This window comes from Corvus moneduloides, chromosome Z, assembly GCF_009650955.1.
Source record: "Corvus moneduloides isolate bCorMon1 chromosome Z, bCorMon1.pri, whole genome shotgun sequence".
Classification (NCBI taxonomy): Eukaryota; Metazoa; Chordata; class Aves; order Passeriformes; family Corvidae; genus Corvus; species Corvus moneduloides.
In genome coordinates, this window is record NC_045511.1 from 69440518 (window position 1) to 69512606 (window position 72089).

Consider the following 72089-nt stretch of genomic DNA (forward strand, 5'->3'; position numbering starts at 1 on the left):
GTTGCAGAGAGAAAGGAAACAAAGAACAGGTATCAATCACTTATGACTCTGTCATATGGAGTCTGTGTCATATGGAAAACACAGGCCCAAAATGCCTTGTTATGGACAGTGTGCAGGAGGGACAAAGGAGAAAATTTAGGGTTTGTACAAACTCCAGAAGAGGTACATTCTCATTTCTTTGGCAGCTCTGCTTCCCTTTGAGATCACTGTTAGCACACTCCACCTCATCCTCCACATCACACGGCTCTGCAGGAGCTCCAGGAAATCCACCCCCCAGCGCCAGTGTTATTTTCATGATGATTATTACACCTGGAATTATCCTGACCTGGTAACTGCACAATTTGCGGAGTTTGAATATGTGAGGATTATCTATTGACATTTTTTTTGATAGAGGGGAGGAAAACACCTGACAGATGACTGAAAACTTGCAGGTACAAAGACAGAGGAAGGCGTACACCAGAGGAGTACCATTATGCTTTGTATTCCCTTTTCTTTCCAGAGATGAGAGGACTGCATTATTTGTGCTAATATGTGCTGGTATGTGTTGATGGCTATCCTACTGTGCAAGCAGAAGCCTTAGTGTGTGCCAAGTAGTTTCAGTTAGAGAGCTTCCCAGCTAGTCCTTAAGTAGGATTCCAACTTTTTGTATTGCATACTCTAAACTTTTCCTTATACTCTACTAATTAACAGAGCAAGCTCATACTGATTTTTTTTTTTGGGAGTTCAAAAGTCTTTAAGTTGCTGCATGTCAGCAGCATGTTTCTTTTACAATCTAAAACGTCTTGTTTTTCATTTCCATTGGGAAAGAATGTGGAATCATAGAACGGTTTAGGTTGGAAGGAACCTTAAATATCATCTACTGTGGGCCAGCACACCTTCCACCAGACCAGCCCCAGGCCCCACCCAGCCTGGCATTGAACACCTCCAGGGATGGGACATCCACAGCTTCTCTGAGCAACTTGTGCCACTGCCTCACCACCCTCACAGTAAAGAATATTTTCCTCATATCATATCTAAACCTAGTCTCCTTCAGTTTGAAGACATTTCCCCTTGTCCTGTCACTACACGTCCTTGTAAATGGTCCCTCTTTATCTTTCTTGTGGGCTCCCTTCAGGTACTGGAAGGCCACAATTAGGTCACCCCAAAGCCTCTGCTCCAGGCTGAACAATCCCAGTTCTTCTGGCCTTTCCTCATATGTTGAAACTGTATTTAAATAAACAAATATTTTCCCTTTTGTAGAGTAATTGGAACCATTTCTCAACAGCAGTCTTTATGAAGATAAACTGGTGCTACATTGAGGGAAGTCCATTATTAGAGAGCACTTATCAGACACAAACATATTAAAGGAAAAAACACACAAATTAGTTTCTAGACCCATTATGTTGGCAAATCAATAAAAATAAACTGCTTAAGAGGACATGACACATTCGTTCCTTTCATAAAAGCAGGCTTCATAAAGTAGCTGCTTTTTATTAAAAAAAAAAGTATTAGCCAAAGTGAATATAATTTAGTACATTTTGAAGCACGTCAAAATGGTTATGCAACAGTTACCTGCTTCACAGCAAACTTTTTGCCAGGGATTTTGGGGTTTTTCTGCTTGTATTGGAAATAAAAAAATCTCCATCTTTCAAAGAAAACACTGTAGGCATTTTTTAAGCTCCTGAAATACAAGTATCTACATGTTACTTGTTTCCTTCCCCTCACTGTTCTCGAGTAGCTGTTGAAGTGACACGTACCTCCTTGTCAGGGTGCTCTCAATGGTAAGCACATACTTGGTTTCAAGAGTCCCCTTGCCTTTGTTTGGTTTTTTTCAGGTATTATTTTGCATACACAAAGCTAGTCCATGGGTAAGAGTGTCTGACAATCCTGCCCATGCTTGTATTTTGCAACAGGTTTAGACTGATACCTCTACCCGCAGACACCATAAACACATCAGGGGTCTGTGTGGACATCAAAGGTGCCACATCATCTCACTCTGAGTGGTACTGAACTGAGCTGGTATCAGCTAGGAGCTGAGAATCAAGGCATCTGTGCATATTGGTCATTCCTCCTACAAATAATGCTTAAAGGCTCCAGTATTACATACATAAATTCAGGATCCCATTTCAGATATCAGAAACTTCAGTGAGTTACATTCACTGCTGCAGTAAAAGCAAATCTACCATTTTTCTTTTCTGAAGACATCCTGAAATCAAGAATAAGGAACACCCGTTTACAAGTCTGTTGCTTGTAAAAATTCCATTTGGGCAAAGACACGAAGCACCTCTGCAGAACAGATCCAAGTTCCATGCAAAAAGTCCCTTCGTTCTGCTTAGTGCCAAGCTTAAGACCCTGAAATAAGAGCAAGACTCAGAATTTCAGGTAACAGCTAAACCACCCCTTCTGATTTTATTACTCTGGTGGGTAGGAGTCACATTTTGCCCCTACATTTTGAAAACAAGGGAAGAGTGATACTATATTTCACCCAAGTATTTCATCAAGCTGCAACAGCCAATGTGTACTGCAGCCAACTCATAAGCAGGCTGAATAATAACAAACAAAAAAAAATCTGTAACTGCCACATTAGACTGCTGTATGATGGTATTTACATCCATTGAAAGGATGCCTCGATTTGAATGGAAGATGTAGAAGGCTTTTTTTTCCTATTGAAAAAGTTGAAAAAATAGTACAGAACCTGCACAGGCTCAGGGTCAGCTGGGAGTTTATCACTCTCACAGTCATGGTGCTCCAGCTCAGGGCACTGGGACCCCCTTAGCCATCAGCAGCACTGAAGACAAAGGCAAGGAAAGCATTAAACACCTCTGCCTTGTCTCTGCCCTGTTTGGGAGGTGACCATCCTAATCCTGCAATGGGCCAATGTTATCTCTGCACTGCCTTTTACTACTAATGATCTAAGTAAACTTTTTTCATTGTCTCCCACAGTTCTGGCCAGCATCAACTCCAGCCAAGTTTTGGCTGCATGAATTTTCTCCCTCCCAGAAGCGTCTCTGTTTTTCTCCCATGTCACCTGACTTTGCTTCCACTGGCCATACACATTCTTTTTCCCGCTTTAGCTCCAGAAGATCCCTGATCATCCAAGCCAGTCTTCTGCCTCACTTGCTTGACTTCCAGCATTTTGGAATTTCCTTTGCATTTAGCAGGTGGTGCTCAAAAAGTGACCAGCACTGACAGACTCCAGCACCTCCTAAAATGTTTTCCTAGAGACCTCATTACTAGTTCCTGAAGTCTGCTCTTTTCCTGTCCACAGTTGAGGCACTTTTCCTCCTGTCAACAGATTTTAAACTTTTGGTCTCTGTGTCAAGAAGGCCACCAATCACCAATTCAGACACAAAACCTCCTCTGTTAATGACCAACAAATCAAGGAGGGCATCTTTCCTGTTCAGCTCCTTTACTACCTGTAGCATGAAGTTATCACCCAGGAGCTTTAGGAATATTCTGGACACCTGAAGGACAACACAGTCATCTGTCACAGCCAGCATAACTTCATGAGAGGAAAGTCCTGTTTGTCAAACTTGGTTTCCTTTTATGACAAGGTAACCCACCCAGATGATCAACCGAAACCGGTTGATGTAATTATTTTGTATTTCAGTAAAACTTTCAATACTGTCACTCACAAGATCCTTCTGGACAAAACAGCCAGATAAACACATCATGTTTGTGTTTGGATGAGCAGTTGGATCAGGCTTAAGGCACCAAGCGTGACAGTGAATCGGGTGACATCACTCTGGTGACCTGTCACTAGTGGGGTTCCATAGGGCTCCACCCTTGACCCTGCGCTCTTCAACATCTTCATACATGATCTGGACACAGGACTGGAAAGTACACTAAGGAAGTTTGCCAATGATACAAAACTGAAAAGAGCTGTTGACTCCCTCAAAGGCAGAGAGTTAGAGAGCTGGGCAATCACCAGCTATGTGGAGTTCAACAAGGGAAAGTGCTGCACTCTGCAGCTGGGATGGGGCAACCCTGGAGTTACAGACAGACTGGGGCATGAGGGGCTGGAGAGCAGCACCATGGAAAGGGAGCTGGAGGTCCTGGCTGATGGCAAGTTGGACAGTCAGCAGTGCCTGGCAGCCAGGAGGGCCAAGCGTGTCCTGGGGAGCATCAGGCACAGCATCACCAGCCGGGAAAGGGAGGGGATTGTCCCGCTCTGCTCTGCACTGGGGAGGCCTCACCTCACGTCCTGGGGGCAGTTTTGGGTGCCACAATGTAAGATATAAAGATATTAAAGAGTGTCCAAAGGAAGGCCATAAAGATGATGAAGGGTCTGAAGAAAGAACCTTATGAGGAGCATCTGTGGTCACTTGGTCTGTTCAGCCCGGAAAAGAGACTGAGGAGAGACCCCACTGGAGTCTGCAACTTCCTCCTGAGGGGAAGAAGGGACAGACACTGAGCTGTGTGTCTGGTTACCAGTGACAGGACATGGGGGCAATGGTCTGAGTTGTGTCAGGGGAGTTTTAGGTTGAATATTAGGAAAAGCTTCTTGCGTCCAAGGGTGTTTGGGCACTGGAACAGGCTCCCCAGGGAAGTGGCCACAGCACCTGAGTTCAAGAAATGTTTGGACACTGCTCTTAGGCACTTACTGGGATTCTTAGGGTGCCATGTGCAGGGCCAGGAGCTGAACTTTGATGATCCTTCTGGGTCCCTTTCAACTCAGAATATTCTATGACTCTATTCCTTGTTAGCAGCTGAAGGCGTATCCAGCTGAATGACCATGTCAGATGAACACCTCCCATATACTTGCCTTGAACCTGCTGCTAAATTCAGAGGAGCTAAGAAAAACATGTAATTTTGAGTCTTACAAATTCCACATAAATCTGTAAAACTGCACACTTCACATTGTTACAGACAGTACCCCGAGGCAGATCAACTCACATATGCCCCAAAGTAGATCTGCTAAAAGGAATGAGCACAGCTGGAACACTGCAGAAGAATTCAGCACTGGCACCAACACTGGATCTAAAAGCTCCATTTTAACTAAAAGCCAAGTGTGATCTGTATGCTGTCCATGAAAGAACACAGCCAGATATTTGCCTCTTTCCATGAGGCCTCATCGCTCAAAACTTCCTGCCCAGTCTTTTATCAGTTACTGCACATGAAGGCTTTTCTTGTAAGAGACATGGATAAGAAGCCAAGTAATTCTTCACTCGATTAGTTTGTCTTTCTTCAGGAACATTTACCTTCCTAAAATCAGCTCTCTTCTTTAAAGAGAGGAAAAAAAAAAAGTAGTAAGAAAAACAAGGTACAAAAAATTGTTTGTATCAGGCACAAGAGTGCATAAGAATTCTTCATATTCCACCACAACCTACTTTCTACAGCCAATTCAGTATTTTGTAGTTTTCAGTGGTACCTCTTGCTGAAGCCACCTACTAATCATTTCTGTGAGCTAAAAATTGATTTAAGGTCCAAATGATAATCAGAAACACTTATAATTAAAAAGGTTAAAATTACTTTTTTCAGCCCATACTCATTTACATTTTTGCATGGGCAATACCCCAGCAACTCTGCACAAAGTGTATTATGTGTTTTGGGAGATAAAAAAACCTTTCATGAAAAATCTAAACATGTTCATTCTAACTGCTGGGAACAGGACCAAAAAAGAATAGCCCAAAGCAAAAGCTTTTTTCCACAACAGAACAGCTGCTCTACATTGACAGCATTCTTTCTCACCCTGCCCAAAGTTACAGACCTGAGAACCTAGACTACAACTGTAAAACTGCCAGCAATGAAAGCAAGTCTTTGCCACAGTGCAACATTATAGCAGTCTCTAGTGCAACTCCTGAGAACTCATCTTCCCTCTTGAAGAATATATAAAAGGCAAGTCCTCCATGTCACATGGCAAAATGCCCTAATATTTTATTCCTAGAAAAATAGGATTGCCCAATTTCACAGATACATCTGCAAATGTTGGACTGCAAGATGCACTTAGTTATTGCTTCAAGGCAATTGTCATAAACTGTTGGCTACAGTTGAATTTAACACCTTTGAAAAGGCCAGTTCCATGCATTAAGGACTTGATTGGACAAAAGATGTACAAGTCAATGTCATCCTTCCTTAGAGCAGGAATTTGGACTGGATGACCTGCTGAGGTCCTTTCCAGTCTGGATGATTCTGTGGCATGGCCATCTTGATATTCATTAAAAGAAACCAACCCATAAACTGAGTATTTTACCTAAGCTCTTGCGTGTAGTTTAATTCAACATGTTCTTGCATTTAAGAAAGTTGACAAACTTGAAAATGCCACTCTGGAGTCTATACAGTAAAACATAACACACAAAACAGGACTCCTTTACATGCCTCTTTGGTGAATTACTTTATAATACTTACAGTGAATTCTCATTTTATTTCATACACTATACACTAAATTTGCAATCAACAATATTTCAAAATAAACCAGTTCCCAAGTTCACTAGACTTTCCATTTCAACACTTAGGCATTTAAAATACATGAAAGTTAGATTAATAATAAAGTAGACCTGATCTGAAGTCAGAACTTACAAAGAGCAACATCTTTCCATTATTTTATGGAAAGCATGACTGCTTTCCATAAGTGATAACTACACAATCATTAATGATTAAAATGCAGATCAATTTACAGCATTCACAAAAACAGACTTGCCACATGAATGTGAAAAAAAGCAGCAGCCTCTCATAATTTAGAAGTGACTTTCCACATGCTTGTTTCATCTCTCCCTGCCCCCCCCGCCCCACCCCATATTTATTGATGAAACCAAGAAGGACTACATCACCTAGAATAATTAAAAATCATTCTCAGGCTGAGTCTGAAGGGGGAGAGGGCAAAAATTATGTACTTCAGTGGTTCCCTTGCACATAAACTGTTAGCTCTGTTCCACAAAATATTTAAACCAGCAGAGACTTTAAATGACAGACATCAGTGCTAGTTAAGGAGACAATTTTATACATACCACTCCAATCTAACAAAAGAGAAACTCTAGGAAAAGCCAATTGTTTTCATAGGCTTTCTGTACACTTTGAACACCAATACTACTACTACTACACAGATTTGTATGATTATTATAATCTCATATGGAGCAGTAGAGTAAAACTAAACCCTGAAGTTATCCATGGAAAGTCAACTAAAAATGGCACTTACACATGCACACATCAGTTTCTATTTTGCTTTATTCACACTTAGTTATTGTAAGCCTTGCAAACAAACTGCAAGACAGCCAAATTTGCATTCTGTGCAACTTTTCCTCAAACCCATTTTTCATTGTTTTTATACAAAGTAAGAGTTTCCCCTTTGTCTTCTGCCACACTGCAGCAAAATAAGTCTTCTATGTACCTGTAAATAATAACATTTAAGTCTACTTAAGTCACTTTTACAGTTTCTATTTTACTCACAGTTCCATTAACAGTGAAGTTGGAAACATTTTCAAAAGACCAGTAAAGCCATCAGTCCCCTACTTGCAAGTTCTTACAACTTAAGAAAAGAAATTCCTTTCAACTGGCTAGCAGTCCATATTAAACATCAGATGTGATGCTCATAAAGCAGATATTAACAATTCATATCCATTCCTTACGTCAGTGAACTGGTAAGAGGAAAAGGAAATCCTCAATGCAATCACATTTGAAATCTGATCCCCTTTATATGACTGCATATGACATACTCAATTTGTGTCTGTAATTTTTAAACAGTCCTTTTTTAATTACACTTCGGCAACTATATCCCCATTTTTAAAACAAGTTGTTCTACAGTGTAAGGAGAATCCACAGAGTGGATTCCTCGAAGTTCATTTTCTAAGCCATTTAAACAATAACTGGGTTAGCAAGTGAATCATGTCCAATGTGCTAGATCCAGACCTGGACAGATTAAGAAACATTTTGAAGCAGTGTTGAGTAAATAATTTTGGTAAGCTGTAAAACTGCCATATGCAAGGTATACTGTACTATAACAGCTCCAAATCCTTTATAGAAACCTTGCATTCCTTCTTCCCGTTTTATAGTATTTATGCAGTCTTTCATTCCCTCATACTGAGTATTGATTGGAAGCACTTCATAGCCAAGGTCTGTATTGTCAATTATTGTGCGTGTCCCTTGAATATGAAGGCGGTGCAAAACTGTTTCCAGTGGGTAAAGCATGACATCAGCACAAAGGCTAGCAGCAAAGCTAGCAATAAGTTCTGGAAAATACGCATCCAGCATGCTCTGCACAGAAGAGGAGCTCTCAGTTGGAAGGTTGTGGGAATTATCCCTTTTCAAAACAAACAAGACAAGCTTCTGGACGATGGAACTGATGACGTAGTGAAGAACTCCATGTAGAGCAGTGGGGAAAGTCAAGACCATCAGAGGAAGGAGACGCTTGCTATGGGGTACTCCCAAGCCTAAAACTCTGCCAATTCCCTCTTTCACGCAGTCCAGGATGCCAGGATTGTCTCGAATTATTTCACTCTACAAGCACAAAGAAGGAGTTACGATTCATGCTGAGCACTTCAAAACCATCCTGACATCTACTCTGACACTTTATCACTGTTGAACTTTTCTTTTTTAAAGTTAAACACTTGCATGCTATTGTGTCTACACAGCTGTACAAATAAAAGGCCCTTGTTATAACACTCTTCATAGCATTCAACTAAGCTTTCTTTTAAAGAACCCATCTTAAAGAGGTGAGGGTTTTTTAATGTATATTGCAGTTATCTGTGTTCTACCGAAGAAATTCAACTCTCAGCCTACTGCTGAAAGTATCAGAATGCGAAACAGTCATGAACTTAAAATGTCTACATCTGGAGCAAACTGCCAGGAAGTACTTATTTAATTCAAAATGCCTTTACTTTAAAGACTGTGACTATAACCTTTGAACTTGAATGTACGTAGTAAAGACTTATACAACTAGTGTAGAATGGTCATTTTTAACATGCATTTAATAGGTTCCGTTTTGAATGTTCTCATGCATTTAAAGTAGTATTCTTTACCCATGCTGTTTGTTAGTGAAGAGATAATTATTTTGTTCATGCAGCGCAAACAAAAATCTTGTAATAATTATCTACTCTATTATACTTCACCTTTGAGTGTAGGATTAAGCTAAAAACATTATTTCTCCTACTAATGCTTATACAAACTCCAGTGTTTTATCATGTGGTTTACATCCCAAATTCAAGATTTGGATGTTCTCCTGAATGCCCGAGTCTCTGAGTCCATGTGGTCTGTGTCCTGACCTCATGCCAGAATAAACCACCAGAATATTCCTCAGTATTTTGGGGAAATACTAAACAGCCTATAGAGCCTTCATGGTCTTTTCTGTGCAGGAGAGAAACTAGTTCAAACACCTGAGAACATAACGCTGTTGCAGACTTTAAGTACAAGTTAAGCAGCACAACCCCTGCTGACTCCTCTCCTGTCCCACATCACTACAGTCACTGCACTTCAAAACCGTTCTTGCTTTGGCCAAACACGCCACCATGAGGTTTTAGATGCTAATGACAAAAGAACTAATGTGACAGCTACAAACTTCCACCACTTACAGCTATTTTGATGAAATGTATTTACTTGGGTGTCAAACAGATACTGTTGAACAGCATGGTTTATCAGAATTAACACAAAGTCTATATAAACCTGCTAGTAGCAAATCCAACGATCTTTAACTTCTCTGATTTTTTACTGGTCATTGTTGCCTTGCAGCACAGGAATGTAATGCAAACCTGGCAAGCCAAGTTGCTCCCCTGCATTGATTAATACAGTATAAAGATCTTCACAAATGCTATCATTACCTCTGCTGTATTTCTAATAAGCTGATGAACTTTCCAAGAACTCAATAACATATTTCATACAGCATATATATATATATATATACACACACACATACTCATTCACTAAAATACTTGCACACAGCCAAAGCTACTAATCTTAAAATCCTCAGATCTCAGTGGAATTTTCATAACCAATCATTACAGAGAAGATCACCTACCTAAAAGGCTGGGAGAGATGCTTTTTTGGCTTTTTATTGTTATCCTATTAAGCTGCTTTCTAGCAAAGAAACTTTATACTTATTTTGCAAACAGAAGGCAGACTCTAAATTATGCTCTCTTTTATCTTCTATTGGTAAAAAATTTACCCATGTCCAACAGCGCAGGTAATGCAACATCCTTTCAGACAAAAATACAAGCAGTAAGATACCTAGATATAACATTCCATTCTGTGGCCTGCTATGAACTCCAGAAACATTAACAGTGTTCCACTATTGTTTCTAGTTCCAGAATTATGGCATGCTCAGGGTAGAGCCATTCCCCAGTAATTAAGAACTTGAGTTCCAGCCAGCTTCCCATTATGACACCAGCTAAGTCTCCCAAATATTCCACAACTCAAGAGATCCCCTGAGGAAAGAGGGTTTATAAAATAGGGAATATCTTTAGAGGAAATGAGTTTGTTTTTGGGAGTCTGTCTATACCTCTCTCTGCACAGATGCTTAATCTCACCTATCCTGTTAATCCATGATGCAGCCAGTTCAGACAGAACAGCTCTCCTAGTACCTTCTGGCTCATTTAAGCTTGGATCCTGTGCACAGAGCAGAATCCTGCCCCTTAAAGGAGTCCATGCGTGTAAAGTACATGCTGAAACTATGAAACTGCAGAAGTCAGCCTTCTCCCCAGAAAAAGCACCATTTTGGAGATACACACCAGCAAATCGGTCTTGACAATACTTATAAGTTGCCCATGCTATGAATGAAAATTATTACTTTGATGACTGAGAAACATGAGAGTGACTATCCTGCACCCTCCACACAAGAACTCTACAGAAAGAGTACCATTAGCTGCACAGAAATTCTGTCATGTCATCTAAGAGCAAGTCATTATACAGACATGGCTGGAAGAATTATCCTGGACCATTTGTGCACAGCTAACCCTTGCCTTTCTTCAGAAAGAGATGCAACACCACACTGACAGGCAGTCTGCAACACAGTGCTATGGGGTACTCTGCACAGTTGCAGAACAAGATCTATTCTAAGTGACAGGTCCAGATTTTAATTTTCATGGCTACAGAAGAACTAGATAAAGATTAAAAGTAAAAAGTTGATTGAATGAAAACCCCACTGAACTACTGGAAAAAACTTTACAGTTGTTACAGGGGGTGGGTGTCACTGTAACAACTTGCCTAGGAAGGCAAAGTTTAAAAATCTTACATGAGAAAAACTTCCTTATGTTTTATCTGCTGGAGCACAAAGATATAGCATGTCCCTAGTTGATATTCAATATATTCCAACTATCTACATTAAGTGTTCTTTCTAACTGAAGATTTAGAGTTAAGACACTACACTAATATACCCTTCATAGTAAACACCCATTTCAGCTAAGTCGTAAGTCAAACAAAACAAATGCAACTACTGCAACATAAACCTGAATACAAAATCAAAGATTCATTTCTCCATATAATCTAATCTATAAAGAGTAACAGTATCTTTCTAAATGTTCCAAATATATGTAAGTTACCTGTACAGTTTCAATCAGGCTCGCAGAATAAAAAGGCATTGCTATTACATGTGTTAACCTGCAGAAATTAACAATATAAGAATTAATGTAATGACAATACTGTAATTTTAGGCAAACAGGCACCTGAAAGTTGATGAAGTTATCTAGCACATTATTCCTGAGAGAAAATTAACAAAGCATAACTCAATTACTAAAATGTACATCAACAAGTTGAGATAAGCTTCAGTCAAAAGTGTAGTTAAATTCTACTTCCATGTGACCAGACTGATTGAGGTCTAAAAGAATCTAATCTTTTAAATCAGTAGTTCCATAGACACAGGGATCTAGTAGGAGAAAATCTTTGAAAGTGGGTTATGCAATCAAGATTGTTCAAAAAATCAACATTTGAAAAGTACTGTTAGCACCTTGTCAAGTAAACATAGCAGCAGACTAAACTTATGTACATTTGGTAGTTTACGGTGTTTAGATAATAAGACATAAGGTAAATAACACATGTCATACTTACGCTTTGAGTAAAAGGTGTCCACCTATCTGCTTGAGGTTCCATTTATGTGAAAGCTCCCTAAAAAGAGAAGTATTTACCACAATATGAATAATCACCCACATGTAATTCTCAAGCAATTCTTCCATGGGTGTCAACATTCAGCTCTTATATTGGTGCTCTACTATCTATGTTGAAGCATTTCCCATATTGGACAGACAGAGCAAAACATTTAGTAAAGCATGCTTAACTTCTAGTAGTTTTTCAGGCCTGTCAGACATTCTATCAAAAAAGTTTCAGTTATTTATTAGTAAGATGTCTGCAGCTCTCACAGCAACTGACTTTAGTGTTTTCCATCTATTTAGCAACCTTATGTACTAGCACTTAAAGCAATTTTCAGGGAACACTGGAGTACTTTCAAAGCTTAATAGTTTTCCTTTATGAAGAAATAATTTTTATTTCATTTTGGTTTTGTTGCGCCTTTTCTGTTCTTTAGGTTATGTTTACCCTGTTGTTGCTCCCTTCCAGAAAATCTAAATCAGATTCTGGCAGTTAGACAAGAACCAATCAAGTACAAGAGGTCAGACTAGAAGTTGCATAGTAATTCTGTACAGACATAACTGAAGTTTTTTGTCTTATGACCAGTCCTCAGCATATTCTGATAAAACAGAAGAAAACCGGTGTGTTTAACACAAAGGTGACGTCAAAAATATTCCCTTAAAGCAGTACTTCTAGTTACACATTTCAAAATATGAACAGCAAATGTTTACATTCTACCTGATAGAAAAAAATAAACCCACCTAGCTCAAGATACCATTCAAAGACCACATGTACTTACAATGCATAATACTCTAGCTATGAGGTATAGACATTTGTCTGAAGCGCTGGGCACACTAAACTTTGCATTTTTAATTGCAAGCTATAAGGTGTTCAGCTTCGATTTTGTCCAGGAATCAGACACTGCTTGTAGTTAAAACAACTCTAATCCAAGAAAGGTAAGATTTTACTCTTTCTGAAAAATTGTGTGTTACTACTAGCGATCACGTTTTAAATACATAGGTCAATCACTAAACAGGATCAGAAGACCACTTTTACCATTATGTATTTCAGACTCTTAGATCACATCCATTTACCCATAATACTTAAATGCTGTGGAAAATGAAACCAGCCAAACTAATGTGTGAAAGCCTAACCTGTCAATCCAGGTATAACTGTCCCTGCAGTGGAAGAACAATTACAGAAGCAGCTTGCCTAGTGAAGAATGTTCAAACCCATTTCTGGGCTCGTCTCCTAAAATAGGGGTATTCTCTCATGATACTATAATATAGAATTAGAATTGACATTTCACTTCTCTGTGTTCTTTGGAGCCTGATAATGTAGTTAAATAACCTTTTAAATCAGATTTGCTGGCACTGCTGCTACATGCAATAACCTTCTCCTCCACATGACTGCCCAAACATGCAAGCCACCATTAAAAATGAAGAGAGAGCATTCAGTAGAAAACTGCTGCGGGGTGATGCATGTATGAGACAACCACTTTAGCCAGATTACTTTCCCAACTCAGTTAGTTTCCTGACTGTTCACACATTGTGTTGGCACAAGGATGGAAGGAGCACAGAGGAAGGAATGAGCTGGTTCCAGCAGAAAGGTTTGTTTCCTTTGGCGGCAGCACCAGCTTACTTTTTGAACTGCTGAACTGGCCCACAAGTAGAAAATCATTGCTGACATTTGTAAGAATTCAGAATTATGAAGATATAAACACCATATCACATCTCATGAACTTAAGCATACCCTAGAGCTGTATCTACACACTTGGAGGAAAGAACAGCCTGGAAATTTCAATTACCATTGAAACAGAACTGACCAAAAACCTTAAATACACACTCCATACAATTTAAGTATGAAATGATTTTGCTAATGCTTTTGAACTTGCAAATACCTACTTTCATTAGTACGGATGCATGCATCATAACAGCATTTGATTCAGCCTAACCATGTTTCTTCTTTTTAAACCCAGGGTAGTTTCCATGTCCTTGAATATTTTTAGTGAAAATATTACTAAACTTCTGTAGCAGAAGGTGGACAAAGTGATGTAGAACAATGAATATTATCTTTAAATGAAGTCAGTCGTTTTTAGTTGTAACATCTTTTTTATGACAATACTGAATAAGGTACATAGAGCTGTTGGTCACGGAAGGCAAAAGACAAAACTGCCAGTCACATAGACTCTCATTTACCATGTCTTCTCATTTACTAACGCAGGCCATTCTGTCCTTTCATTTACCACAGATAGTGCAAACATTCAGCAAAATGTCAGTGCTGGCTCCTTAGCTGTGCAAGTTTCCTGTATTTAGATTAATAAGACCAGGAATTTTTACCTTAGGTATGGTATGTGCTATTACCACACAATAAAAACCCAAATAAAAGAAGAAATTTTTTTTTTATTGTTTATTACAGAGTTGACTACCAACAACCAATTTCCTACAGTATTTCTATACTCAGATCAGTGAGCTGACACAAACATACAAAGCTCCCAGAAAGAGTCTCTCACTATTTATGGATTATGAGGTTATCTTTTCCAAAACAACCACACTGTGTTTGGAAACACCTATTTAATGTCTGGCTGTTCTCATGAAGCAGTATTTTTCAAACAGTCTACATTTCTAACACTTTGGAAATAAGTCAACAACTTACTAATTTGTTTGAAACAGTAAAAAAAAAACACGCAATACCTTGGCAAAGGTGTATATTCACTGATGATGCCTTCTGTTCCCAGAGTTATGCCCTGAACAATGAAAGTGCTGCCCATTCCTTTCCAGAGAGCCCTTGGACCCTGTGTGTTGAAATATGCAACATAAAACTCAAAAATATTTTCATCTTATTAATGACAACATTTCAGTAAATTCAGACCACACAAGGCTACAATTCTACCATTTAACTTTATAACTAAATTCAGGTAACAACTCACTCTTTATCTATAAGAAAGTTTTGTTTTTCAATAATTTCAAAGACTTGTCATTTATTTTGGAGGCATCTCTCCACTGCTAATATTTTGTGTTATAAATTTAACGCCATTTCCTATGGACAGAATGAGCACAAGATGTTAAAAGTATATCCAAAAGAAATTCATAATTAAGAACTTCTTACTGCCTTCTGATCCGAATTTAAGATTGCCATTCCCAGGCAGAACTGGAAATGAATTCAGTACTATCACTGGAAGGAGTCATCACTTCAATAATAATTTTATCCACATAAAGATTAATGACCTTTTAGAACCTTAATGAAAAAAATTAGTTTCAGGGACCTTTTGTTTTCTAACATCTGCAAATCTTTCCACCCTAAGTACTGTACTTCTGAAAAAAATAATGGTTTACCTCATCTTCTTGAAACATAAAAATAACAAACCCTCATAACTGCCATGTTTTTTAACACCACCTACGTAAACACTTAGAGACATACATGCTGTAGGAACTCTCAGTGCTCAGATAGCCAAATACTAACCTGTGTCTTATTGATGCAGTACATGATATTGACAATAGTAAATGGTGTGACATGGTAATTCCGTGCGTGATAGTTAACCTGTTAAAAATATAAATAACGTCAGTCTTAGAAACACACTTGCAGATGCTACAACTCTGAAGGATAAAGGCATTCCCAATGTAAGAATTTTATCTCTGTAAAGATCAGCTAAAAATATGAGTAAGTTCTCACTGAAATTTACAGAAACTGGCAGTACTTTTAAGTATTCGTATGCTGAAAGTTTAAACAATAAACTATACATAAATCAGAAATTATGAAACAAAGCATCCTGCTTGTAAATGGGGATCTGAAAGTAGCTCTGCAGACTCCGAAACACTTGCTGTAATTTGCTTTCCACTGCCCAAACAAAAATGAGTAAGATTTTTCAAAATAAGCTAAACTGCAGAACAGGAAACATGTATTCTACAAGTAAAAACTTGTTAATGTAGCAGAGTCCCCCTAAAAATTGCGAAGCTTCCTGTACTACATACTTTCATACAGAGTATGAAAATACAGAGATATGACTATACACAGGAGCTCTGACTGGAAAAGGTAACATAAAAGACATACCTGACACTGACGACGTAGAACAATGCAAGGATGTGCCAACACATTTTCTGTAAACAGGCTTTAAAAGAAAATTGTATTTAATGCATGGGAAGCCACTAAAAATTCCTTAGAAAAGGCTTGTTAATTGTCTCTAACAACAGCAGATCAGTATTTGGAAAAGCAACATATTTTCTAGTGAACTAATACGGCATTTTTTGATGGCTACCAAACAGCCTCCCAAGGAGCAAGTTACATAAAGTCTGACATATACATTTACTATGAAGAAAACCCATATATATGTAGTATGCACATATTTTTATAAGCAAAACAACATACAAAATTTCTTAATCTCACCCTCCTCAAAGTATCAGGGTATAAAACAAACCAGAACCACAATTATGAGAGGAGTAATTTTACGCTAATTCTGCATACTGTATTATTATTCAAAACTCTCCTTAGCAGGGCCGAGGAGGATTACTTTTTCAGTGAAAACACTACTGATCCAAACCAACTCTCCTACCACTGCCAAAGCTCATATTTCAATCAAAACTTCACAGAGAAGTTCTCGCTTCTAAAGCGGAATTCGTGGTTGCAGCCATTCAGAGAAAATATTCATTTAATCTCAAAATGCCTGAGTGATCAGAGTACTTACCCGTATGTTGTTCAAATCTGGGACATGGATTAGAAAAGCAGAACATCCAGGGTTTTTCTAAACACCCCAAGTCACAGCTACAGGATCACCTGTGGTAGGTTTCTGAACTTCCGACAGACAAGTACAATTGGCACAGTTTTTTAACGATTGAGCTAATTAGTAGTTTGCTACTACCAAAAGAGGTAAAACTTTCCCTGGACATCAGCATCTTAAAGTTCACCACTTTCTCAAAAATACTATCAATAATCAGGGTCACCATAGTAAAGAATAAAATGGCCATCAGACCACTTAGTTAGATGAACATTGTGGTCCCATGATACTTTGGTAATATACTTGAACACATTTTAACCTTCTCAGGAAACATTTGCATTGCCTAAAAATATTAAAAAGTTGCAAGTGTCAAATAAGTTTTCTGGTGTTACTTTCAGATTACTCGGACAGGGTACACACATCCTGGGCATTCCATATGAAAAACTGTCTTACATTTGCCTATGTATTTTTTGAGCAACAGTTAAAGAGAACAGAAACCTAAATGGGTTTTGGGTAGTAGGTTTCTCAACACATGTCAACTGTTCATGGCTATTGAAGTAAAAACACAATATAAAAGTGTATGTAGGGTTTATGAGACAAATAAGAGTTTTACTACCCCTCTGTCACTGAACACAACTCTTACCTTGCAAGGCCAATACCAAAACCAGCAAATCTGTTCAACTGCTCTGAAAAACAAGAAAAAAAACGAACAAAAACCCTGATTATACAGCAGTGATAATCACAAAATAGGAGAAAATGCCATGCACAGGATCTGAAAAACTAATTTTATCCTGTACTTGCGTCAGAAAATTACAAGTATTAAACCACAACATTTATGGCAGCTCAGCAACACAGAATATAAAAAAAATTATTCCCCCAGGAATATTTGCACTTTAGACTGCACTGGAGTTTGTACATACTGTTACATGTAATATTATGCTTTTCTTACAGGGAAAAAAAAAGGGAGAAAGCAAATGGTAAAACAGAGAATATTTTAATACCAAAAAAACCCAATTCAGACCAGCTACTTAAAGATTTAGCATGCATGACTTTACAGTAATTCTGAAACATTATAATTGAGATAATTGAGGTGAAAATAATGCTAAAACAGTAAAAAGGCAAAAATTTGGGAGAAGTTACACAAAAAGCCATGGATGAAGTAAGAAACATCAACAAAAAACAAATTTTCAAGCCGGTTGTTTATCTCCAGTCCTTTGCAAAAATCTAGTTACTAGAGAACTACAAAAGTAATGAATTCAACTCACTGTTGTCTGCCACCAGACAGACATTTGCACATTGGGGATTATCAGACGGAATTTTAAGACGATTATCAGAACAGTAAAGGCACTTTAAAGTTAATGCTCAGCCCTAAAATCTTCAGAGTGCAAGCAGTCTGAAGACATGGATAAAGTCAGTAACTTCAGCGGGGCTCCACACAGATGTGGGAGCCCCCCAAAAAATGGTAAGATACCATTTGCAGCTGCTGGATTCAGTGATTACAGCAACTCCTTATCAGTCCTCCAAAGTGCAGAATGAACACACCTTCCATATGTAGATAGGGGGTAAAAATGTAGTGTCCAAGTAGGCAAGGATACTTAAACAGTGCTTCAACCAGTGCATGCATGGATGGATGGAGTCCAGCTAAAGGCAGTACTCTTTATAAGACCTAAATAAAAACACTGCACTACAGGTCAGAAAAGAAAGACTTGCCTAGTAATATAATTCGATTTCACATAAATTAGTATTTCATAAATCTTTTCATACTCAAGTGTATATAAGCTGCTCCTTTTAATTAAAGCAGATGACATACAGTACCCTAGATACAGCAAGTTTTTCTCAATTCACCTCAACTTCATGAAGACCTAAAATGACACTTTACTTATGCGGGCTTTTACTCAGTTTCCCAACAATTACTGAAAAGGACTGGAACTCAGTTGCTTCCTTAAATCCTACCAGTCCCACAGTTCCCTCGATATCATGCGTGCAGGGGGGAGGGGGAGGCCTACGTCAGCAGCTCATGTTTTAAATCCGAGAGAAGCCACGCAGTCTGGAACACCAACACCGACTAAACAACGAAGCAGTATAAGACGCAAAGGCAGTTCCTGCCTTAAAAGAGGGCGGAGTGTTTCTGCAGGATATTGTTTACATGGGCAGTGAAGAGCTAGCTGACCGCACACTGCTTAACGAGAAGCTGCGGGGCGCGTTCTGGCACTCTCAAATCACATTTGCATGAAGCTACGCAGTGCAGGAGCGCAACAGGCAGTGACGGAGCAGTTCGCCTTCTAAAAGACTTTTCTTCCCCGGCGCTTCAGCACCGCCAGTAAAAATGACGGTCTGGGCGGCGCTCGGCCCGGCCGCGACACAGCCCAGGGCCGCCGCCAGCCCGCCCTCGCCCGCCCCGGCAGGTCATCGCTCCCGGTAGGTGGGAGCCGGGGGTAGGCACGGGACCGGGGAGCGGCGAGAGGCGGCGGCCGCCCCCGGGCCAGCCCAGGCCGGGCCCTCCCTTACCGGCGCCGGGGCCGCCCGCCCCGAGGCTGGCCTCCTCGTTGGGCCCGGCGCCGCCCAGAGGGGTCCCGGCCCCATACGGCGGCGTCTTCTCGCCCCAGTGCAGGTTGCGGCTGCCGGGGATGTCGGGCGGGCTGGTCACCCAGGGGCCCAGCTCCGAGCCGCTGCTGAAGGGCCTGGAGCCGGGGCCCAGTTCGTCGCGGCCGACCCCGCGGTAGCCGAGGCCGTCGAAGCCTTCGGGGCGCCGCGGGTACATGGTGGGGGTGGATGAGGGAACCTGGCGGGGCCGAGGAAAGCGGGAGGGACCGCACTGGCGGCAGCGGACCCGGGACCCGGCGCCCGCCCTGGCACTTCCGGCCGCGCTGAGGCCGCGCGCGTGACCGCCGAGGGGGCGGGGCCGGGGCGCTGGGCCAATGGCGGCGCTCCGCTTGCCCGGCCCGGGGCGGGGCGTCCCGCGCGGGGTGCGGGCGGGCGAGCGCGCCCCCTGGCGGTGCGGCGGGCCAAGGAGGGCCCCCGCCCGCCTGGGCTTGTGGAGAATCCCTGCACCAGCGCTGCTCCCAGCCTTTTCCCGGCGGAGCTCTCCCCGTGGAGAATCGGTGAGAAAGAACAAGAGGTGGCTGGAGAAAGGGGGCCATGCGGACATAAGACAGCACTTTCTGGGGAATAACGTTCTTCTTACAGACCCTGGAGATGAGCAGCACACGGCAAGTGCAGGGATGAGGCCAAGAAGGGGGAACGGACTGTGGAGAGGAATACAGACCACCCAAGATTCCCAAAGCCCTCCCACGTATTTCCATAAAAAATCTGAAAGAGCAGACTACCCATGATAACTGATTGCATAGAAAGTGAGAAGCCCATCTTCAGGGCAGGGAAACTAGTACATAGAAAGTATCCCTCAAGCCCAGGTGGCACCAACAGGGTATCCCATTGGCTGGATCGGTGCAGCTGGATCAATGCTGACACCAGGAGCGGTAATCTCTTCTTTTTCTCTCTCCACCTCTTTAATTCATCTCCCTTTCTGTCTTCCCTTTCACACTACCTCTTTATCTAAAACCCATTGCCATGTGCTTATATAGTAGGTCAGGGACTAAAATATCGATTTCCATGCCAAATATGATATTTACTAATAAAACTTTGTTTATTTGCAGACCCTCTCATTTTTGTTGTTCCTTTCAACCATGAGCATTTATGAATCTTCTTTCCCCTTAAGACTGGGAGGTCACACCCCATGGGTTTGATGATCCCTTAGCTCAGAATCACAGAATCATTAGGTTGAAAAGACCTCCAAGATCGTCAGGTCTAAACTATGACCCTATCAACCAGACCATGGCACTGAGTGCCATGTCCTGTCTTTCCTTAAACACTTCTAGGGATGGTGATTCTACCACCTCCCTGGGCAGCCTATTTCCACGTCTGATCACTCTTTCTGTGAAAAAAAAATTTTCCTAATGTCCTATCTAAACCTCTCCGTGCACATTTAAAACCATTTCCTCTCAACGTGTCGTTTGTTGCATGGGAGAAGAGGCTGACCCCCCATCCCCTTGCTACAATCTCCTTTCAGGCAGCTCATCTTCTCCTGGGACCAACAAGGTCTCACACAACTGCATCTTAGTCTGATGCACAAGTGTTCTCATTTTATGCACTAGGTTAAGCCAGCATTAGTGTGCTCAAGTCTAAGTATAGCATGGATGGCAGGAGTCATCCATTGCTTTGTGAGAGGGGATCTCATTAATTCATATTTGGCAGGTGCCAAAGGATGGTGCCAGACTCTTTTCAGTGGCACCCAGTGACAGGACAAGGAGCAATGGCCATAAACTAAAACACAAGTTCAGCACATAAAATTACAACATAGCTGTACTCTGGTTTGTTATACAGTTTTAGTCTTCCTAAAGTTGTGGAAATCATAAAACCAGAATAGTCAGGGTTGAAAGGAATCTTTGAAGGTCAGATATCTAGACCGGCTGCCCTGCAATGAGCAGGGACATCTTCAATTTCCAGGAGGTGTTTAGAGCCCTGTACAACCTGGCCATTAATGTTCCCAGGGATGTGGCTACAGCCTCTCTGGGCAACCTGTTCCAGTGTTTACCAGCCTTATCATAATCTCAGTCCTTCAGCTGTGTCAACAGCACTATCAGCTTGGTGTCATCTGCAAATTTGCTGAGGGTGCACTCGATCCCACAATGTCCATGTTATTGATAAAGATATTGAACAGTACTGATAAGAAACTAAACATTAGTATTAAATAGTTTCAGGTGTGGGGACCGTGCCTTCTACACAGTGTCCCCAGATCATTCCCTGGTGTTTGACTGTGCTCCCATAGCACAGAACCTATTTTCAAGTGATACAGCAGAAGTTTGGGCTGCTTTCTTTTCTTTGAAACAAAACACAAAGAAAACAATTCAGAGGTTTACTTTTGCAGTGAGAACAAATTTGCAACAGCTTAAGTGCATTGAGCAGCAATTACAGTAGGACAGCTTCTGTGCTAATGATCCCTTAAATTTAATTCCCACGTGACTTAATATAGAGCCAAGCATGCAGTTTCGGTGCTTGGTATTGGAAGCATGACCAGCCTCCAGAAGAGAAAACAGAATGAAAGTTGTCAATAAGAGAAACCTGTAAACTGCAGTTCCTCAGAGAAAATGGGAGAAAGAGTGTTGTTCCAAAGAAAATTGCAGTCTTTTTCCACACTGGAAAATGACATTACTGTTGGAGTAGCCAGATCTGCTGCTTTTTCTAAAACAAGGTTCATTAACTAAATATGTGTGTGAGAAAGAGAATTGTTCAGGGTGAGGAAACTGTATTAAAATGAAAATCTACATTTCCCTTCGAAAACAAATGCTCATATTTACTGCTTTGTTAACCCGTTAGCAAAGGAATAGACTGCAAAGCTGCTGATTCGGATCTGATTTACACTGCATCTTTGAGATCTGCACAGTGGGTAGGTGCCCTCTCATTCATATAATGGAATACGGCAGCTGTGGTCCACGACAGCCTGGGACTTTCAGCAGCACAGCTTGACAGACAATTGAATTGGGTCTATATATTGGGTTTGTGTGACTGCAGGAGTGGCTTCTATGGGAAGACTTCAAGAGCTACCCCTCTGTCAGGCACAGACAACTCCAGTTGGTTCCCAGCCAGACCTCCTATGGCCAAAGCTGAGCCCATCCGTGAATTTGGTAGCAGGAGAGAGTAAGGGAGAGGTGTTTTTTCCAGTATCTACTCTATTTTAAACTGGCAATAAATTATTCTTCTCCAAGTGGGGGTCAGGTTTGAATGTTAATTTGACATTTGCTTAGATGGAGCACCAGGAGGAGACTCATGTACAGCCAAGGGGAACAGCAAACTCACCAGCTTTTTCCTGTGTCTCTTGGGCCTGACATCCCTAGCATCCTTTGTCACATCCCAGTGGTGGATATCCAAGTAGCTCTTTCCCTTCAGCTGCTCCTCTGTTGAGAGCTCTCAGAAGAAAATCTTTGCTTTGCCTCACATTTTATTAGGCACATAAATAAACCCTCAGGCAAAAGTCACTCCGAAAGGGCCAGCAAAAGGGAGCCTGGAGTTTTCAGCATCTGCTGGCAGTCTGTGACATTTTCCTGCTGTACATCTCTGCAACTCTCTGAATCACCCAAACAGGAAGCTGGAAGGTGCCACAGACTCTTGGGTCTCTCCCTCACACTGACAACTGGCACCCAGCATGTCTGTGCTTTGGCTGGCTGGTGCGGAGAGAAACAGTGGACTCTACATGAGTCAATGTGAATCGGGCAGAAGCCATTTTATTGATGAACTACTGTCCTTAATACACACTTTCTGCTTTCCCTACATGCAATCATTCATATTTATTATTGGTTAAGGCCTATTTTCATGCGCTACTTTATGCTTTATGATTGGTTCTTGTTTGTGTGTCACGTCGTCCGTCGTGTATGTCACAACTGTCCTCCAGTTTGCATTTTCTTACCTTTTTCTTCCTTTGCTTGTTCTTTGTTCACATCCTCCCCAATGCTAGTTGTTCCTTTCTCACAACCTCCCCATGGACTTTTTCCCCTGTGTACTTGTTCAAGTCCTTCTGTCTTACGTGCCCTGGATTTTGTATCTAATGGCTGGTTCGTGTTATGTCCATTTTCTAGTAAAAACATGGTTTTCACAGGCTGGTGCTTGTTCACCCATGCCCATCAAGAGTGATCTGGGCAAGGAAGAAGAGCCTGAAAATTGCCATCATGGGGGAATTTCAATTTCTGAGTTGAAAAGAAACAAGTCTGAAAATTAAATGGGTCTTCGCAGGGTTGTTTCTCCCCACAGCTGAACCTAAGATGAGTGGCTGGATCATGCTTTGCTGCTTATGCAGTAACACCTCCACTTCACTCTCCTTCTGTGTACAATGTGTAGAACACCTGGAATATTAGATACACCTCCAAACCATAAGAGTGACACCAAATTGCATCAAAATCAGGAAAAAAAGAAAGCCTATATATGATACCATGTAAAATGCATTAATGCTCTTCTAATGGTTTTGACTGCAGAATACCAAATCCTGTAAAATGCTGCATGTATGATTAAGAAATATAAAGCCATGCATAAACTAAGTTCAGAATCTGTTCCTCAGCTGAGTGTAAGAAACATATATGAGAAATGGGATTCAGAACTAAAGAAATGAAACTGTTCTTCTTGTTGTAAGTTGTTACTGGAGTAAACCCACCTGATATGAAGTGGTATTATCCTGGGCGGGTTTTCATGAGAAAAGTGCATTAAAGAACTTAAAGAAGTTGTCTATGATCAAGATTTGGATGTAACCAGTTTTAATTCATCTACACAACAACAGCGATGTGCAATGGTATATGTGAACATGTGGTGTGCATCCCCTGCACTCCTCCTGGGGCCTCACTATGATCTGAGAAATGCTCATTAAGCCTCAATCTTCACAAACAGCACCTGGGCTGAGCTCCTCCTGAGCTTATCAAATAGAGTCTGTTCCCAGGAGCTAGTACTGTCTAATGAGCTCCTGTTTTTTAATGAACAGCCTTGGAAACTTATTTTTCTTGCCTCAAGAACAACCCAAACAGAATAACAATTTTGTTATCAAACTTTCAAAGAATGTACTGACCCAAATTGCAGTCAGGATGAAAAATTATTATGACTGAAGCCCACTCCCTTGTGACTCTATGAACAGTGGTCTAAAGTGAGACCCCTTGAGCTCTCCTGGACAGTAGAGGCTGTGACCAGCACCTACCTCTGAGTGGGGCCTCTCAGAGCCAGAGAACTCTCAAGTTTGCTAAACTTGGAGGATCACTGAATGACAATGATGGTGCCTGGACTGACACCCCCACTGCTCCAGGCTCTACCCTTTGCCCATTGAGAAGATCCAAAGGCTTCAAATGTTTGTCCTTCATTGAGTTTGAGGGGAATTTGTCACAGGTACCCTGTGAGCGTCTTCTACAGGCTCTTTAGGTCTGTGGGCATGAGGGTGTGAATATGGTATAGCAAATGTACAAGGAATGCTGCTCTCCTAGATTCTTAAGTACTTCAGATATGTAAGTTAGGCCCATGAGTTATAGTAAATTCTATATGAAACTTAAGATAAATTGTTTAACTTAACCTATCAGTTAAGTGCTGTTGAAGCTATAGGTTGTCCTGAATGAGTGTGCTTGAGATCGCTCAAAAAATCACCAGCAAGGATACGAGCAAAAGTCAGATTTAATATTAAACTACAAAGCACAAGAGATTAGTTGGCAAGATCCACTCTACTTACAAGGGCAACTAAGGCACAACAAAGGGAAAGCAAGCAACAACAAAACTGAACAAAATCCAGGCAATCAAAACAGAAATTAACTGGGTGTATGTGTGTCTGTATGTAAAGGCACTGCAAACAAGGATGAAAAGGAATGCAGCCTAAAGCTTAAAAACACTTAAACTTAACAGTACTTTAACTTAACTTATACCTTAATTTATATCTTAACCTTAACAATCTAACAGAGAAATAACACTCAACAGCACTTACCCTAAATTATAACTATAACTTAACTTCCAGATTTGCTATAGCATATGCGCAAGGGTATGCGTGCAGACAGAAACGGTCACTGCAAGATAAGGTACCTGTGGAAAAATTCCCCTCAGAGGTCAGTGAAATACTCACTTCAGATGCTTTTGCATCTCCTGAAGGATTGGGCCTCAAGAAGTGAGGGTATCGGCCCAGGACACGTTGTGTTTTGGCGATCCTCCAGGTTCAGCAGACCTGAGGGTTTGCTGGCTCTGAGAGGCGTTCCCCGCAGAGGGAGATTGCTGGTCACAGGAATGCTGCGGCCCAGGAGAGCTCAACAGGTGCCATTTTGGACTGTTGTTCATAGGGTTGCGAGAGAGTGGGCTTTAGTTATAACAGTATTTCATCCTGGCCACAGTTTGGGTCAGCACTTTCTTTGAAAATGTGAGAATAGGAATGTTATACCATTCAGGCCAGAGAAATATTTTCCAAGGCTGGTCATGAGAACAACAGAAGCTTGTTAGGAGTTCCTGAGAGCAAACAGTGTTTGTGATAAACTCAGAAAGAGCTGAGCCCAGGTGATGTTTTCAAGAATGAGGCCTAACAACCATTTTCTCAGATCACACTGCAGCCTGGAAAGGAGTCGGGGGGGGATGATGTAGGACCACATAGGCCTAAACTCTTGGTCAAGTCTGGGGCACAGTTTAGCAAAGGGGTGTGCTCTGAACCTTGTGACTCAGTGGGAGGGTCTTCCTTATTCCTATTTATTCTTACCCCTTTCCTATCCTTATCCCCAGCCTCCTCATAGATATGTTTTGAGTTGATTTTTGATTTAGATTGACTGATTTTAGGTTTTAATTCGCTCCTTCTCTGTCTGCTTTAACCAGAGCAGTAGTAGTAAGTAGTAGAGGAAACCTTGTAAATGAACTACATCATGCTGTCAGTTTTATATTAAACCTGCTTTTGCCTATGCCTTTGCTGTGATTCTTTAAGTGACCTTAAACCACTCATTTGCCACAGAACACTACAAAAAATAAACACATGCACACGTGAATCAATACACTGGCACAGCATTAGGTTTCTGTTGCTGCCAGCACAGGCTTAGGTTGTGCATTGGCTGAGCAGCAGCAGCATCGTGGGACACAGGTATGAAACTCTCTGTAGGGTCACACACCTGGGTGCTAATCCTGCACTTGCCAGGTGGGGGACTCAGCTTCTGGCCTTTGCGCTGGCCACTGATCCCGACCCAAATTGTTCTCTTGGCAGCTACTTCAGCTTCACCCTGTTTCATTGGCGCTTAATTGAAACACGCACAGCTAATTCAGGTATCAATCAGCTCCCAGAGCACCCGTCCAGGGAGCTGGTGGGAACTGGGCTTAAGGTCTGCTCATTTTAGTTTGTTTTGGAAGCTCTACTTCTGTCATTATAGGTGTCCTGCTGGTATATTAACTCTTCCCTGGTGTACTAACTCTCATCATCATTAAAATCACACCAGGAGTGAGACTAATCTGTCTTCCTTGCTGAGACTGAGGAGAAATACAGAACAAAAGGAAGCTGTGTGTATCATCAATGAGGCAATGCCTGGGGTTTTTGAAGTTAAAGGACTGATGTCAGTTTAGACATTGAGGTATAGATAGAAAAACTGTTAGGCAGTCTGCTTAACAGTCTCCCCATCTATTAAAAACAAGAGTGCACACACTCCTGCACATCAGTCCATCTTGGAGTATGCCATCAACTCTCCATGAGTAGTAAATAATTGTGATAATAGCAAGTAATGCAAGAAAATCATGTGACAGGAGACTGTGGCTGATGGCAGAGAAAAGGACAGAGATCTGTGGGCTGAATGTCACCTGTGACAAGCTAATGGATCTGTCTAGTTTCAATCTGAAATGTCTGATGTCATTTGCTGTTTCTTGGGATTTCTACTCCTTTCAAAAATGAAGCCAGCCCTCATGTTTTATAGGCTTTCTGGCCTGATACCAGCATCTAAGCAGATGAAAATAATGATGATTGCTGCCACACTCCCTGATGCCATTAATTTTTCAAAAGGTCATGTTTTCTGTCACTGCTTTAAGGGGGCCTGTGAGACTTTGTGCAAGTGCTTAAACATGGACAGGGAGTGCTAAGCATAGGCATGTAGTGTTAAACCTTGACACATGGGCTGACCCAGGGTACCTGTTGGGCCCATCCTTTCAGAAAGACAGCAGGTCCTGCTGTAGGTCTTGTGTCACACCTGCTGGTCTCCTCTGGGTGGTCTGTCTAAACAAAGGTGTCTGAAGTGTGCCACCCACCTGAGTGCTGTTCCTGGGCTTTGGGATTGCTGAGCTTTCCTTGCTCTGATACAGTTTCCAGGTTTTCATTGTTAGGTGTCCTTGCATGGGATGAACAGAGGAGTACTGCCTCACCTCGTGGAGGTCCTGGGAGAAGGAGCACACTCAGAACCTCACAAAGATGCTCAGGTATGATAGGTAGTACACTTCCAATAGCTGTGACAGTTATTTCACAATATTATTTCATCTTGGCAGCATGTTTTTTGGCGGTGCTGAGGGCAGACACACATCCTCGTCCAAGGAGCTCACAATCTGTGAAAACAAATGACAGGTGGATGAAAAACATGCCAATAGAGTTGACAAGGTGAATGAAGTACCTTAGTAAATACTCTTTTCTATGTTATTTATTCAAGTAATTTATTCAGATTTTTCTGTTGATTCTTTTATCTTTTGCAGAGTGCTTGGTGTTTTATAGCTTTTTACCAACTATCCTTGCAGTACCACACAGAGGCTGATCAGCTCCAAGTTAGGAACTTGAAAACTGGCAGAGAGGTTCAATCTTCTCAAAGTCCCACAGTGAGACAATGAAAGATTTCCAGCAAGGTTAAAAGACAGGCTTCTCTTGCTGTGACCCAGCCCACTGCGGGGCTGGGGCAGCGTGATGCCAGTCAATCCCAGCCCATCCCCTGGATCGAGTTTCCCGAAGAGGCAGACTCAGAGGGTGGGTCAATGGGTGGGTCAGAAGCCTAAGCCGCACCCCCCCGGGTGGCGCCCCGGTCCAAGCTGCCTCCCCCTGCTCGGGAAATTTCTGGGTTACTCGGTTGTTCGCTGGTTCTCTGTTATAACTCCCGCCTCCTGGTTTTCCCCATTGGTTCTTCTTGAATTGTATCCTCCCCATGGCTTGTAACTCATTGGTTGTTTTCCCCTTTCCCCGCAGTTTTCAAGCCCCCTATAAAACGGAGGAAAAGCCTCTCAGCGAGATCTCAGCTTAAGATCATTGCCGTGTTCTGGTTGTGAAACTTCTGATAATAAACCTGTTGGAAGCCAGACCAGAACCACTTCTCTCTTCCTTTGTCTCCAAGCTAATGTGAACCGATACCATTGGTTCCTGCCTGTTCCCTCTGCAAAGAAGCTAGCGAACTCGCTCAGGCAGCAGCACCTTTCCTGATGCCGAAGTTGCTTCTGCGACGCACAGAAGTAACGCAGCTGGACCCTCTCTGATCGAGGGCACGCCAGAGCTCATGCCTCGAGCACATAACTGCATTAGGCTCCAACTATGCACAGCTTTTTTGCAATCGTTGTTTCTATTCATCATGTACTTTTACTTTCTTAAGTGTATAATTCAAGCAACGTAACGACATATGTATTTCCTTTACAGACCAGAGTTATCAAATCAGACTCTGATGTTGTCCCACCACAGGTGCCCAGGACCATTCCATGTCCTGTGAGCCTTGGTGACCATTACCTCAAATTTTGTCTGCTTCTTCTCTTCGGCATCCCATGCCAGCCAGCTGCTCCAGAGCTGGGATGCTGGCTACTCCTCAAAATAAACCCTTCCCAGAGTGTTATCTTGACCTGGGGTGATTTTCTAATTTTTTGCAGCCCAAATCTGTACCCCTTCCTGCACGCTGCATGTCCCTGGTGCGAAGTCCACACTGTTCCTCTAAAAGAGACTACACATACCTGCCACATACCACCGTTTTCCCCACCCCTCCACTCTCCACCCCACTCCCTGTAGCCATTCCTTACTGTTGCCATGGACAGGGAAATCCCCAGTTCTACCTGCTATTGCGCCCTCTCACAGCACAGCCGACATCTGAGCTAAAGCAAAAAAACCAAACAATTTAAAGCGATCTGGATCATACCGTGTTAACAGAATTAGTTTCTTTTGTTCATGTGGAGGGGCAGTTGATGGCTCTCAGCCATTTAATACGAAATTCCCAGTTCTCCATCTGGAATTTCTAACACAGCCCTGTTCCACCCGTGCAACCCTTCTGCTCTGGTCTCTTTATTCAGGCAGCCTTATCCTATTTAGAGAAACCCTGAAAGTAAGATACATACAAGGTCATCAAACTGTGTGTGTACAGAGAAGGGCCAGTATGAAGGTGAAAAATCTCAAGGGCCAGATTTACAAGGAACAGCTGAGGTAAATTTGCTTGTTCAGCCTGGAGAAGAGCAGGTGATGGGTAACCCCATTGCTTCCTCATGGGGGCCAGCAGCTGGGGGGGGGTTCAGGTTTGAGTTTAGGAAAAGATTCTTCACTGAGAGTGTGGTTGGGCACTGTGAGAATTTAAGAGCACAATTGCCTGTCTCAAGCACTGCTACTACAGAATGACTTTGCTGTGAGATAAGCACAGATGGGAGCAACAGGATGGCGCTAACTCTGAGCCTGGCGTAATTGAGATCTGGCCAGCACATCCTGGGTAATGGATCCAGACAAAAATTCCCACTGTGGCAAACTGTGTAAAGAAGCAACCACTCACAGGGTCAAAGATGCCCTCAAATTATGGGACAGATTGCACCTGTGACCACTGAAGCCCCCTGGAAACCCGGACTGTAAATTAAGTGACTGTGGAGGGAACTTGACATAAGATAAAGGTGTTACTGTTGTCTCAGTGTTATCTCAGGCCTAGGGAGAGGTAAACAAACCTGGGAGAGAAGAATGTGTGTGGCAGAGTGTGTCTTCCTCCTGTCTACCACAGATGGTTGGTGCATGTGCAAGAGATAACCGAGGCGGCCACAGGCCCCGCATGGGGTCATCTCTGGCACCAAAAGGGCTCAAGCCCCCAGGTAAGAATCAATATCTTAGTCTGGAAAGCAAATGTGGAAAGAGATAAAGGAAACATAAATAATCTTGACCAAAAGAAATGGTTCTTACGTGTATAAAAGCCCCCACAATTATCAGGGAGGCAGAAGTCTCTTACACACATGCCCTGAAAGCGTGCTGACTTTGGACACAAATTCCATGGTTACTTTCCTGGGAATTGCGAGAAAGGATTTTGATGTGTTCTCCATCAGGAATTGGATGGTAAGAAACGCCGGATCCTAAGTTATACTATTTCTTCACTAGCTGTAAAATTAATGGTACCTTTAAGCCTGCGTGTAATACTAATTCTCTTTTTGTCTTATTCCTGTGTAGTAATAGTCTGTTTTAAGTCTTATGTCTGGACTATTAAATAAATAACTCATTCTATAATAGACTGAATCAGCCATTATTAAAGATCTTGCAAATGAGAGTGGGTCTTGGGATGCTGGCTACCTCAATAAAGCTACTGCCTGCTGCTGGAGGCCTGGGCAGAAGGCAAGGACTTACTTAAACCCACATCATCCATTCATAACAATGCATCACTAATAATGGACATAAAGAATGCAGACGCAAGGAAAGCCAACTCAACAACTGTGCTGAATTCAGCTCTAAATGGGTAAGAGGTAATTCTGGCAGGGGGAGATTGTGACTACAAGTCACAACCTACCAACTCAGAAGAAGAGAAGGACTGAGCATGGGACTAATTAGTATGAGAAGCAAGGGAATCATTTAGCCAATAGAATAAGAGAACTGTGTAGCTAGCTGTGAGAGACTGGAATGTTAATGGTTGATGACTCAAACCATCTGCCATTTGTAGTGACTGCCCAGGTGCAGAGGAGGTGCACACCCATCCCCCAAGGCAACAGCTGCGTGTTGAACAAGATAAAGGAAGAGGATGATAAGAGGCAAATCCTGTGAGATGGAATAGTGCTTTTCATCATGTCAGTATCCATGCACAAGTGGCTCATCTGTGAAGACTCCCCTCTGGGGAAGTACCAGGACATTCACAGTAGGTCTGATGGTGTTCATCTCTGCTGATGGGCCATAATTGACACAACTGATACTACACTGATGTAAGAGGCAGCTGTAACATCTCAGAAATTGTCATAAACCATCAAAGATTCCCAAAGCATCCCTTGATCCACAGCATTACGTCATCCATTGTAAAACTCATCATCCCAGGAGACATACTTGGGCATTCTCACTGAGCCTGAGCCTATATTAAGCCACCAGATTTTGTGTTTTAGGGGCTTCCCCCACCCCAAATGAATCAAGATTGTGACCATCTCTTTGACAAGACTGTGACCAACACTTTGACCAATGGACTTAAAAATTGCAAGAATCAAATCTTGCCAGAGAATCCACAGGTGGTGACCATGTACCTTTCTACTCTCATCTTTTCTTTCTCTTTCTTTCCTTTACCTTACACATTTTCTTAAGTGTTATTTTTATGCTTTTATATTGCAGCATTTCTAACCAAAATGGCTACATTTTAAAATTTGCCAAGGACCTTATTTTACCATAATGTTCCAAAGTTTGCAAGTAAAAGTTTGTTACTGAATCTCCTGAGAATTTTGTTGTTTCTCCTGCACACTGCCCAGAGTAAACCAAACAACACTCTCCCAAACCTGCCAAGCACACTGGGGCATAACACCAGTGAGCACTAATTAATTAATGAATTTCTTTGTTTGCTAAAATATATAAGTAGTGAAAATTTTGAACGACCTCAGGACTCCCACCACTGAGAAGCCCAGGGTGATTAAGGACCAACAGGATCCCACTGGATCCTCGAGTGGTGACTATCTTCTGCTTGATCTATCTGTCTCTCTCCCTCCTCTCTTCTCTATTTCTTTCTGTCTCTCCACCTCACATTTTATTGTTCAATTAAATCCATATTGTTGACTTTGTCATATGGTCTCATTTGCACCTTAATTTGGGCAGAGGCATCTCTCAGTAATTGGATCATATTAGGCACTGGAACAGGCTACCCAGGGAAGTGGTCATGGCATTAAGCCTGGCAGAGTTCAGGGAGTGTTTTGGAAGGAGCAGGGAGCTGAACTCAGTGATTCTTATGGGTCTCTTCCACCTTGAGATTTTTTATGACTTCCACCACAGCATGTTCTCCCAATGGACAGAAACACTGAGGGCACAGTCTGGTTAATTTATACCAAGGCTGGTTTTTCCATTTTCCCAGCAAAAAGAGAAGAAACATGGATAACTTGCATGACAGAGATATACACACTGCTATTTTATCCAGTTTGTGGGGTTTTTGTGGCAAGAAACTTTCTACAGCTGTACAATATTTCATGTTTATTTACAGCAAGGTCTGTGCTGATTAGTATAGACTTTTCAATTCAATCAACAGGAGTGCTAAAACTGTACTTGAGAAAAATGCCTTTTGCTTAACTTTAATAGGATTTCTGTTTGGGAAAAATCAATGCCAAACAAAGAAACTGTCAGTGTCAGCCTTATCTAAATTTGTTTGATCATGCTGTAACACATATTTGAAAAGCACTTTCAATTTTTAGAAGGAGAGTAAAGGTTAAGTATCAGCAGCAATGGGCAAATGCAGCTGGCAACGTCATAGATAGTTAACAATATTATATGGATGTCATGCTCTTCCAAAGCCATTACTGCAGTTTTGTCTTCAAAATACCATGGGGAATTTGTGATAGGTTTGACACAAAATGTCACTGAAAACGAAAAAGAGAAATTATAATTCTGATTGTGATGATGGAAGCATTTGCAGACTAGTATTGTTTGTCCAAATCAATAGAAGAGAGCAAATTACACATTTTTGCTGGCTTTATTTCTTACTGAATTAGTCACAACCAAGGTTGCAGCTAGGAAAAAAACCCAAACAAAAACCAAAAAACCAACACACAGAAATGGAAGAAAATTAACAGATAGCAGCCTCAGTGAGAATGGTAGAGGGACCACTGGAAATTTCAAAATAGCAGTCTTCTGCCATGGTGGTTATCTTGCCAGAAAGGCAGATATGTGCTTGCTTTTTATTGACCCAATTAGAACACAGAAGTCAAAGTGAGACTAGATGCTTAATGTGTCTAGTGCCTTTGTCATTGCCTCTTGTCATAACATGAATGGGATGGTGTAGCGGGGGGGGTTCCGGGAGCAGGGGAATCCAGCCAGAGTCACGATACGAACACCAATACGATTTGAGCATCGTGCTCCAGTTTTATTATTCGGTTACATCAAGTTATACTTTTTCCAAAGTCCACGCCCCTTTCCCATGAGAAAGCCTCGAAGCAGCGGGGGAGCTGACCAGTGTGTGCCTTTTCCCAAGGCTGTTCAAGGCTGCCGGCTAGCAGGTGCCTTGCAAGCCTGTCTTCAGCCTGAGGCCCCGTCAGGGCTACTTCTGCAACAGCCCTGGGATGCCCAAGCTCTCCTGGGGTATCCTATATTCCACAAGGAATTCCTCTATACATCCCCTGTTTTCTTTTTGGGCAACCCAGGTCTGGTCGATGATCTATCGCAGCCCCGCTTTAAGGCAAAACAAAATACACCCAAGTATTATTAAACCTAATATAACTACAAATAGCAATCGGCAGCCTTCTACTACCAAGGTACGCAGCCATCTGGTGATACCCAGACCCTTAAGCCAATCTCCAATAGGGTCGTCTTGTCTCCTGAAGGATGTGTAGGACCCTCTGGAGGTCAGAGAGGTGCTTGTGAATTGGGACAGAGTGGTCAGAAAGATTCATATAGCACATACTCTGGAACTCTTCGCAGCCGTGGCTGTGAGCTCGTAGTAGAAAATCAATGGCTGCTCGATTTTGTAATACTGTATGTCTAACACTAGTAACATCTACGCTTAACTCATCAAGCATCTGCGAAGTTATGTTTAACTTATCTCTCTCCCAGCAAGCAAGTTTGTGCAAAATGGCGTGAGCCCTGGCTGCCGAAACACCAAGTAACAACATAGATGCTAGCTAAATTGACTGCTTTCACTTGATCTAAATGGGCAGACAGATGATTGAAAATGTCCGCTAATGCTCCTGTCTCAAGATAGTCAAAAAACAATTTCTCACTCTACCTCTGTGTCTGGTGCTATACCCAAAAATTTATGCAACTCTCCTTCTTGGTTTTGCCTTTGGAGAGGGTTCCCTGACACCCACCACAAGTCACTAGCAACCACCTAGGGCAGTTGTTAGATTCGCCCCAGGGTCTCACTATCTCTCCTGCTACGGAGAGTGGTGGATCTGACAAGTCCTCAGCTCCTTCACTCAGCCACGTCTGCAGCCTCTCCCAAGGCTTCTTGGGACGGAGGTCCCGGAGTTCCAGCTGTTGAAGTAGTGGCGCCACTTTCCTCAGGAGCTGATGCTGACTGCGCCTTCTCGCCTCGGGGTCCTGCATGCGTAGCACGGCACCACTTGCTGGGCACCCACAATGGTCCTTCTGAGGAGGAAACACACATATATCCTCGGCCGTTAAATAGCACTGGGCTGGGACCCTCCCACAAACCCGTTCGAGGGTTACAGTATGACACACTTATGCCTGGAAGGGCCTGCTCAACTCCCCTATGAACTGTCTGATGATGGATTGCCACCGGAGGCTCCTCCCTATCTCCAGCCAGAGAGAGGAAGTTCAATGTAAACAGTACCTTGCTTAACCGCTTACTTGGTTCCATCTCTCCCCCTTTCTGTCGGCCCAGATATTCTTTCAGTGTACGATGGGCTCTCTCTACCACTGCCTGACCGGTGGGAGAGTGCGGGATCCCCGTGATATGTTCTACCCCCCACTGCTGCGTGAATTTTGCTAGGTGACCGCTGATGTATGCTGGCCCATTGTCAGTTTTGATCTTTTTGGGTACCCCCATTACTGCGAAGCAAGAGAGCAGATGCCGCTCCACATGCAATGCCTTCTCTCCTGTCTGAGCAGTAGCCCACAGGAAGTGTGAAAAGGTGTTGTTGGGGTTTTAGTTTAGTCTGTTTTTTTCTCTGTTAAAGGAATTTTCTCCCATATGCATGTTGCTAGGGGACAAATAGCTGTACTTAAGAAAGACAAAAGGGGAGTGGGGCGGACCTGGCTACTCCTTTGTCTACACCTGGGTGTGGGGTCAGTTCGCTCTGAGCGTCCGGAGAGAGAAGCTGCAGAGAAAGGAGCTGCTGCTTCTTTCTTTTTGGCCGTTCTTTCTTCCTGCTGGAAACAACGCCGGGACCCCAAAAGCCGCTTTCCCTGCCCTGCTGGAGACCGAGCTGTGGCTGCCCTGCCCCGCTGCTGCTTCGAGCTTTCGCTACGCTGTAGCCCTGCTCACCCTGCCTGCCTGGGCCTCCGTGGGTTTTTCCCATCTGGATACATCTCGTCTGCCACCCGGGATTTGCGTTCGTCCCTGCCGTTCCAGCCTGCTGTTCCTGAGAGCCCGGGATCAACTGCCCAGCGGTTTGTGAAGCCTTTGTTCCATCCCTTCCCGGGATCCCGGGGCACCGGTGCCGCGTGTGTCCCGACCTCGCTCCGGAGCGCCCCCTGCAGCCGCGGGGGAACCATCGCACCTGCCCTGCTCACCGGGAGCCGCCAGCGCCCCTGCCGGCTGCGAGCGGAACTGCACCCGAGGGGAAATAGCCTGACAGCCGAGAAGGCTGGCACTGGGTTTGTGATTGCTGTTACTGCCATAGTTGTTGTTGTTTTGTTTGACTGGTTATATACATATATATATATATAGTAAAGAACTGTTATTCCTATTTCCCACATCTTCGCCTAAAGGCTCTTGATTTCAAAATATAATAACTTGGAGGGAAAAGGGGTTATATCTGCCACTTCAAGGGGGGCCTCTGCCTTCCTTAGCAGACACCTGTCTTTCAAAACCGAGACAGATCTTGGCGCCCAACGTGGGGCCTAAGGGCATTAAGAGATAGAGGTGAAAAAGGAATAACAGTTCCTGGATAACTTTATTTTGTGTGCTGGATATTGGAACCTTGTTAGGCAGCACTATGTGGTCTAGTTTACCCTGGTTCGGGTGGCATGTGGCCGTGGCTATATTCTTCCCCTTTGCAGCTCCTTACTTGAATATGGGTCCTCTGACTAAGGCTACCATTGCTGTTATCCAGCTTGCGTTATGGGTCGAGAAGGTGAGGAATTCATGGGTTTTTAACTTCCTCCGGAATGTGGGCACATGGATAAACAGCTATCACACACTGAGCACATGTTTTTGGGGTTATGTTAACAATGGTACCTTCTGTGAGGAAATGACACCAGGGGAAGTTTTCTCCCAACCCCTCAACCAGTTCTTTGGGCCCACCCCATCAATTTTCGAAGGGTTTAAATTCCCTCTGAATACTAACCATCTGCTGCTGATAGGCCTACTCTATTTAGCATTCAAGGATAAGTTGAGATTGGCTTGGATATCTACCCGGACACCAGCCCCAGAGACTAGAGATCCTACCCCAGAGCCTGATCCTGCCCCAGAACCTGACATGGCCCCAGAGAGTAGAGTTCCTACCCCAGAGCCTGATCCTGCCCCAGAGCCTGACACGGCCCCAGACACTAGAGATCCTACCCCAGAGCCAGAGCCTGCCACAGCCCCAGACACTAGAGATCCCGCCCCACAGACTGATACTGCCCAACAGTCCACCTCAGAAATGGACTACCCAAACTGGGTGGGGGTACTGGCAAAAGGGATGCAGGAGATGTGCCAAGAGATGGGTCAGGTGCGCCAGGGGATATGCCAGGAGATGGGTCAGGTGCGCCAGGAGATATGCCAGGAGATGGGCCAGGTGCGCAAGGAGATGTGCCAGGAGATGGGCCAGGTGCGCCAGGAGATATGCCAATTGCTAAGGGAATACACCTCCTCAGCTAGTGAAAAACCCTCTCCCTGCCCCAAAGAGGGTGAGTCCGATGGTGCAGCAGTGGAACCCACGGATGTTACAACCATCCAGGCTTCAGCTGAACCACAAGGACAACCACAGCCAGCAGCAGTCGCCCCTGTGCAAAGGAGGAAGTATAAGGCCAAATCAGTACGACCAGTTAATGATGATGGGCAACCAGGGCCCTCACAACCAGCAGGAGAGCCAGAGCCAGAAGTCATCACTGAGTCCCTGTCGCACGACAGTCTCCGTGCTATGCGAAACGACATTGTGCGAAGGGGGCGTGAGCCTTATACCACCTGGCTGCTTCGGGTTTGGGACCTTATGGGCACAAGTGTGCAACTGGATAGTGGTGAGGCAAGGTATCTGGGATCGTTGACCCAGGACCCAGGTGTGGACCAGATATTTGTGAGGGAGCCAGGGCCTCTCTCTCTTTGGGAGCGGCTCTTAATGAGTGTGAGAGAAAGGTTCATTCACAAAGAAAGAATGCAGGAGTATCATCATAGAATGCAGTGGAAGACACTCGAGCAAGGGATCCAACAGCTAAGAGAGGTGGCAATATTAGAGGTACTCTTTGGGAAGGATGGACAGCATGATAATGACCCCGATAAGGTCAGGTGCACAGGACAGATGATGTGGAACCTGGCAAGGCTAGGGCCATCACAATACACCACCTTCATTGCAACGATTGATGCTGACAATACCCGAGAAACAGTGGGCTCTGTTGCCAACAGGCTCAGGCATTATGACAGCATGATCAATGGCCCGCTAAAAGCTCATGTCTCTGCTGTGGTCCAGGACCTCAAAGAGGAGATGAAGGAGATGAGGGAGGAGATGAGGGAGGAGATGAGGGAGGAGATGAGGAGGGTCAGCGTGGCACCAGTGCGAGTCACAGGCCCCCAAGTCAGAGCCCGTCGTCCCCCTGCGAGAGAGAGAGGGTACACCCCACGAGCTGAGCTGTGGTTTTTCCTGTGTGAGCATGGGGAAGACATGAGAAGGTGGGATGGGAAACCCACCTCTGCCCTGGCAGCGCGGGTGCGTGAACTCAAGGAGGGAGGCACTAACCGAGGGGGTTCCGCTAAGGTGAAGGTAGCCTCAGCCTCCCGTGACCGAGCTGCCAGGTATTACAGATGGGAGGATGATATGTCGGATCCCCTTGAAGGTACCTCGAGCATGTACGCCCAGGGAAAGAATGATAACCAGGGCTAGAGGGGCCCTGCCTCTAGCCAGGAAGAGGCACGGGAGAACCGAGTTTTCTGGACGGTGTGGATCCGATGGCCTGGCACATCAGAGCCACAAAAATATGATGCATTGGTTGATACTGGAGCACAGTGTACTTTAATGCCATCGGGACATGTGGGGGCAGAACCTGTATCCATTGCTGGGGTGACCGGGGGATCACAGCAGTTGACCCTTTTGGAAGCTGAGGTGAGCCTGACTGGGAAGGAGTGGCAAAAGCATCCGATTGTGACCGGCCCAGAGGCCCCGTGTATTCTGGGCATAGACTTCCTCCGGAATGGCTACTACAAAGACCCAAAAGGACTCAGGTGGGCATTTGGGATTGCTGCTGTGGAGGCAGAGGGCATTAGGCAATTGAACACCCTGCCTGGACTATCTGAGAATCCTTCTGCAGTTGGGCTCCTGAAAGTGGAAGAGCAACGAGTGCCAATTGCCACCTCGACAGTGCACCGCCGGCAGTATCGGACAAATCGAGATGCTGTGATCCCCATCCACAAGATGATCCGCGAGCTGGAGAGTCAAGGGGTGGCCAGCAAGACCCACTCACCCTTCAACAGCCCCATCTGGCCTGTGCGCAAGTCTGACGGGGAATGGAGATTGACTGTGGACTATCGTGCCCTGAATGAAGTGACTCCACCGCTGAGCGCTGCCGTGCCAGACATGTTGGAGCTCCAGTACGAGCTGGAGTCCAAAGCAGCAAAGTGGTACGCCACTATTGACATTGCCAATGCATTTTTCTCCATTCCTCTGGCAGCAGAGTGCAGGCCTCAGTTTGCCTTCACCTGGAGGGGCGTGCAGTACACCTGGAACCGACTGCCCCAGGGGTGGAAGCACAGTCCCACCATCTGTCATGGACTGATCCAGACTGCACTAGAAAAGGGTGAGGCTCCAGAACATCTGCAGTACATTGATGACATCATTGTGTGGGGGAACACCGCAACCGAAGTGTTTGAGAAAGGAGAGAGAATAATTCAAATTCTCCTGCAAGCTGGTTTTGCCATCAAGAAGAGCAAGGTCAAGGGACCTGCCCGAGAGATCCAGTTCCTGGGAGTAAAGTGGCAAGATGGACGACGTCAGATTCCCATTGAGGTCATCAATAAGATCACAGCAATGTCTCCGCCGACCAACAAGAAGGAAACACAAGCTTTCCTAGGTGCTATAGGTTTCTGGAGGATGCACATTCCCGAGTACAGCCAGATCGTGAGTCCTCTCTACCTGGTTACCCGCAAGAAGAATGATTTCCACTGGGGCCCTGAACAGCAGCAGGCCTTCGCCCAGATCAAACAGGAAATTGCTCACGCCGTAGCCCTTGGCCCAGTCAGGACAGGACCAGAGGTGAAGAACGTGCTCTACTCTGCAGCCGGGAACAAGGGTCTGTCCTGGAGCCTCTGGCAGAAGGTGCCTGGTGAGACTCGGGGCCGACCACTGGGATTCTGGAGCCGAAGCTACAGAGGATCTGAAGCCAACTACACTCCCACAGAGAAGGAAATCCTGGCAGCTTATGAAGGAGTCCAGGCTGCCTCAGAAGTAATCGGCACAGAGGCACAACTCCTCCTGGCACCCCGACTACCGGTGCTGGGGTGGATATTCAAAGGAAAGATTCCCTCCACGCATCACGCCACCGACGCTACTTGGAGCAAATGGATTGCCCTCATCACGCAGCGCGCCCGAATTGGAAACCCAAGTCGCCCTGGGATCTTGGAAATAATTACGAACTGGCCGGAAGGTGAGACTTTTGGGTTATCTTCTGAAGAAGAAGAGGAGCAGGTGACACGTGCCGAAGAAGCCCCACCATATAACGAGCTACCAGAGAGTGAAAGACAATACGCCCTCTTCACTGATGGTTCCTGCCGAATTGTAGGCGCTAGCCGGAAATGGAAAGCCGCTGTATGGAGCCCCACACGACAAGTTGCACAGGCTACTGAAGGAGAAGGTGGATCGAGCCAATTTGCTGAGCTCAAAGCTGTCCAATTAGCTCTGGACATAGCTGAAAGAGAGAAGTGGCCAAAGCTCTACCTCTACACTGATTCATGGATGGTAGCCAATGCTCTGTGGGGTTGGCTGGAAAGGTGGAATAAGGCAAACTGGCAGCGCAGAGGAAAACCAATCTGGGCTGCTGAAGAGTGGAAAGACATTGCCACTCGGGTAGAGAAGCTATCCGTGAAGGTCCGTCATGTAGATGCTCACATCCCCAAGAGCCGGGCTAATGAAGAACATCGTAACAACAAACAGGTAGATCAGGCTGCGAAAATAGAGGTGTCCCAGATAGACTTGGATTGGCAACATAAAGGAGAACTGTTCCTAGCTCGATGGGCCCATGATGCCTCAGGTCATCAGGGCAGAGATGCCACCTATAAGTGGGCACGAGACCGAGGGGTGGATCTAACCATGGACCGTATCTCCCAGGTTATCCATGATTGTGAGACATGCGCTGCGATCAAGCAGGCCAAGCGGGTGAAGCCTCTGTGGTATGGCGGGCGATGGTCCAAATACAAGTATGGGGAGGCCTGGCAGATTGATTACATCACACTGCCTCAAACCCGCCAAGGCAAGCGCTATGTGCTCACAATGGTAGAAGCCACCACTGGGTGGCTGGAGACCTACCCTGTGCCTCACGCTACTGCCCGGAACACCATCCTGGGCCTGGAAAAGCAAGTCCTTTGGAGGCATGGCACCCCTGAGAGAATCGAGTCTGACAATGGGACTCATTTCAAGAACAGCCTTATAAACACCTGGGCTAGAGAACATGGCATTGAGTGGGTGTACCACATCCCTTACCATGCACCAGCAGCTGGGAAGGTTGAGCGGTGTAATGGACTGCTTAAAACCACCTTGAAGGCACTGGGTGGGGGGACTTTCAAAAACTGGGAGATGCATTTAGCAAGAGCCACCTGGTTAGTTAACACTCGAGGTTCCACCAGCCGAGCAGGCCCTGCCCAATCTGAACCCCTACAAGCAACAGACGGGGATAAGGTTCCAGTGGTGCACATGAGAGGTATGCTTGGAAAAACTGTTTGGGTAAAGTCTGCCTTGAGCAAAGACAAACCCATCCGTGGGGTTGTTTTTGCTCAGGGACCAGGTTGCACCTGGTGGGTGATGCAAAAGGATGGAGAGACCCGATGCTTACCTCAAGGGGACCTTGTTTTAGGGTGAACTACCCATGGCTCTGTACGTGTATCAGTATCAGCATGTATATTTGTATATAATTTGGGTAATGCATAGATTTATATGGTTAAAAAAAGTTAAGTTTCATGTAACATGTTAGTATGGGAAAAAATTCGGGGTGGATAATGTTGGGGTTTTAGTTTAGTCTGTTTTTTTCTCTGTTAAAGGAATTTTCTCCCATATGCATGTTGCTAGGGGACAAATAGCTGTACTTAAGAAAGACAAAAGGGGAGTGGGGCGGACCTGGCTACTCCTTTGTCTACACCTGGGTGTGGGGTCAGTTCGCTCTGAGCGTCCGGAGAGAGAAGCTGCAGAGAAAGGAGCTGCTGCTTCTTTCTTTTTGGCCGTTCTTTCTTCCTGCTGGAAACAACGCCGGGACCCCAAAAGCCGCTTTCCCTGCCCTGCTGGAGACCGAGCTGTGGCTGCCCTGCCCTGCTGCTGCTTCGAGCTTTCGCTACGCTGTAGCCCTGCTCACCCTGCCTGCCTGGGCCTCCGTGGGTTTTTCCCATCTGGATACATCTCGTCTGCCACCCGGGATTTGCGTTCGTCCCTGCCGTTCCAGCCTGCTGTTCCTGAGAGCCCGGGATCAACTGCCCAGCGGTTTGTGAAGCCTTTGTTCCATCCCTTCCCGGGATCCCGGGGCACCGGTGCCGCGTGTGTCCCGACCTCGCTCCGGAGCGCCCCCTGCAGCCGCGGGGGAACCATCGCACCTGCCCTGCTCACCGGGAGCCGCCAGCGCCCCTGCCGGCTGCGAGCGGAACTGCACCCGAGGGGAAATAGCCTGACAGCCGAGAAGGCTGGCACTGGGTTTGTGATTGCTGTTACTGCCAGAGTTGTTGTTGTTTTGTTTGACTGGTTATATACATATATATATATATAGTAAAGAACTGTTATTCCTATTTCCCACATCTTCGCCTAAAGGCTCTTGATTTCAAAATATAATAACTTGGAGGGAAAAGGGGTTATATCTGCCACTTCAAGGGGGGCCTCTGCCTTCCTTAGCAGACACCTGTCTTTCAAAACCGAGACAGGTGTCAATGGTTACATGGACATAGCGCTGTCGGCCGAACTCAGGGACGTGAGTGATGTCCATTTGCCAGAGCTCGAGGGCTTTCAAACCCTTGGGGTTAACTCCCACACCCAACCCCGGGCCATGATGGCTACAGCGGGGACAAGCCCGCACTATGCCCTTCGCTTCTATCAGCAGGATCTTAAACTGTCCTACAGGGATTTTGCGTTTTGGTGGAACAAATCATGGCTACATCTGGCTTGCTCAAAAGTGTTTGCAGGTGGGAGATGCACTATGGGGGCACAGGTCACCGCCTCATCTGCACGGGCATTGCCCTCTCCCAGCCCGATGTTCCACTGGTGGCTCCGAACGTGCAGGATACAGTAGGGGTGTGTCCGTTGTTGCAGGGTATGCCTCAATGTGATAAGCAGTCTGCCCAGATGTTCGTTGTTAGTACTCTGAATTTCTGCATCATGGATCCATTGGGCTATTCCAACGACATATAGGGAATCGCTGACTACATTCACCGGTTCCTTTGACCACTGTTGTAAGGCCCATATCACGGCGCGCAGTTCGAGTGTTTGCAGGCTGTTGGCCGGTTCTCCTGCTATGACATGAGTCTTCCAGCGGTCATTCTCTTTCCACGCACAGGCTTTGTCTTCCTCCCCACATCCATGAACACTGTGCGCCCTAGTACCGGCCGTTCTACATTCAGCGCACGGTCCAGCCACTCATAGCCCCCAGCAACTGCGCCAGCCTTCCCTGTGGGCGCTTGTTATGAACCACGCCGGTGAATCCGAGCAGAGCTTCCTGCAGTGCCTCCGCATGGCGTAGCATCCACTCCAAGTCCCCTGTTCGGACTGGTATACTGATGTCCTCTGCCTCTCTGCCGTCCAGCTCCACCACTCAATCATGACTCTTTCAGATTAAAAACGCCACTTGCTCTACCCTGGACTGCAGTCTGAAGCGTGGCTGAGTCAGTGGGAAGATCCATTCAAGAATCCGGATGTCCTCCCCCTTTTTCTTCTGCCATTGATGGATGATGGCATGTGAACCTGCTGCACCGATCAGGGTGATAAGGATGGCAAGTGGGACTCCTTCTTTTCTGCGTGATACCCATGCGTGCCGCAGCTTATCTGTGACTTTGGCAAGAGCTGCTGCTTGGTCCGGGGAGCATTCTTGAGGTTTGGCAGCGTTCGTCCCGTGCAGCCATGGCAGGAAGGGGGCGAGGTCGGCGTTCGTGATTCCCGCAACCCCGCGGACCCATTGCAGATCTCCCAACAGCTATTGTGCATCATAGAGCGTGGAGATTTCTGTGTGTAGCTCGATCTTTTGGGGCCTAATTTGCGAATCTGATATGAGCCAGCCCAGGTACTTCCATGGTGCAGTCCGCTGGATCTTCTGGGGGGCAATCTCTAATCCAGTCTTATGCAAGTGTTCTCTGACCCATTGCATCTCTTGGTCTGAGAACTCTGTGGCAGTAGCTATCAGGATGTCATCCATGTAGTGGTAGATGAGTGCCTCTGCGTAATGTCGTCGAATCAGTTGGAGCGCTCAGTCAACATATAGCTGACACAGTGTGGGGGAATTTTTCATTCCCTGGGGTAGGACAACCCACTCGTAGCGCTTAGCAGGCTCACTGCGATTCTTAGTGGGCACTGTAAAGGCAAAACATTCCGTGTCCTTAGGATGCAGTGGGATTGTAAAAAACAGTCTTTTAAGTCAATTACAGTGATTTTCCATCTTTCTGGAATCATTGTAGGAGCTGGTAGCCCAGGCTGCAGTGCCCGCATAGCTTGCATGCGCGTATTCACTTGGAGAAGGTCATGGAGGAGGCGCCATTCTCCTGATTTCTTTGGGATCACAAAGATGGGGGTGTTCCATGGGCTGACTGATGGCTTGATGTGTCCTGCTGCTGGCTGTTCTGCAACAAGGTGTTATACTATCTTCAGCCTTTCGCCCGTTACTGGCCACTGCTTGACCCAAACAGGATAATCTGTTAACCAGGTGAGAGCCCATATGGGCGGCTGATCGGCAGCGGCCATCAGCATAAATGCTGGTCTGTGGTGAGCACAAGGCCTAGCTGCGCAAGGATGTCACGTCCGATCAGGCCTTGCAGGGTCTGAGGCAGCTTCATAACATAGGGGCGACACACAATGGTTTGATTGTCCTCAAATTCTAGGGTAATTGGGGTTGCACTTACTTGGGGGATTTGTGTTCCTCCCACCCCTATCAGCGTGGCTGCTGGTTTTTCCAGTCCCCAACCAGGTGGCCATACTGCTTGGTTGATTATGGTAACGTCAGCACCTGTGTCGAAAAGCAGCTGTACTTTGATGGCTTCAGCCCCCCTTCGCAGGATCACTTGCCGCTGAGGTCTCTGGGCCAAGTTCAATGTCCAAAACATGTCAAACCCAGAGGACCCAAAACCGTGGTCTCTGCAGACACTGTTGCTGGTTCCCCCGTTGATCATTAGGGGAATGGGGACGATTTGGGCAATGCGACTGCCCTGTGGGATAGTCACGGGTGGTTGCAGCGCGTAGGCCATGATCTTAATTTCACCGGTGTAGTCGGCGTCGATGACTCCAGGCAGCACCACTACTCCCTGCCGGCTGGTTGATGACCGCCCCACGAGCAGGCCACCCAGACGAGGGCCATCTGATGACAGGGGGCCCCTGGCTGTAGTTGGGATCAGGGTGACCTGGCCGTCCGTCAACGTGACTTCTATTGAGGTTGCCACGTCCACTCCGAGGCTCCCTCGGGTGGCTGGCTGGTTCTGGTGAAGGAAACCACCGGGGTTGTACTCGACTCGTGAGCCTTTGGGGCGCTCATTTGTGTCCTGGCGTGAGACCCCATTGCGCTGCGCTGGCCGTTTCCCGCACAACGGCATGCCATGGTGGCATGGTTGCCGGAATTGCAGTTATGGCACCACACCAGTTTCTGGCAAGTGCGCCTCAGGTGCCCCTCTTCACTGCATCGAAAACAGATCACTTTACCTGTCTGGGGACCAGGAGGTGGGCCAGCAGCCTTCACCCCTTTTTTCTTTTGCGCCCCTCCAGTCAGTGCTGCGGCGATGACATGTCCCTGTTTTTGCAGCACATTCTGCAGTGTTGCAGTAAAAGCAGCCGTTTGAGATGACTGTTCTGCACGGGTAGCACGCACGAGCATCTCATCTACACCTGCTCCTTGGGGCAGCATGGCAAGAATTGTCTTAATTTGCCTATTGGCATTTTCAAAGGCAAGGGTCCGGAACTTTTGCTCTTGGAGCTCTTCAGAGAGCTCAGTTGCGTCCTTCAAGGCTGCTGACAGACGGTCGATGAACTGACCATATGGCTCTGACAGCCCCTGTTGGACTGCTGCATACGGGGGAGACTTCTTATTTTCAGGTACTGACAACAAGGCTTTATGGGCAAGAGTCTGTGACGACTGATGAATGACTACGGGCATGGTCAGCTGTGTCACCGTCACCCCGTAAGCTCCACTCCCAGTTAGCATGTCAGCTTGGAGTGCATACAGTGGGTCTTGTGTGTCACTTTGATGTTTGCCAGCTTCTTCTTGTGCTAGCTGTTTCCACGTTCGCTCCCAGAGCAGGAACTGTGAAGGGGTTAATAACAGTTGTGCAATGCTGATGCAATCATTCGGACACAGGACATCTGCTGTAAAGATAAACTGCAGAATGCTTCGTGTAGCTTCAGACCGCAAGCCATGCGTGGTGACTGTTTGCTTGGCTTGCTGCAAGAGCTTCCAGTCATGGGGTTCCCACTTTGCAGTGTCCCCTTGTATCTGTACAGGGCAAGCGAGGGCATTCACTGCTTGCCAATCACCCTCAATGATTGCATCATGGATAACCCCATTACATCTCCTTCGAAATGGGTCAGTCCTCTCCATCGGGGCTGATGGAAATGATGGCTGCACCTCCCCTCACGAGAAAGGAGGGGCTGTAGGCACTGTGCTTGATACTCCCGATGGGAACGTAGGAGGTTTGAGTGCTAACTTGACCGGTGGGGCCACGGGACGCCACGATGCTGACGGCATAACATCACAAGCTTTGGACTCTAGCGCGTCCTGCTGTGTAGATAAGTCAGCAAGCTTCTTGATTACTTCTTGCATCGTTTCTTGGTGCTTCTCCCCCTCTTGGGGCTGACCCCCAGCAGCCCTGGCTGGCTCTGGCTCTGCAGGTGACAAAACCGCAGAAGCTGCTTCGCTGCCGGATGTTGCTCCACTGTTCGGCAGAGGGGGGTTGCGCTCTGCTGCTTTCGTCTGGGAGTTAGGACTGCTCCGTTGCTCTGCCCCTTTCGGCCGGGCACCAGGACTGCCTGTGTCTCCTTGGCCCACCTGTGCCCTGCCCCCTGACTCGGGCAGCTCTGCTCCCGCTTTCGCAGCCATTTCTCTCTCAGACGTCGGACGGATAACATCCTGCCCTGCTGAGTCCAGCAACTCCTGCAGTGAGCGGACGGGTGCTGCTGTGCCTTTAATCGGTTTTTTCACAGCCAGCCCGAAGAACCAAGAACACCTTGGACTCTGCTCTGGTCTCTGACCGCCGTTCTGTAAAGACCCCCGTTTGTTCCTTTCCCAGAGCTGCTGCCTTCTAAAGCCTCTATGGCATCTGCGGCCACTGTCCTCTCTGTGTTCATCTCTGCGAGAGTGCCAGTTACTGCCCTCCAGATTAATCCGAGGGCTTTAGCTTCTTTAGCTTCCTTTCCTCCCTCAATCGTGGACAGCCACAATTTATATCCAACTTCCCCCCATGCTTCGGTTGAGAACAAACGCGAAGTGCATTCCACACACCCATGTTCCCGGGCCCACGTAATGAGGGCATTCAGATCACGGTCTTTCACAATCTCACCTCTCCTAGAGAGGATGCTAGCTAGGAGTCGAGTCCCCGCCTCGTAATCCATAGCTTCTGTGCTGCGAGTATTCGCTTGGCCGCGCGAAAATACGGTCTCCGGCCACTCAGCTTTGAGGTTTAGCCCCCGGCTTTACTCGGCTTTGGGACTTATCCTCCGGCTGGCTATCCTGCTTTGAGACCAGGCCCCGGGCTTTACTTGGCTTCGGGGCCACCCGCTCTGGTTCCCCTGGCTCCGCCACACCGATACGATGAAATTCGAAGACTTACTGCATTGAAGCGAACCTGCCTGAAGCAAAACTCACTTGGGTCCCTGCCGTTCGGGCGCCACGTGTAGCGGGGGGGGCGGGTCCAAGGGAATCCAGCCAGAGTCACGATACGAACACGGATACGATTTGAGCATCATGCTCCAGTTTTATTATTCGGTTACATCAAGTTATACTTTTTCCAAAGTCCACGCCCCTTTCCCATGAGAAAGCCTCTAAGCAGCGGGGGAGCTGACCAGTGTGTGCCTTTTCCCAAGGCTGTTCAAGGCTGCCGGCTAGCAGGTTCCTTGCAAGCCTGTCTTCAGCCTGAGGCCCCATCAGGGTTACTTCTGCAACAGCCCTGGGATGCCCAAGCCCTCCTGGGGTATCCTATATTCCACAAGGAATTCCTCTACAGGATGGTGTATGAATCTTTGGTTCATACATGATTTCAGATCCACTTTTACCCTAAGTGCCTTGCACATTTCCATAATCCACAGCAAACCAGCCCTGAGTAATGAGAGTTGAATTTAGTTGGGGGGGGGGGGGCGGGGGGGGTGCAGGGGAATCCAGCCAGAGACACGACACGAACACCGATACGATTTGAGCATCGTGCTCCCGTTTTATTGTTTACCTTCACCAAGTTAGACTTTTCCAAAGTTCACGCCCCTTTCCCATGAGAAAGCCTCGAAGCAGCGGGGGAGCTGACCAGTGTGTGCCTTTTCCCAAGGCTGTTCAAGGCTGCCGGCTAGCAGGTGCCTTGCAAGCCTGTCTTCAGCCTGAGGCCCCGTCAGGGCTACTTCTGCAACAGCCCTGGGATGCCCAAGCTCTCCTGGGGTATCTCATGCCCCTGTTCCACAAGGAATTCCTCTATGGTTGAAAGCAGGTCTCTATGGAGTGATGAGTCTATTTCATTCCTCTCTAAGGATGGCTACCCATGCAGAGGGGTGAAGGAATTCAGCAGAACTCCTTCCAAACTGCTGCCCATCCTTCTCCTCAGGCTTTGTATCATCCAGTGGGTCCCTGAAGAGGTTTCTGCTCCTACAGGGACACCATGGAAGGAGGTCACACCTGGTGGTTTACAATGGGATCACCCACAGGAAGCGAAGTATTCATGGACAGGAGTGGATATCCTGCAGATCTCTTTGTTGTCTAAGCCTTTCCAGCCCTTTCCCCAGTGCTTAAATGCTCCCCACACCAGCCTGCTCTCTCACCATGCTTGACTTTTGACCACTTTCCCACCTGCCATTCCCTGCCCACCTGGGCTTCAGTCTGGCAGCATTCCAGGTCACCAAGCATGTGGTAGGTGCAAGTCAGCAGCAACAGCTCATTCATGTGCCTACTTCCATCTCTGGCATCATGTTAAGCCCACATGAAACTTTAGCTTCATGTTATGCCTCTGATCCTTGGAAAGCATTTAAGCATCATTACTTCTGCTCTTCCTCCCATTAATGATCTGATTTTTCTAATAAGTTTAGGATGAAGCGTTATTTGCTTTATGTATTAAACAGGTTTAAAATGCTATTATCATAGTAAGAAACTTAAATCTAGTGATTAAGGCGAATAAATTCCTTTGGTAGTTGCTTTTAATCTCACCAAGTCAAACCACTATACAGCTATCATGGGAAGGTATTTGCTAGTTAATGTGAATTTACTTCAGAAAGAAACCCCATTATTCACTAATACTCTACTTGACAACTCCTCAGTCTTCTCACACCATGTGCAATGCTCTAAATGCACCTTACCATCACTCCCTGCATCTACTTAGACATCAGACACCTGAACTCTTGCAAAAGTTGTTCCTCCAAAGACAGTATAGAACAAACTTTTTTCCTGCTTCCTCCATAGTCTGTTGGTTCTGTACATATCTACTTGCATAAATTCATGTGAGGCTGTAGCCTTTCTGAGGCCAGAGGATTACCCTATTGATGAATATAAAGCTATATAAGGGTGTCACTCTTTGCAGATTGAGGGAATTAAAATCTGACCTTCAAAAGGTCCAGCTGGCGATTATTTGACCAAAGAACCTTACATTGGAATATATGTGATTTCATCTCCCCTGCCACTTAAGTTTTTTACTGTGATGTTTGCCACCTCCCTTATTCCTTTGTATTTTTCTAGTCACTTTCTAACTATTACCTTTTGATGGTAGCTATCTGTTTTCCTGTTTCTCAAGTTGCATACTCAAAAAAATGAACATTTTTACTTTCATGTTTCCTTGTAATTTTACTTCCTTGTTCTTTTACTATTTTCCTTTTACGTTTCTGGAGAAAGAGAGACAGTTAATTCTCTTTACTTTGATCGCCTCCAGTTCTCTCTTGTTTTTCTGCCTAAATTTTTTCTTTCAGTCAATTCCATTCACTATTTTCTTCAGTGATCAAGACATTTTTTCTAAAGAACAAGCATAGCCATTACCAGCCAAGTGTCTCCTTATTACATTCCCACTGAAAGTAATGAAGTCATAGTTGCTCCTCCCTCTGAGACTTCATTCTTATAGTCTCAGCCCTCTTGGTGAAATCTGGAATGTTTGAAAATATCCTGCAGTTCCTTCCTGCCTTCCTCCCTTCCTCCTTTTGTTCTTCTTCCCCTACCCCCCACCCCCACACTTAATGATATTTAAATATTTAAATATTTAGATTTTTAGTGCTTTTACCAACTGCAGTAGGCACTGGGTTAGGCTTTCTCTATACATTCTCTTTTAATCATCCAACAGAGAAACTGAGGTCAAGCCAAACAGGGTTCTTGTACTCTGACTTTCAAGGAATCCTGTCATACCAGGCAGAATCCTGAAAGCAAACCCAAACAGCATTTAGTACAGCCCTGCTCACTGATTGCCTGCAAAAAGCTCCCTGTGTTATTAAAACCACTTGTGGCCAAACTGGGCACAGTCTCTGGCTGAATGAGTCTGGGAGCTCTGGGATTCTGTGGTAATGTTACCATAATGTTTATCTGTGTGTGATAGCTAGAGCCTCCATAACCCTAAGTAGCTTAAAATCTTTGAAGAGTCAAAAGCCTGTATAGTAATTATTTTTACTACCTGTTGTAAAAATTGTATTGTAATTGTTGTAATTATTTGTTACTACCTGGTTTTGTTTATTTCTAATTTTAAAAGGGTGACATTTGTAAATTGACAGTGTCTTGACACTATAATGAGTTGCCTTGACGTTATGTACCTTTATAATTATCCACAATAAGTTGCCTTATGAGATGTGAACTGACAGATTCTTTTGGTTTCTGAAGCCGTAGTGCAGTATCATCCAAGTACTTTAAGAATATTTGTTAAGAGAGTATTGTTCTAAAAAGAAAAAATACTGAAAAGTAGAGACTGCATTTGCAGGACAATAACTGCATTTCTTCAAACTGAAAATACTTAGCCATTGTCAAAAAAGATTTGCTCCAAGTCGCACATATATGGCTCATTATAATCATGTCTTTTTAAAAGTCTAACTCTGTAAGAACAGGAATATAGCTGTATACTGGCATTTTAGATACCATTTTTGAATGAAAATTTCTTGTGCTATTAAGGCACATTGCAGAAAAATAATTCAGAGGAGTGTAATACAATTAATTTTTTTAATATCAGCCACAACATCCAAATATGTTGGTTTTTAAACTTTCAATCGTCTACAGAGTTACAGTGCTGTCTAATAAACAACAAAAGGACATACAAGAGAGAATTCTGAAAGGATTTTGGAGTTCTTTACATAAAAAAAGAAAGGAAGGCATAAGTAAGTTGCAGCAAATAAGTAACTTTAAATATATGTGTGTAAAATCATTTCACTAAGTTTGTTGAACAGCGTGTGGTTAAAATTTTCCTTCCTGTAGAGCATTACGTTCCTGCAAAAAGCTTCTGATTTAACTAATGTGTTACCTACTCAATGTCTCCATTGTGTGGTTCCTTAGGACTCACAAATAAAAGACATGTCCTCACTGAAAGCAAAACTGATCTATCTGTAGGGTACAAAATAGAGAGATTCTCGATGCTGTTTGCTCTCAGTTTGCTCTTTTTCTCCTCTACCATATCTTTAAGAGTTTAAACATGAGATTGTAAAAGCTGTAGTTAATACTGACTTTACCAGATATGGTATATTCAATAAAAGAATAGCATGGTCTTATTTTTCATACTGATTTGAAAAGCTAGCCTATTTTATTATTTCGCTGAACATACTACATCTTGTAGTCATGCCTGCTATGTTGGAATGAGTGTATGACGGCCTCTGCATGAACACTGGGCTCTCTAAGACCTTAGGTCACCAAACCACTAAAAAATGTATTGTTATCTAACCATGCTAAGTTCTACATGGCTTGAGACAACTGATGATAATCCTGCAAGGCTTGTAGATTCTTCTATCTGTGTCAATAGATGACTTTTCATGCTCAATTCTGTCATCCCAGAACCTGTGATTTCTAAATTTCAATCTGAACTTTTTATTCAGAAGTTCCCTTGCTCCAGTAAAACTAATTTTTCAGAAATGGAAGGTTTTAGATTATCTGGGCAAAGATCCAAAAAGAATATACCATTTTAGAGGATACAATGCCGTCAGACATACAATGAAAGTCGAGGAATTAGAGGCAGCTGAGAATTTTCTATAGAAACTCTCCAAAAACTGTTGGCCTGCTGGTCTATATTGTTTTCCTTTCTGTTAACACAGAAAGATAACAAAACAGAATAACTGTTTCAACATAGAATTTATATTGATACTATATGATTTTCTCCCCTGTCAAATCATAGCATGGCTTTTCATAGCAATTCTACATTAAAAAGGGACAAATTGGCAGCATGGCTGCTTGGGAGCATATTGACCAGACAGCAGGGCTCCTCTTGTAGCGTGTTGGCTGCTGGTGGGACAACTGGCTCTGGCAGTTAACTCAGAAATGGAGCAGGGCAGCAAGGCTGCAGAAAAATGCTAGACCTGGGGTGACATCAATTTCACTCTCTGCCTGAATTTGCCTCTGAAGCATTTCATGTGGAGTCATGTCATTATGGCTCCATCTCTGTGGGAAAAATGACCCCAAGCTGACCCAAAGAACTGCAGCTGTTGCTCTCTAAAGTTAGTCCTGCAGGTCGTATACATAGTGAGGAAAAGGGAGAAACACTTCTATTGCAATTTGGGAAAGAGCGACTGAGAACTTGTGGAATGTTTTTTTAATGCTTTAGTCTTTCACAACAATCACCCAAGAATTCATTAAAAATGTAAAAGAATTAATAGAAAGACAGACTGGTCTGAACAGAACTAGTACATATCTCTTAAAACAGTAAAATAGTAATTTAGTAATTTATTTTAAACGTAGTAGGTAAATTTTTTTCAGTGAACTTTCTTTGTGCCGTCATGTATATATTTTGAAATAGTGAAAAAATATAAAATACTACATCATCCTTGTTTCTAAATCATCTGTGTTTGAGAGAAGAAACATACCTTTACAGTCACAGTAATTGTTTTTGAAGCCTCCAAACTGTGGACAATGGACCACTGACAGCTATAATTATTGACTCAAAAGCCTTTGACAAAATCTCTGTTAAGATTATATTCTGCAAACTAACTGCACACAGGAGTAGAGTATGACTGTCCTGAATAAGAAATTGGGCAAGAGATTGTTCCTGGATTGTTTTCAGCATTGCGCTTTTGTGGCATGCTAAAAGTGATGTTGCCCAATATATTTATCTATCACTGGATAAAATATGTGATCAACAAGAAAACAGATTTTTCAGATAATACATAGTTTTACTGGATAGGCAAAGTCAAAGAAATCTGTGAAGCAACTCAGGTACACCCAGTGAAGTCAGATGAGTTGATAAGAGATGGAGGTAAATGAAGGCATGCTGAAAGAAGTATTCTGAAATAACATTAAAATGTTTTTAAAAGGGTAATGGGGGAAAAAAATCAAGAATAGTTTGATACATAGTTTCAGATGCTGTTATTGTTTGGAAGAAATATCCTTATAAAATCAAACTGGAAAAGTAGTTCTACCGCTTTTCCCCAGTCTTGGGCATTAAGTTAACGTAATAAGGAAAAAATTTATAGTTATTTATGAATGTTTCAGTACAAATATCCCTTCTCTATACAGGAGAATATACAGAGAATTCCTCACGTGAAATGCTGTGATCAGTTTGATGTTGCTTTCTCAAAGTGATACTGTGTTATCTGTCTGTTGTCTGTCAGCAAATAGAAAAGATTTGTTGGCTTGGGCTAAAATAAAGAAGTATAAAAAGCAGTAACGATGTATACTGTGCACTCTATCATTTTTCATGATAAAGGATAAGAAGAGATACAAACAGATTTAAAGGAAATACATTTGAAATACATTTAAGAAGTTTGGGAAGGTACAAAACATGGTTAATCCTGTGAAGACAATTGTTAGAAAGATCTTCACCTTGAGACACCACCTTTGCATTAGTAGAAATACATACAGGGCATACTATAACAATCACTGCAGATCAAGAATTAGAAAATATGTGCCAGCGCATGAATAATTTCCTAATTCTCAAAATTTTTACACTTCTGAAATTTGCAGTTTGCTGTAAAGACATGCCACTGGAGCAGCATATGGTAGCAGTTGCTGGGTTCAGAAGAGACTTGTCTGAACAACCATAACCTAACTCCATGCCAGGCTGAAGTTATTGAAAGGACATTGGTGGCTTGACACCCATGTTCTCCTTTGGTCACTTTCTCAGTATAGGCGAGCCAAAAATCTATTTGTTAGGTTAATTTGCTGTGCCTTTCAGAAAGGAGGATGGAAAATAAGAGGAACTGACCCTGCTGATCATTCCAGGTGAATGAGTAAAGACTGACTTAAAAAAAAATAGGAGATTGCAGCAGATACAGAAATGAAGCAGCAGCTTTTCAGGTATGTGGTTTAAAAAAAATGACTATAATCAGAGACCAGCATGAGGTCCAGTCATGTCCTCCACAGCTCAAATCCTCCTGCATGACGTGCAGACTGATTATCCAGCTGTCACTAATGGCATTTGGACTTGTAGAGTCACTTATATTTCTGCAAAGAGTGGGGAACTTTTCAGTGATGCGTGTTTTCAGGACAGGATTGAAAAAAAAAGCAGTGCATTTAAGCTGATAATGTAACACAGTCAGAGGAAAAGGGAAAAGGAGTAAGGCACTTTGCAAAGAAAACAATAGAGTAGAATGGAGAGAAAAAAACCAAAAAAACTCAAACCAAACCAAACCAAACAAAAAAACCCCAAAAAACAAACAAAAAACCCAACCAAAAACAAACAAACAAACCAACAAAAAAACCAAAACAAAAAGCATGCAGAAATAAGATGCTGGTAACAATATCATATTCTCTGTAGAAGTATGCAGTTAAACAACTTTTGTACATTAAAATGTTTAATAAACTAAGAAATCATCATAACATTATGTCGTGAACATGATGTGATACATAGGGGGCAGGACGCAGCTCGGGGGAAAGGCCACAGCACTTCCGCCCATCATCCGTACGGTGCTGCTCCTTTGCACGCCCCGAAGCGCGAGTCAAGGCTGTCCAAAGGGTCCCAGCTGGCACCGGGATGTCCCATCTCTTCCAAGCGCTGACAGGACGCATCCATGGCACGGGGTTGGAGGGTGCCCCCGCTTGCCGGAGAGCCCGTAGCCGACCTTCTCAGGCAGCACATCTGCTGCCTTCACGGTGCCCGCCATGGCAGCAGGAGGTCGCCTCCAGCTCTGGAGGCCAAGGCTAAAACTCAAGGGCGGCTCTTGGTGGGCAGGTGATTTGCACATGCTTGGCACCCAAAAGCGGGACACGAGATAGGCCTAGGAGCATAAACGGCTTGGGCTTGGGCTGTCCTGGAGAAAGTGAGATGCCCTCTTGGACTGGGGCTTTCTGTCCTTTGCCCAGTGTCCCAATGGCAACCAGAGCTCTCCTTAGCAGGCCCTTGCAGCACCTTCTCCTGGGATGCTGTGGCTCCGCCACCTGCCCGAACCCTCGTACGGTTTCTTGGCCCACCTCTAGGCAACTGGGGGGATCTGCAGGGCACGCCTGCCTGTTTGCCCCCAGCCCCCATCAGCACCTCTTGCCAAAAGCCTCCTGCACCCTAAGGCGCACGTCTCCTAGTTGCTCCCCATGCCGCAAAGCAACAGCCCTTTTGCTTTCAAAGTTGCCCCGATTGCACATTGCTACACGGGCGCTGCCTAGAGACCAGGGCACCAAAGGCACCTGCAGTTGAAAAAGGGAATTTATTACAGCTTCTGCTACCCGCGCTTCTTCAATACTATTAACAACTTCTGTTCCAGGCTTGCTGCACATGGCTACATCTCTGCTGACTCCCTGGACAGTAACACAGATCACTTCCAGTTCACGCCACCTAATGACCCACAGCTTACAAAGTGGTGCCTATCCAGATCCACGGATGGAGAGACAGTGACAAACATCCAAGGCACTCTCTAAATAGCCCACAAAGCTGCAACCAAACTGTCCAACGCCACGCAGCTTTACACAGCAATTCAAACCAAACTGTGCAGTGCAATGTGTGTTTACGGACAAATGGATCCACGGACAAACAGAACAATCTGCGTTCTGGAAATCTACTGACGTCTGGACACAAATGGCTATACACAAGGCGAGCCGGCACAGAAGGGTGCAATTACCAACGTACCGAGCTACACCTCGACGCCCCCATAACTAAAGACACAGAGCTGGGCAGCTCTACCACTCCGTACTTGCTGAGATAGAGCCGGAGGCAGGCAGAGATGTAACCATGTGCAGGCACAATGATAAGCCCGTACATCTAGGGGTAGGGCAAGGTACAGAGGGAACGCGGCCGGCCCGTTTCCCCCCCGCTCCCCCTCGGTGGCTGGGTCCCACGCAGAGCGGCCCTTCGCGAAGCGTCGAGCAGACGGAGGTCCGGGAAGCAAAGGGAACACTGAGTCACTTGCGGCGTGCCCTCAGCCCCGCCACAGCCTCAGCACACCCGCAGCCCCCCAGGCCCTTCAGACCCTCCAAGCCCATCGGCCCCCCAGTGCTGCCATCGCCCTCAGTGTCCGGGGTGCCCTGAGCCCCGCCGGCCCTCTCAGCCCGTGCCTTTTCCCTGTCCTCTCAGCCCCCACCATCGCCCTCAGCTCCCGCAGAGCTCCGCTGCTTCCCCTCAGCCCCCACCGCCTCACCGTCCTCTCAGTGCCGTAGGCACCAGCAGCAGCTCAGCAGCGCGGGGCCTTGGGCGGCGCTGTCCCTGCGGCAGCCCCGGTGCCCTCCGCCTTCCCGGCCCTCCAGCGGCTCCCCGGTGCCTTGAGCCCCGCGGCCCCTGAGGGGCACGGTGCCCGGTGCCACCGGCGGTTCCCGCCGCTCCCGTCAGCTGCGGCCAGCCGGGACCTGGGGCTGAAAGCGCTGCTCGGCCCGGCCCCGCTGCCAGCACGGACCCCGGCATGGCCAGAGGGGACAGAGGTGGCACAGCGGGCAAGGCAAGAGGCACAGGGCAGCAGAGTGGGGGAAGAGGGCAAGAAGCAGCATCTCCCTCTCCCAAGAGCAAGAGACCTACCTCCTTAGGCATGGACCTAGAACTTCTGCAATAGATGCGTCGAGATGGAAATCTGATCTCCAACGTGCAGCTCTCGACAGCTACACCGAGAAGCAGAGGGAGAGGCATTGCAGCTGCCCCACCTTCACAGCCTCTCCCTCGGCCCCTTTGTCCCGCCCAGAGCCGTCCTCCTGCAGAGGTTCAGCACGTGGGCATGGAGGAAGCCAAGGGCTGCAGAGCCCCTGCACAGCTGCCATGGAGCTCTTGCCAAGCCCTGCCCAGCAGCAGCCCCTGCCAGCCCTTGCCGGTGCCTTGGGCTGACTCAGGGCGGTGTGGAAAGGAGGATGGGCAGCAGAGCCTGGAACATCCATACCTGGGCTTCTGGGCCTGCTGCAGCCTCCTGCGTCATCGGCGTCTTCCGTCGTCTCTCTTTCTCCTCTTCCTTTCGGGCCGGTCTTCTCCGTCTGTGGGCCAGGCGTCCTTGTGCCGTCGCTTCCTGCCGCCGCGTTCCTCCGCCCGGGGGTAGCCTGCAAGCCTTGAGGCACATGCTTAGATTAGGTGGGCAAAGGCAGGAGGCATGAGCTGAGTCTCTTCTTGCTGGAGCCAATGCGAGCGCCTGTTGTTACCCGCTTGGCTCGGGAAGGCCGCTCAGGGCTTCGGCCTTAGCCAGGGCCTCCGTGGAGCTCTCGCTCTCTTTGCTTGGAGGCCAATCTGGAGGTGCCTAAGGCAGAAATTCTGGCTGTGTGTTCAGCTGTATTAGAATAGTTTGGTGCTCTAATGTTCCTCCACCTGTTCCTTGTATTTTAATATTTTATTTAAATTTAATTTTATGTTACCTTTCTTTTGTCATAAATTCTTGCTCATGCGTCTGTCTTTGTTACTTTTTTTTTGCAGTTCAGTCCATTTAATCCAATGTCCCAATTTGTGAAGTTTTTTTTTCTTTTTGCAGTCATCATCTACTTTTTAAAAATATCTACATTATATTGTCATTAAATATTCATTAAATTGAATTTTGGCAGGCTGTGAGAAACGTCCAATTAAGTAGTTCACTTTCTACACATCAGTCTACAAATGAGTAGTCTTCTTTCTTTTCAATAATGCATCACAGACTTTCCTTAGTATCTGTAAAATAATTGATAAGGCAAAAATTATTTGTAAAATACATAGTAGAAATAGAGAACTAGATTAGAGGGGCTGATTTTGCCTTGGGACTTTCTTCTGACTGTGGGAAAAGCATAGCATACTTTGATTTAATTTTTACATAGCCTGGGGAAACCTGAAATGCCATACCTAATAATTCAAAATTTTCTGTTTCTGACGTGCATTATGTATTACTAAGTCTTAAAAACCAGAGTAGAAAAACACATCATAGGCTTTAGTCATCCTGAAACCATTACAGGGCAGTAAATATGCCTGGGTCACGGGCAAGGCTCAGTGATGTTTTGGATCAATACAGTTTATCTTCTTTTGTAGCTAACACTCTGAGAGATCTGTGGATGTGTGTGTGTCCAGGTTGCAGCTGGAGGCAGGACTGTCATCTATCCAGGCAGAGCTGAGCTGGTTGGAGCAGCAGTGACAGCGGAGGTGAATTGGCTCAGGCTTCAGCACAGCTCAGAATATCTCTCTGAATTCCCAGGACCAGCCCATGCTGCTGACCCCTCCCTGGCACACTGACTGAAGACAAGAAAGCTAGCTCAGTTTGCTGTAGGCGTTAACAAACTGCTCCCTCCTCTGCAGTGCAGACCTGCCTCGGACCCTACATTGGTTCTGCCAGAGGGGTGAACCACCTGTAATGAGGCACTGCGGGGAAGCGGGGCCTGTGCCCTGAGCAGCTGGACTGCTCCATGGTAACAGTGCCACAGGGCAGTGACATCAGCCTGGTGCCAGTCTCTGTTTCCCTCAGCCTTGGGCACGTGTAGGCTTCTGTGTAAGCCTCTGTATCCCAGGTTACACCTTCCATGCCTCTTGTGTAGCACCCATGAGTTTCCATTTTGCCGTGTATGTATCTCACTTGCTGTCACTTGCTCATTATTTCTCACCTGTCTTCACTTACTGATGTTAAGTTTTAATTCACCCCTTTATTTAATTTCTAATTCCAGGGCATTACTTCCAAATGTACTTTCTGGTTATTACCAAAGCCCGGTGTACATGCTGGCCCTAAACTCCATGGGATATTGATTCAGCCGACCAGAAATTTTTTGGCCATTTCATTCCCATTTAAAATGTAGGATTAATTGACTTAAACAGGAAGCAAGGCACTACAAGATGTACAGTACTCTTTTTCTTTCTTCTTCTTTTTTTCTTGTTTAACTTGAGATAATATTACAATTATTTTTTTTGTTCCTACAGTGTAATATTTGAGACACAAAATATCATATTGACCATGCACTGATATCAGAGGAAGGGTCCTATGGCTGTGGTAGCTAACAGTAACACCTAAGCTACTTAGAGCCTTTTGGACAAAGGAAATGGTCTGGTAAGGGACCCAGCTCTGAAGGAGGGCATGCTTTTTGATGTGGCTGAGAACCATCTGCCAGTGCAAACCCCAACCATACCAAGAAAAATGGGTGAAATCCTGGGAGCAGGACTTTTATGGGAGCAGTGGTAAAATTCCTACCTGAGAAACAGGATTTCTTTTATGATAGAAGTGAGTATGTATCTAGGAGCTCAGCAACACGCTCATTCTTTACTAATTTTTCAACTTGCCCTTGAGGCAGTGTACAAGAAAAATACTTTGTGAACATTTAGATTGTTTAGTACACTATCACTATTAAAGTTACATCTAAATGAAAATCTTATTTAAAGCTATGAAAATAATACATTTGATATCATAAATGCAAAGCACTGAAAATAATTCAATAAGAAATGAAAAGTAAAAAGTAAAGCTGCAGGTTTTTTCCATACTTTTTCAATGTTTTCTAAATTTTTCAGGACATCACAGACAAATTCACTCAGAAGTCCAATGTATCAGAAAGTCCATGCTTGTCAGATATATATGTACTGAAAGAAGAAAACAACTTCTCTGCTATCTACTGCTATGCATAAATAATATACATTATTTATTGATTTTCACCTGTGGCTTTTCATATCCATCAACTATTTCTATAGAAGTAGAAACAGAAGTTTAAAGTTTTATTAATTAAAATGCTGAGATGGTAAAAGCTGTGATGTAAATGAAACAAAATCAAATCAGACTGTGATCTTGCATACTGGTATGTATAGAGACAGTGGCATTGTTCCTTAAAAAAGGCTTTTACAGATTTTATTCTGTGAGGCTTGCTACTATTGTGCCTGGATATCAGAGGAAATCTTCCTGCCAGGCATAAATAGAATTGCCAGCTTTTGAAGTTTGTTTTAGTATTTACAGGGATCATCTGAAGCCCAGTCAAATCAATGGAAAAGCTCCTGCGACGTGTCTCCGCTGTGCCAAGCACAACAATATTAAGCAATGCCTGACTTGATGTTAAGTGAGCTGCCTTGTGCAGAGCCATGCAAAAAGCAGCAACCAGGGGCTAGAAAGGAGCACAGTGACAGAGCAGGTTAAGCCTCAAACAGGCTTTGGTTGCAGAGGCTGCTCATTCTCAGCTGGTGTAGCACCTCCCTGCAGTTACACAACATGTGCCTTGAGCACTATGAAGCCATGGGTAGTTTGGCCTCAAACTGAAACTCAGGGAGTGCCTGATAGTCAGGTATCTTAGGGTTTACGTGCTTTCTCACCACATTATTTACCTAGTAACCTGCAGTAATATAACATCAGTAGCTAGCAGAGGGTATTTGAAAACTCAATCTACTGCTTTATTGCTAAACTTTCAGGTAATGCCTAACTCCTGAGACCTCGTGTCTGCGGTACCAGTCCTAATGCTTCCATAATACTTTAAAACTTAGCAGGAAAGTATGCAGATTTTTAACTAGCTTGTAGTTGTATAAGTATAAACTTGTGCAAGAGAGTTTTTAGCAATATTATGAGGAGCAGATTAGATGTAATACTACTTTAATGAATTTTATGTTCCCTTTTATCCTCTTCATTAAAATCCTTGCAACTGTTTAGAAAGGAGAAAACAGCAACCACCATATTCTGCAACCCAGAATGATTCTTCATGGGCTTTTTAAGCCAAAAATAGATAATGCATAGAAACAGAGTGGTCATTCAAATTGAAAAGTTATTATGAAAGCGATCCATTTGGCATTTAGTGAGCCTCAAAGAGAAGGTTGTGGTGCAAATATAATTTGTCCGACATTCCAAATGGAAAATGCAGAGATTATAAAATACACTTAAGGCCCTATTTGCAAGTTATGGACTTTCATTCTGGGGGTTATCCTTTGTGCTGTGTTTCTTAAACTTGGCAGGAAAAAAGCATTGGCTGAAAGAGCTCAAAAAACTCTTATAATTGGCATCCTAGAATGGGCTTCTTAGTGAGCTTTCACTGCTTTTGGGCTTGAGCTTAGCAATCCGTTTTTGTCCAAATGAAGTCTGGATTCATGTCAGCACCAAAAGAACGCTTTATAACACATTTCGTAATAAAGAAGCAACATGTAGCAAATCAAAATGTGCAATGAAAAAAACAAGCCTCAGCTTTGTGCATTTACTGACAATGTTAATTCTGCAGTGGCTCACACTTTCTCATCAGTGTAGACAAAATTGAATTTTGTGGCCTTAAGGTTATGAAAAAAGCAAGTAAACTATGCTTCTTGTTTGGAAATAAGATGTGTTGCAGCTGTGAAACTGTCCTTCTCCAGCAATCACTTTTAACTCTGCCCTGTCTGATCTCTTTCTTAGGCTCTCTAGCAGGAAAAGCCCTTGGGTTGTCTTGTGCAGGCAATGTAGTTGGTAAGAGCTTTTCTGTCCCTTTCTGGAATAATTTTACCCAGGTTAGGCTCCCACCACAGACAGCGGCCTGGTTTTCCTAAGCTTGCAACTGGTCCAATCTTTTGTGTCCAAAACTGCTGCCTTCTCAATAACTACACCAATGTTGAGAGAGGGTGGTCACATCTTAATTTCATAGAGGTGGAATTACTGGTGCATGAAGCCAACTGTTGGTGTCAGCACCCAGCATCACTTCTAGAAGGGTGGTTACAGTAAAAAGAAAGTTCTTGCTCTTCTGGTTTTTATAGGAATTGCCCATCATACACAAAACGTTAATGAACTTAATTATTACATATTTCTCCCATTTAATAACCAGAAAGTGCCAGCATTTTGGCTATTAAACACTTCATGTGGTTGTAAAACACTACATAAGTGGATGTCTAGTGAGAAAAAAGCGTTTTGATCTACAAAAAGTGAATGAAAGGACTTCAAAGTAGGGCGGGGTAATGCATTTTCAGATTTCCCAGACATTTTATTGCTGCATTGGTTATCACAGCAGTATCCTTACACTACCTTGGCTGGAGTTACGGGTTTGTTAAGGGGCAGTAAATAATTGGTTTTTGTTGGAATGTGTTTAGATTGGGTAATAAAACTATAATTATAGGTATGGATGCCTGTTCTTACTTAAGTTCTAACTCCAGAGTTTTAACACTGATACCGCATTAATTCCTGCTATAGAATTTTACATCAGCAAATGCATTTAATGTTGTCTCCAAAATATGCACTTTCTTTCAAATGAAGGTGGTTTTTCTGCATGTAAGAAAGATGTTCCATCAGATAAATGAACCAAAAATGTTTTTAACTTTTATTTAAACTTTTACTCTTTTCCTTCCAAACAGAGAACATTAGGTCTTAGAACTTCAGATTCTAGGGAACACATGAATTTTCCAGTAGCCCAGAGTGAAGCAATTATGCTGTCTCAGTGCAAATGTGACGCACAAGAAGGTACAATTTTCTTAAATTATATTTCTGTTAATTACTCTGAACCTTTCTAACTAAGCTGTGAAAGCTAACTTGATTGCTCTCAAATACAAAATTTGGAATAAAGCCAAGATGAAAATGTCTTCTGCTTCCTACTTGAAGAAGAAAAATTTAGAAAAATAAACTGACAGTATCAATGAAGTAGCTACCTCTTCTGTCTGAACCTTCTTCAGTTTAATCTATCAAATTGCAAAATCATTTTCATTCAAGCACCTATCATCTTACACTTCTTATGAACAATTTCTTTATAATCTCTTCAGAAATAACAATAACTACTGTAAGAATAGAATTTAATCATCCAAAAGTGAAAAGTTTTAAATAATTTCTTATTCACGCTTTTCTTTAATTATTAACAAAACTGCTGAATATTGGCATATTGTTTAAGGTAAAAATGTTAACTAGTTTACAGTTTGCTTTTACAAGTGATAAATTCTTATGTAGTGATTATGTGTCTTTGTCTATCTCCTCAAAAAACTTCTGTCTACAGTGACCTACTGTAAATCAAACTTGATGTTTCAGAATGTGAAGTTGCTGAGGTTTTGTGCAAATCAGAAGCTAACTAGAGAAGAGGATCCAGCACTCTACTGTGTGCACCGAGGGAGGAACAGTCGTAATTCAGAGCCCCATCCATTTTAAGAGGCAGGGATCAGATGCCTCAGTCAAGATGTGCACATGAGGTGATGTCTCAGCACTTTGACAGCTCCAAACCAAAACTGGCATGTGCTGACAGTTCATGAGTCAAGGAGGAAGGAACATCAGAAGGAATAGGAGAATACTGTGAGGAAAAGGAAGAAAAGGCAAGGGCAATAGGAGGGTGCTGAGTGTAGTAAAAGTATAGAGGAAGTGGCTGGAAGGTACAGATATAAATTCACAAATAGGGAGGCTTCCTGTTGTGCCCTTTGTGGAGGAACTCTCAAGCACTCTGAATCACACTTGGTAAAATCAGGTAAGACGAAAAGCTATGCACCCACCTGAACAGCAAAGCATCTTTACTTTCACATGGAGCATTAGGTAGAATAAGATTTATGTAAGCAGAGCTTTATTAAGTAATTTAAAACAGATTTTGTATACAGTTAGGGGTTTTTTTGGCAGCTGAAGTGCAGACTAAAAAATGGGATTTACTGTTGTAGAGGGGAAATGAGAATGATAGATGACTGTGTGTGCAAAGTCTATGATGTACAGTGCACAAGGCTGATGTGTAGGACAAAGCAAAGTCACTCAGATTTTATTTTGTAGGAGAAATAGTGCTGTGTGCTATTTTAGTCTCAGAGGCAGGGTTGTTCCCAGTAAAAAGGAACTTCAAAGACGCCTGAGTTTGGAACCATGGTTTGCCATATTTTGCCTTGTTCAGAAAGTGCTGATGTTGACAGGTACAAATTTTCATGCTGAAAATGCAAAAACTGGACTGCTGGTTTAACAAAATGCATATTATTGCTAAAATACCTGTTAGAATATATACTGACTCAGAATAAAACAGTAGAGATCCTATTTACTTAGCATCCCAGTAGAGTACTGGTATAAATCTGTGGACATTCCATGGTATTGAAGAATAGAGTTTTGTGTAGAGAATGGACTCATGTGTCCACTTTTTAAAACCTTATTGAGGAGGGAAGGAGATTTGTGTTGATAATACATGGATCCTGTTACCTGGCAAGTCAATTATCTACACTTTTAAAATCAAATCAGTCCTCTAAATAAACTAAACAGTGTTCTTATCACCTGGTTACGATGGATTATACATTTAAAAAATAACAGTAATGCTCTGTTGTGTCAGTGAACCATCAATCCTTGGTTTAGCCACTTGCTGACTGTGTGGGAACTGCATGAATATCAGGCTACGTCACTACAAAAGAACATGCAATTGTAAAATAGTCTGCTCTTCAAGAATCCTCTGAAGCAGAGAATGCTGATAGGGAGGTACAAAAGCTTGATGTCTGTTGTAACCGCTTGACTCTTCCTAGCAGGCTGCAGCTCCCTGCGAGCGCAGCGGGGGTTACCCAGGGCTGTCGAATAGTCGCATCCCGGAGTCCATTGCGGACAGCCCCGCGATCTGGCTCCGGCAGCTAGCAGCGTTACAATGCAGTGGTGCTAAAGAAGGCAGAGAAGGGTCTCCCATGAGGTGGTAAAATGGCTTAATTCACGTCTTCTGCCGGCGCCCTAGGAGGCAGAGAGAGAGACCTCCGGCTCTTCGTGCAGGGTGGTTTTGTCATGGGCTCAGGGGCAATCCCTGGGCGGGGTTGGGGTACAGGAGCCAATAGGGAGAAACTGAGGGAGTGGCCAAGGCTAGGGCAGGGAACAGGGGGAACCTCGCATCATAGAATCAGGGGGTTAATAGGCTACATCAGATGTCATCTTGCAATAAATAAGTTAATATCCCTTTCACTGGCTCTGGAGAGGAAAAAACTTAAATATTATTTTGAAATCAAGGATGATTTTCTTCCCATATTGATATTTTGGAGAGGAAAGGACCATAAGAATTTTACAGAACATCTCCAAAATGTTAATGCAATGTTCACAAATACTGTACAAACAAAAAGGGGACTGTACTGTAAGTTTGTAGTGATTCTTACCCTGAGGGTATAATTGACCTGACCTATAGGTCTCCATATTTTGACTAGACATCTTTCCTACAAAAGAGCTTCTGTAGAGTCAGAATTTCTCTGTCCTGTCTGTGCAGTGGGTTAAATCTGGAAAACTGTGCTCCCTCTGTGGTTCATCTTCATGGTGCTGTTTCAAGGTACCTGTGCACATACCCAGCTCTGTGAAATATGTGTCCTGGACTCCTGGTACTCAGCAGCAGTTAATCTCTTTTACAGATCTACTCCTACACGACCAAATCCACTTATTAACATAAATATAGCTGTGTGGAGAGGTCTTAGGTGGGGAAGGGATCAAGCAATGCTAAAGGAATTGGACAAAAGGGTCCTTAAATGTGGCATCTAGGACTATATGAGAAATAAGAGCTCAGGTGACTACTTACATTCTCTCAGATTTTCACAAGAGAAAAGCTACCACTAGAAATTGAGGGTCAGCAAATTTGCAAAAGCTTTTGCTACCAACATACCTAAGCATATATAAAAAAATATCCTATACTTCATAGTGTAAGGAGTCTCTCCCTTCCATTCTGATGTTAAGAAGAAGTACAATATCATGCAGGTGACTTACTAAAAGGTCAGAACCAATCTTGACACATTTCTGCTCTAATGCTGAATGTTTTCGGATCTGACAATGAAATCTCATTTTACACCAGGAAATACCAGTCTCTCTCTGCATTACCAGGTTCTTTTCCTGGGCTGTCCTTCTTTTTCAGTCCCTAAATTGGCCTTGTAACAACAGATGACACACTAGATCACAGTTCAGGTTTTGTTTCAATGCTGGCTGTGCTGTGCCACTCACAACAACTCTCACCAAGTTTTCTATGACAGAAAATGAGCCTCACCCAAGTTCAGGTGGAGGCACTTTGACAACTAATGAACACCTCATCTGCTTCAAATTGTTGGACCTTCTCCCCATCTTTCCTAGGATGGTACAGGGAGAGGTCAAGCATTCTCACATCTGTCACAAATTCTTCCAGCTCTCAGCGTCTTAGTAGTCAAAGGCAGCTACCTGGTGCGTGGGAACTCAGCATATCAATAGCAAATTTCCAGAGCTCTGTTCTTAGACTAGGAACTCTCCTGATCCATGTTTTCTGGACAATCAAGTGGTCTATAGTTTCTCAAGCAAACACTTCTCCCTCTCACTCTGCTTGTCACCAGTGGGGCCCTCGCCACAAGAGAGAAGCTGCAGTGGCACATTTCTGCTCTGCATTTCCCAGGCCAAGTAATTAGATCAGCATGGGAAATTCTTCCATGGAACTGATTCAGCTTAAAAGATCTGCTTATGATCTCTAGATGTGTGTCCCTGCCTAGACTATCTACCAGTGTTCGCCATATTGCACTCCCAATACAGAGCTCACACTAACAGAAACTCACATGTGGATTCAAGCTCCTCTCTCCAAACGCTCCTTTCCCAAGAGTTTACTATTTTTAGCAATCATTTTAAGAGCAGTGCTGCTCTACCATATCTTTGTGCTCAAGGAAATGTGGCCCTGCTACAGGGAGCCAGGGACAATCAAGGCTTTTTAGAGCTGCACTGCACAAACTCAGCCGTTAGTGAAATTTCTATTATTAACACACCCATGACACTTGCCCCAGTGGAAACTATAAACATCAAGTCTGAAGGAAATTTTCCTGCCACTGCAGCTCCTGCTGATGCTCCTAGTACTAGACAGCAGTAGCAAGGCATGGCTGTGAAGCAAAGGAAGGTAAAGTCAGAAATGAAAATCCTTTACCAACACTATCCCTGAACAAGTGCTGGCCCAGACTGCATCGAAATACCTGGGGTGGTGCCATCTGCTCCATCTCCAGGAGAGGGAGCGTTCAGAAGAAAACAGAGCAAATACCAATGAGATAAACCAGACAGTCATAAATTTTCAATTGTTTTTTCTCTTTTTCTGTTGTAACTGTATTTACATCCAGCATCACTTTTTTCAGTCCATTCAATTTCTTTTGCCGAAAGGTTTCTCCTCTTCTGAATCAGAGCTCTCTTGATTAGGGCTGAAGCTTGTGGCAGTGGTGTCCTACATCTGATGAGCCACTTTAACTCCTGTCCTGCCTTTGGTTCCTGTGGTGCTGGAAATCTTCTCTCTTTTGTAGCCGTGGATTAGCCTGCCCTGCTCCAAGAACTCCATGTAGCTCCAAGGCCGTTGTTGTTCACCTGGATATCCCTAGTTCAGTTTCCCCTCATCCTTCAACATGACAGCTGCCCTTCCCCAGCCTTTTGGCCTGCAGAAACAGCCAGTGGTACCTAAAGGTCAGTCAAGCTAAAGGGTGTCCTGAAGTGTTATGTCGATGTGCTCTTTCTCCCCTTGAGAGTGGTGTATGAAAATAATGTGCTGTTTGGCAAAGATGAGGGCATGACACGGGTGTTGCCCCCAGCCAGACTTGCCTGCCTCTGTCTTTGTCTGTCTCTGCTCACAAGAGAGGGCACCTTTAGCTGTCATGCAAAGTGATGTGCCTCATGTGAGCCCAGTTGGGTTCCCCACTCGATGGAAATGTCCTCTTGCCCTGAGTACTGTCTCCCACCAAACTCTGTATAGATTTTCCTGATTCTTTTTTTTTTACCTGATCTGGAATTTCCATGAAGTCCAATAGATTTCTCTGTTCTTTATTGTTGCTTCTTGTACTGTTGCTGATCTTGACACCAGGTGCAGAAATGTGCATAATTAAGAGATCATTATCGTGTTGAGACATGCCTTATTCAAGAGCTGCCTAACTGGTCCTGGCATTACAAAAATTAGTGACTATATAAAGATCAAATTCTTATTGCAGCTGTCAGTATAGGAGAGCTGAATGGCCAGTTTCAGCTATGGTTTAAACACACAGAATAACATGTATTTCCATGGAGAGTCTGTACAAAGGAAGCAGTCCGAATCCATAGCTTTTTGTGGACATCTGAATATAGCTGCCTCCATGGGAGAAGACAGCAAAAGTGTTTCTTGATGGGAGAGAAGAGTTCAGGCAAGCATCTTCCAAACAGCAAAACACTTGAATCACTGCTACTTTTAATCTACTTTTAGAGAGGTAAATTACACTCTGACTTCCTGTCTCACTTGTGATCTCTAGGTGTTACTGTGTTATAAATAATAATAGCATTTCTTTTGACAAGGGAAGGAGGTTGAGAAATTAACTAGGAAAAAGACAGATTTTTTTTCATCTTACAACATATGGATGATCAAGATGGGGAAGAGAATGTGCTGAACTTGGAAGATTTGTGTGAAGCTGTGGTTCCACTCTCCCTTGCAGGATTTGTGAGATTTCCTTTCCTATACAGAAGTTGGCAGATAAAGCAGATAAAATAAAGATTAAAGCACAATGACAGGCAAATTTGGGGAAATTTGCATAGTAACTGCCTGGCTAAATTTTGCCTGTGAGATCTATAAATCTGTCACTTTCATGAACAGAAGATTCTCACAAATCATTAGCCAAAAAACTGATAAAACCATCACTTATTTTCACAGAAAAAAAATAGATGCAAGAACAATTTAACTATCTTTCCAGCCATGAAAATCAATCCTACCTTCTTAGTCATCATTTTGTATGGCTGTATTCATTGACATAATAGAAACAAAAATCAGTATGTCTACTATAGATTGATATTACACAAACTTTTAAAAGATGAGATTATCTTCAGAGCAGGTTTCATTATACCCTCTCAATAAACTTTTTGATGGTAATTCAGACAATTTTGCATAATACTCTGTACCACCTTAGTACAAAGCACAAGTAATAGTTCAGTATACTTTATCAAGGGGAGAACCTCACTTCTCAAACAGGCTCCTTTACCTGCTCAGAATTGAACAACCATAATATATATGATGTAATAAATCTACTGTAAACTCACAAGGCACCCAAGATAGAGCTTCATGAATTAATTTTCCATTTTGTTTCTATTGTAGAAACCTTAGTGACACTTTTAACTTCTTTGGACAATGCTCTGACAAATCCAGAACACGTCTGCCTTACTTTTTATTGCAGAGTCTATTTTATTTAAAACCGACTATGATGCTGGACAGAAACTGCACCTACATGCGAAAAAACTGAAGTTAGCTAAGATTGTACAATTTCTAGATTTGCTAACAATTATCCATTATATGTCGTAGCCATCAACAGTGAAAAATGTTGACTGATTTTACAAAAACTATAAAGACTTTGGATTTACACCTTTACAAAATTAGTACAACCCAGCAAACTTGCTAATGTGTTTTCATTTCAGTACTTGAATTCTTTGCTCCTATTTGGTCACATTATGAGTTTATTATCTAAAGTGCTAAATACTCATATTCCTGGAATTCTAAATGAAAGCTGAAAAAAATTTCATTGATAACGTAATTGGCAGAGTAAATTAAATGCATGCTACTCTTTATATAGATTTTATCTTGCTTTAAGTGATGGTGCTTCCTGATAAATTATTTGAACTATTTATCCTCATACCTGCACTGTCTGTTACTAAGAGCACCTTTTTGAAAACTCATCTGTAAGAAGAAAGAACGATTCCATGGATTGATGAATATTCAACACACAGGATTAATCCACATTACAGATTATTCCTCTAAAATTTTGAGGAAGTATTCCAACTGTATTTAAGACTTTGTTTATGTTTATTTTTTTCACACAAGTCCCAGAATTATTCTTTTTTCCGTTTTTCCTCTTAGGTCTTTCTTCAGAGTTCTTTTGTAAGATAACTGCTATAGAGAGAAACAACATAGTAAGACTTGTGTTTACAGCTTATATGAGCACTTAAAACCACAAAACAAGGCTTTTCTTTCTTCTTTTTTTTTTTTTTTTTGTCAATAGGGTGAAAGAAAGTTAGGATTGGGTGTTGCTAAACCTTCTATTTTGCTATACTTCTTCACCTTTCATTAAAAGCATTTTGGCTGAAAACATTCTTATATATAAAATGAAAGCAAATTCTGATATTTTATGGGAGGTTTAAAAAGGAGAAATTCTGCTATCTCCTATTTGTCCTGAGGAATAAAAAGGTGTGCTGCCTCCACTCGTCTCTGGAAGAACAATTTTGAGACCTGTCAAGTTTGAAGTTCAGACAATACTGAGTAATCTATTTTGAGCAGTAAACCATGGAGAATAAAGTATCTCTCTGTGTATGCTTATAGATACAGAATGAAGTATTTGTAGCGTGTGTTCATGAAGACTGAATTAATTTTACTCAAACATTTAGAAGGATATTCACCTTTCAGCATGGCTTATACATGGAAAATTTCATCTTATAAGAAGATTTTATGTGGAAAATTAACAGCTGCAAAGAGAATCTTTTGCAGTTAAAATAGTAGCCAGAGATTTATGCCATCTGGATTTAATTTAATGGGAAGATACCTCAAAATTTCCAGAATATGTTGATGCTGAATTAAAGTGAAAACTTACTGTGGCAGGAGAAATGCATGTACAAGTTCCTATGGATCATGAGGCTAGCAAACATCATGGAAAGATAGATGATTTCCAGGAATAGTGAAGAATAATTTAGTGTTCTGAATTTTTTGTGATATACAGGTTTTACTCATTTTGTGACATCTGAAGTTTCTCTCCTATGGAGTTCAACTCAGGCTTGCAAGACCAACATGTTTTAGTACATTTGTCCACTTTCCTAGATTTTGAAAACTCTGTTAGAGGGGCCCACCAGGGCAAACTTATTGGTAAGTTCTACTTCTTCCTATGAAAATGGTATTTACAATAAAAGGCATTTTCCAGGAATTCTGCAACAAGTTTCTCTTCTTAGTATTATGCATAATTCTGCAGGCCAAACCAGTCTGAATTTTTCCGTGTATGTCTTTTTGAATTAGAAAAAAATAACTTATACACCAGGCGGCATCCTTGAAGTGAAATGTACTCCTTTTCTTCTGTTTAAAATACGAAAGCAGGAAATTAACTTACTTTCTGATTTTTTTGTGTGTCAGATGAACAGCAAGAAAAGGGACAGGAGAGACTAGTCCTCAGCAACGTTAATCTTGTGAGAGTTTCTGTCACTGACATACAGGTGAGCAAAACTGAAAGCTGCAGAATATCACCCATTAAAGCCTTGAATCTACTCTCATATTAATTGCTGTGAATCTGAAAAAGATGAAAAGTGGAATTGTTAAAAAAAAAAGTGAGAGACAGATCAAGTCTCATGGGTTGATCCCATAGTCTGCATGAAGCCTTCTGCCATTAGAATTTTACAAAGTTAATTCCCATCCAATGTTTTCAAAATACAGGGTGGTTGGACCAGTGAAAAACAACAGCCCTTCTGCCTTATGCACAGACTATGATAAGGAAAAACCACATCTTTTTGCTATCAATAATAAGGAAAAAGAAAACAGAAGTATCCAAATCTCAGCAACAGTTTGTCTTGAGGCCAACCTCTGTCTAACCCCTGGCTGTCCATTCTTTCTTGTAATAGCTCTTCTGGCTTCTGGGTACTGACTTCTGTAGTATCTGGAGTGACTGGGGGAATGTGGAGTGGTGGCTCAGGGGAGAAGTGCCAGCTGGACCCTTCTGTGTGCTGGCATTTATGTCTGCAAAGAACTGCAAGTGGCAAATGTAGCCTGTAGGGCAGGAGAGGCATGTGGGCAGACAATACCTTCCACTGCAATTTGCTAGAGAGCTTAAGTGATGCAGAGAGGTATAATGGGGGTGTG

General features: G+C 44.0%; 1 protein-coding gene and 1 long non-coding RNA gene across 3 annotated transcripts; one reads left to right on the forward strand and one right to left on the reverse strand.

Annotated features, from left to right (window-relative positions):
* Nucleotides 1-6164: 6164 nt before the first annotated feature.
* SLC25A46 (solute carrier family 25 member 46) lies at nt 6165-19554 on the reverse strand. 2 transcript variants are annotated; one of them, XM_032096280.1, is made up of 8 exons: nt 19184-19554; nt 17319-17361; nt 16015-16072; nt 15427-15504; nt 14658-14758; nt 11950-12006; nt 11445-11502; nt 6165-8412 (listed from the first exon to the last, which is right to left on the reverse strand). In XM_032096280.1, the coding sequence occupies exons 1-8, from the start codon at nt 19434-19436 to the stop codon at nt 7834-7836; spliced, it is 1227 nt and encodes a 408-aa protein (XP_031952171.1). In that variant the 5' UTR covers nt 19437-19554; the 3' UTR covers nt 6165-7833. The 2 variants fall into 2 exon arrangements, with proteins under 2 accessions (XP_031952171.1, XP_031952172.1); XM_032096281.1 differs by lacking the exon at nt 19184-19554 and adding an exon at nt 18218-18990.
* Nucleotides 19010-20329, forward strand: LOC116437919. Its single transcript, XR_004237531.1, has 2 exons — nt 19010-19093; nt 19862-20329. It is a non-coding gene; the product is annotated as an uncharacterized LOC116437919 (long non-coding RNA).
* The last annotated feature ends 51760 nt before the right edge of the window (nt 20330-72089 follow it).

Bases quoted from the DNA above. Each gene is read 5' to 3' on its own strand.
- SLC25A46 (XM_032096280.1), bottom strand. From the start codon at position 19,436: ATGTACCCGCGGCGCCCCGAAGGCTTCGACGGCCTCGGCTACCGCGGG. The intron at 15,505-16,014 runs GTATGTCTTTTA...TATTTTTAACAG, and splicing joins TTCTACGTCGTCAGTGTCAG to GTTAACTATCACGCACGGAA. The intron at 12,007-14,657 runs GTATTGCGTGTT...TTCTCTTTTTAG, and splicing joins GAATATACACCTTTGCCAAG to GGAGCTTTCACATAAATGGA.